The sequence below is a fragment of the Cynocephalus volans genome, chromosome 15 (assembly GCF_027409185.1).
Source record: "Cynocephalus volans isolate mCynVol1 chromosome 15, mCynVol1.pri, whole genome shotgun sequence".
Classification (NCBI taxonomy): domain Eukaryota; kingdom Metazoa; phylum Chordata; class Mammalia; order Dermoptera; family Cynocephalidae; genus Cynocephalus; species Cynocephalus volans.
Genome location: NC_084474.1, coordinates 97,120,767 through 97,192,390, shown reverse-complemented (window position 1 = coordinate 97,192,390; position 71,624 = coordinate 97,120,767). Strand labels below are relative to the sequence as shown.

At 46.3% G+C, this 71,624-nt stretch overlaps 2 protein-coding genes across 2 annotated transcripts; one reads left to right on the top strand and one right to left on the bottom strand.

Moving 5' to 3' along the window:
• Positions 1 to 16,846: 16,846 nt before the first annotated feature.
• LOC134364156 (zinc finger protein 252-like) lies at positions 16,847 to 18,780 on the bottom strand. Its single transcript, XM_063080068.1, has 5 exons — positions 18,700 to 18,780; positions 18,388 to 18,462; positions 17,927 to 18,053; positions 17,212 to 17,325; positions 16,847 to 16,930 (listed from the first exon to the last, which is right to left on the bottom strand). Exons 1-4 carry the CDS (start codon positions 18,712 to 18,714, stop codon positions 17,318 to 17,320), a joined length of 225 nt encoding a protein of 74 aa, XP_062936138.1. The 5' UTR covers positions 18,715 to 18,780; the 3' UTR covers positions 16,847 to 16,930; positions 17,212 to 17,317.
• A 28,091-nt stretch (positions 18,781 to 46,871) lies between these two features.
• Positions 46,872 to 66,207, top strand: ZNF16 (zinc finger protein 16). The gene is made up of 3 exons (XM_063079469.1): positions 46,872 to 46,927; positions 51,175 to 51,369; positions 63,917 to 66,207. The coding sequence occupies exons 2-3, from the start codon at positions 51,177 to 51,179 to the stop codon at positions 65,737 to 65,739; spliced, it is 2,016 nt and encodes a 671-aa protein (XP_062935539.1). The 5' UTR covers positions 46,872 to 46,927; positions 51,175 to 51,176; the 3' UTR covers positions 65,740 to 66,207.
• The last annotated feature ends 5,417 nt before the right edge of the window (positions 66,208 to 71,624 follow it).

Sequence of the window (71,624 nt, the reverse complement as noted above, 5' to 3'; positions counted from 1 at the left end):
CATCTGCAAACAGGGACAGTTTGACTTCATCTTTTCCAATCTGAATACCTTTATCTTTACCTGGTTTTTGTATCAGGATGATGTTTGCTTCATAGAATGAGTTTGGGAGAATTGTGTCTGTTTCAATCATTTGGAATAATTTGTAGAGAATTGGTGTCAATTCCTCTTTGAATATTTGGTAGAATTCTGCTGTGAATCCATCTGGTCCTGGGCTTTTCTTTGTTGGGAGCCTTCTGATAACAGCTTCAATCTCTTTTATTGTTATTGGTCTGTTCAGATTTTCTACATCATCCTGGTTCAGCTTTGGTAGATTGTGTGTGTCCAGAAATTTATCCATTTTCTCCAGATTTTCAAATTTCTTGGCATATAGTTGTTTAGAGTAGTCTCAAATGATTCCTTGTATTTCAGAGGTATCAATGGTAATATAACCTTTTTCATTTCTAATTTTTGTTATTTGGGTCTTCTTTCTTCTTTTCTAGTTAGTGGTGCTAATGGTTTGTCAATTTTATTTATCTTTTCAAAAAACCAACTTTATGATTCATTGATCTTTTGTATCATTTTGGGGGTTTCAATTTCATTAAGTTCTGCTCTGATCTTAATGATTTCCTTCCATCTGCTAACTTTGGGTTTGGATTGTTCTTGTTTTCCTAGTTCTATTAGGTGAAGTGTTAGGTTTTTCATTTGCCATCTTTCCATTCTTCTGAAATAAGCATTTAATGTGATAAATTTTCCCCTATGTACTGTTTTGCAGCATCCCACAGGGTTTGGTATGATGTATCATTGTTTTCTTTAGTTTCAATAAATTTTTTGATTTCCTGTTTGATTTCTTCTTGGACAGATATGTAATTAAGTAGAATGCTGTTTAATTTCCGTGTGTTTGTATAGTTTCCAGAATTTCATTTGTTATTGATTTCTAATTTTAATCCATTGTGGTCTGAAAAAATACATGGGATAATTCCAGGTTTTTTTTAATTTGTTGAGACTTGATTTGTGACCTAACGTGTGATCTATCCTGGAGAATGATCCATGTGCTGATGACAAGAATGAATATTCTGAGGTTGTTGGATGGAATGTTCTGTAGATATCTGCCAAGTCCAATTGGTTTAGAGTGTTGTTTAGATCTTGTGTTTCTCTGCTGATTCTTTGCCTAGGTGATCTGTCCAATATTGATAGTGGGGTGTTCAGGTCCCCTGCTACTATGGTATTTGTGTCTATTTCCTTCTTTAGGTCTAATAGAGTTTGTTTTATAAATCTGGCTGCTTCAAGATTCGGTGCTTATATATTCATGATTGTGATGTCTTCTTGATGGATCGATCCTTTTATCATTATATAGTGGTCCTTATTATCTCTTTTTATGGCTTTAGTTTAAAGTCTACTTTGTCAGATATAAGAATAGCTACTCCTGCTCGTTTTTCATTTCTGTTTGCATGGTAAATCTTTTTCCATCCTTTCACTCTTAGTCTATGTGAGTCTTTATGGGTGAGGTGGGTCTCTTGAAGGCAGCATATAGTTGGGTCCTCCTTTTCAATCCAGCCAGCCAGTCTGTGTCTTTTGATTGGGGAATTTAATCCTTTTACATTAATAGTTGTTATTGAAAAGTGTTGATTTACTCCTAGCATTTTATTGATTTTTGTTTGTATGTCTTAAGTATCTTTTGTTCCTTTCTTGCTGATTTACTATTTCTCTTATATATTTATTGGTTTCTTGGGTTGTAGATAAACCTTTTTTCCCTTCATTGTTGGCCTTTTTATTTTACTAGTGGGTTTTGATTCTTCTTGAGTTTTTATGGCAGTGGTAGTTACTTTTCAGGTTCCAAACCCAGTGCTCCTTTGAGAATTTCTTGTAAGGGTGGTCATGTGGTAGTGAACTCCTGCAGTTTTTGTTTGTCTGAGAAATATAGTATTTGCCCTTCATTTAGGAAGGATAGCCTTGCAGGGTAGAGCATTCTTGGTTGGCAATCTCTGTCTTTTAGTATTTTGAATATATCATCCCATTACTTTCTGGCTTTTACGGTTTGCGATGAAAAATCTGTTGTTATTCTGATTGGGGCTCCCTTATAGGTGACTTGATGCTTCTCTCTTGCAGCTTTTAAAATTCTTTCTTTGTCTTTGAGTTTTGCCAATATGACTGTAACATGTCTTGGAGAAGAGCTCTTTGGGTTGAATACACTTAGGGATCTTTGAGCTTTGTGAATCTGAAGATCTGTGTCTTTTCCTATACCTGGGAAGTTTTCTGACACTATTTTGTTGAATATGTTTTCATTGCAATCTCCATTTTCCTCTCCTTCTGGAATACCCATGACTCAGATATTTGAGCGCTTAAGGTTGTCTGAGATCTCTGTTAGATTTTCTTCAATGTTTTTAATTCTTTGTTCTTTTTTTTTTTTTTTTTTTTTTTTTTTTGTCTGCCTGTATTATTTCAAACAGCCTATCTTCAAGGTCAGAAGTTCTCTCTTCCACTTCTGCAAGCCTGCTATTTAAACTCTCTGTTGTGTTTTTTATTTGGTTGAATGAATTCTTCAGCTTGGCAAGCTCTGCTACATTGTTTTTCAGGAAATTGATTTCCTTGTACATTTCTTCTTTCATGTCTTCTTTCATGTATACGTCTCCTCATTTCATCATCTTGTCTAGCTGAGTTTTCTTGTATCTTATTTAGTTTCCTTAGAATTATCACTTGAAATTTCTTGTCAGACATTTCAAGGGCTTCTTGTTCTAAAGGACCTAGAGCTGGAGAGTTATTACTCTTTGGTGGTGTACTTTCTTGATTTTTCATATTTCTGGTGTGTTTCCTTTGATGTTTAGTCATTGTGGCAATGGATTTCATGGTCCACTGGTTCAACACTATTGTCTGGCTAGGATCCTGCCCGGGATGCCAATCTGGCATGGCTGCCTCAGTATCTGCTCCATCACCTGCTGGCACCTCAGGGCACGTGGTCTCTGTGGGTCTCAGGGCTCTCTGGAGAGGCACCTCTCTGGTCAGTGTACACTCAGCCAGCCTGGGGATGGAGTCCAGCAGCAGTGAGGTCTACCTGCTCAGTCATGTGCTGGTGCCACAGGGCACATGGTCTCCATAGGTCTTGGGCCTCTCCAGAGAGGCACCTCTCTGGTCAGTGCACACTCAGCTGGGCTGGGGATGGGGTCTGGTAGTGGCAGGGCCTTCCTGCTAGGTTACACACTGGTGCTATGGGGCACATGGTCTCCATGGGACTCGGGCCTCTCAGGGGGGGGCACCTCTCTGGTCAGAACACACACGGCCAGGCTGGGGATGGGGCCCAAAAGCAGCAAGGCCTACCTGCTCAGTCATGAGCTGGCATCACAGTTCACATGGTCTTCGTGGGATTCGGACCTCTCTGGGGGCATGCCTCTCTGGTCAGCACACACTCGGCTGGGCTGAGAATGGGGTCCAGTGGCAGCCAGCAGTATCTTCTGAACTGGAAACTATCAGGCAGCTATTTCTTCTGTGGTTTTAGAGGAGAAACTCAGAAAATTTTTTAGAGCCAGACTTTGTGCACCATGCAGCCTTTCGAAGTTTTTCTCAACCTTATGAATTTTGATGAAGGTTCACCTGATGCTCCATGAGGAATTGCTCCTACAAACTGAGTAAGAGTACTCCCAGAATGAGTTATGACATGCTGTTAGATCACTGTGGATCAGACTGTACTTGATATTCAGATGTTTTTTCCTTACAAATAAATTTATTGAAATTTTAAAAAGAAAATGAAAACATAAAACCCAAAAGAAAGTAGAAGGAAGGATATAATAATGATTAAAACAGACATGAATGAAAAGAAAACAAAGAAACACTAAAGAGGATTAGCAAAGCCAAAGTTGAAAAGCTAGCAAAAATAGCAAATCTCTCACAGACCTAATCAAGAAATAAACTAAAAGGAGATATTACATTTTTTGGCAGCTAGAAAAAATCTAAAGCATAATATTTATGAGATGTGAAAAGTATACAGAATTAAAATTTCAGAGTCCCTTGGAACACAACCACACTTTAATTTATGTACCGTATTAATTTATGTGGCTGCTCTTACACTACTATGGCAAAACTGAGTGGTTCAGATGGAGACAGTATTAAGATGGGAGGTGCTTGGTTTCCCCAGGGTTGGGTTTCCAGTCACTCCCCTGGGACTAAAACCACTCTCCTAGGACTCAAGCTCCTCCTCTGAATCCTGAGCTACCGTTGCTTGTTGCACCTTTTTTCAGCACAACCTGTGGAGACTGAGATGTAGGAGGCAGACTTATGTAATTCCGGTAGCTGAGCATGCTCAGTAGAAAGGAGTTTCTCCTATGAATGACCTTCCACTGGAGGCGCTAGTGGGCACCTAGCATATTTTAAGTATATTTGGTGGAATCTGACCAATAAGCAAGTTCCAAAGAGACCAACTACGCATATGCAGGACTACGTTACATAACATGCTACATAAATGGAAACCACGCCCCTTTTAAAATATTCATTAGATAGCATGAATATGTGTAGATAGCCAAACTATAAAGGTAGAATCCAGGGAGAAGGTGGGACTGTTGCTCATTCTCTCTGGAGCTAGCCCACACTTTGCCTGTGAGGTGTACATACCTTACCTTTTTGTGTTAAACCTTCCTTTAATGGGCTGCTGCTTTCCTGTGTCAGGCTGCACTTTCTCCGTGAAGCGTGTATTTCTTATTTTTGTATTAAACGTGCTGCAGCTGGGCTCACTCTGGAGCCAGCCCACACTTCATGTATGGAATGCAAACTTCTTATTCTTTACATTAACCTGTTTTCACTTTCTCCTCCAGATCTGCTCTTGCGTTCTCTCCTGTGGTGGAGTCAAGAACCTGGTAGGGGACAGGGTGGGTTGAGGTTGGCTATCTGGCTTCCCCAGACCCTCCCTCCAGTATCAGTATGGCCTGCAAAACATGGCCAGGCTATGGTCCTCAGCTCCACAGGCTCAGAAAACATTTCTCAAGAGCACACAGAGTTAGGACTGCCTCTCAAGATGAAGCTGTGCTTATAAACTCCAGCGCCAACTCTAATTTACAGGAGACGGTGTTTGTGTTGACCTGACACTACAGCCAACTGGGAGACCATATCATCAAAGAATTGCATGGGCTCAGAACAGTTAAAAGACAAAACTTCAATACATCGAGTTTAAAGATCTAATTGGCTTTCATTAGCAATTAATGAAACAGGCAGCATCCCATCTACAGAATAGGAAGGCACTCCACTGGGCATGCAAAAGAGTAGTTTTTGTAAATTAGCTTCAGCAGTGCCATAAGACAGAAGAGTGCAAAAAGCAGAGTGGTTAACAACAGGTTATGAAGAAGCTTCCATCTTCCCCTGACAGCATGCACCAGGCGCATGCGAGCTTCCACCACAGACCATTAAGGCTGCAGGACCAACCGCGGAGCCAACCCAGGGACAACGGGGCTAGGGTGTGAGCACAGGAGCAGCAGACCTCAGAGTAGATGGCAGTGGCAGAGTGAGGGGACAGACAATCTAATGACTGAGCTCCAGGTGGAAACAAAAGAACCAGCCAAAGTCTATGAGATGTCAGGGTTCCTTTCCTGGCAGAAACCTAAAACAGCCCCAGTGGAGGGCTAGAGCACATCAGGCCCTTGACTCTTGGGTCTCAGGCTCCCATAATGTGGCAGTGATGATGCCCCACCTCACAGACTGTTATGGAAGCACGGGGCCAGGATGGGTGCAGATCGGATTTGTGCACAATAAGGGTCTGGAGTGATTCCCTTTGCCAAGCCAATCGGTGAAAGATCCTTTGGAACTTGTTCAGAGCCAACCAACACACTGTGCTGTTTGGAATAAAGAAGACAACCCTTCACTCTGTGCAGACCAGGTGCACGGGGGCCCATGAGTGAGTTTGGATAAATAGGAAAAGACCACACAGAGGGTGTGCACATGCACGTGTGTACCCAGTCTTTCAATAAGTGTGTATTTATCTTCATATGTGTAACAGCCTTTGTGCTACGTGCGATTGATTTCTTTGTGGTCAGAACAGAAGAAATATCACTGCCCTCTTGGAGGTGAAATTCTACAAGGGAAAAATCAATACATTAAAATATATGGTGTGTAGGATGGTGCTAAGTCTCAAGGAGAAAAAGAAAGCAGGGGAGGAGTGCAGAGAGTCTTTGCTGTGTTTGAGTCTCTTGGAAAACTGTTAGCTTTTCTGGAACCATTATTTCTGAGAGCTTGTCTATCTGTATGTCCCAGGTTCAAAGTCTGGGTGATTCTGAATGGCTGGATTGTCTGCGTAGCTGAGTTGTGTTCACTGTGTTCAGGCAGGAATCTTAAGTGTCTAGGTGCATGACTGTTGTTCCTCTATCTCTGTTTAGGTTTCCCAGTCTGTGTATTATAAAACACAACACATATTAGGCCCAGATGGACTTAAAATTGAGAATATCTAATCTTTAAGAAGCAGGGAACTGTTGCAGTATTTAATTCTCCCAAAATATATAGAAAGAATGAAAGCACCATAGTAATTTTTTGTAAGTTTTCATGAGCTTGATATTGCAACAAAAAGAAAGGGATGGGACCATGGTAAGTTCTTTATGTGTTTTTTTCTTTTTTTGCATACTTAAGGTATGAATGAAATGTAATACAATGCAATTTTTTAAAAGGCGAAAGATTTATACGATCTGAAGAGAAACCAGAGTGCAATGCAATTTTTTAAAAATCAGGTTACTTCAGGTTAGTTTCCTCACATAGGATAAAGCACAGGGAACTTTCTTATTGTCTACCAAAGTGAAATAACCACCTGGTTGAGAAAAAACAAAGAGGTTTGTTTGAGAACTTGGTAAATGATTCTAGAATCAGGCAGCACTCTGGACCCAAATGGTTCAGAAAGCTCACCGCCCACATGTGCAGGTCCTATTTATGCCAGAGAAAAGGAATGAGCACAGAAGCAGCCTGATTGGCTGCAATTGGCATTTGCCTTATATGGTCATGTTTGGGCAGCATTCAGCCTCTGAAAGGCTGGAGGTTTACTTGCTGTGATTGGCTGAGACTCACTTGCTTGGTTACAAGGGTCTACTCTTAGGGTAGGTTACACTTCACTTTGTAGGAAGAAACCTTTAGGTCAAATTCAAAATGTGTAGGGAGGCAGCATTAGGCTGAACCCATTGCAGAGTGTCCTGGTTGAAACGTGCCCCAAGCCCAGGCTGAGATGGCCTCAAGGCTCCGTGCTGGGTCCTTAGGCAGACCAATGCTGTTTTCTGTCATCATACCAGCTCAGGTTGACTGGTCCCCTTTGGATTGGTTGCTGTGACTCTCCTGTTGCTTTGGGAAACTGGTCCTTTTCTAAGTTTATCTTGATTCTGTGGCACCTAGCGAGGGTGACTACATACTGCCATGGCCTGGTCTGCTGGGACCTACTGCAGGAACTCAGGCCAACACAATGGTCTCCCATCAGTTTTATTTAATAATTCCCCTCTTTTGTTCAGCCTCTCACCTAGGTGAGAGCGTGACCAAAACTCGGGATATCAGTGTTTTTTCATACCAACATGCCATTCACAAGTTATGGTATCCTCGTTATCCTTTGACTTTTGCTATAACGAAACCACTTGGCATTCCGTGGATGGCCGCAGCCAGACATGTGGACCTGGAGAGGATTCAGCGCACCAGAGGGACTACTGTTATGACTGTCAGGAGGACAATACCAAGAGCTTGGAGTACACTGCTTAGCCGAGGCTCCCATGACCGAAACCAGCTAAAATAAACAAAAGGAAACAAAGGTTAAAGGCTAGAACAAATGATAAACTTGGTCTCTGAGTCCAGAGGGCAGTCAGTCAAGCAGCTTTCTAGATTTGAGCTGAAGCATCTTCAGTTAGAGCAGGGCCAGGCACGGGAAATGCGACAGGCTTTCCTGGTATGCAGTTTGTTTGAGGTATTCTAGTAAACTTTTTGAATAGCCCATGCAGCAACAGGCATAAAGGCTGTCTGTATGTGAGCTGTTGTGGTGGCTTCTCTGAAGTCTCTATCAAGACATCCAGCTTCAGCTTTAGGCCTTCGGTAAAAGTGCAGTTTTAATTTCAGTGATCTCAAGCCAGAAAGGTTGGAGAAAATTTTGATATATTAGTTTCATGAATTGTAGCCAGATATTGGATGACACTTGATGAGTTCAGCATCCAGCACATTGCAGGTGATTAACAAAACCTCCAAAACAATAAACAGGGCTAGAATCTAACAACAGGTACATTATAGTTTTCTTCCAAATAAACTTAATCTCTACATAAATTTTATCTCTACAGTTACTCCCACTTCTATCAATAATAACCAAAGCAAGGCCAATTTGTTTGCAAAATCAGTTTAGTCACATTAAACTTGTCCTGATTATTTACCACAGTGCAGCAAAAATAGTGATTAAACAAGTAGACTCTGCTTAAATTGGCTTTGCTGGAACTTTTGATAAGGAAACTGAGCTTAGATTTTTTAAAGCCTCTCGAGGCTACAAATCTGCTGTGTTCTAAATGTTGATGTCCCCCCAAAATTCATAAGTTGGAACCTAATACCTGAAGTGATAGTATCAAGAAGTGGGGCCTTTAGGAAGTGACTAAGCCATGCAGGGTCTGCCCTCATGAATGGGATTAGCGCCCTTATAGCAGAGGCCTGAGGGGTCTGCCTGGTCCCTTCCACTGTGAGGATGAGGCATGAGGTGCCGTCTGTGCAGCCCTCACTAGACACCAGACCTGCTGGTGGCTCAGTCCTGTACTTCCAGCCTCAGAACTGTGAGCAGTCCATTTTTGTTGTTTATAAATTGCCCAGTCTAAGTATTTTGTTGTAGCAGCCCCAACAAACTCACACACAAGTCAAGCCAAGAACTCACTATCAGACTTTGCCTGTGATACTTATAATTTGGGGTAAATTCCTCCCTTCTCAAGATCCCAAAATATTTTTAAGGTTCCTGGGCCTTATTTTCATACAGCCCAAAAACCCTTGAGGCCAGGTTTTCTATGCACATTCCAATCCAAGCCTTGGTAATACACCAATGTTTCCAAATGTGTCCTATTGTAAAGATAACACTCTTATCAAACTTATGCAAATAACTATATTGCCATGAAAATAAGAACACTCACTAAGAGTTTCCTAACTGAGGGAAACGGGTAGGGAGAAAAGTAATTGTTTCATCTTAATTGACTTTTTTAAAAAAAACTATGTTTGAAGTGCTCTGAGCATGTTTCAAAATGGTTACTTTTTCCTTCCACCTTGCAAAACACAAGAGTTTCTTGGCTCTTTGCCCCAAGGACCTGGTGGGATTCGTGTGGGTAAAATCCTCAAAAGTGTAGGCCCCTACATGGTGACTCTGGGACTTTCTCACTCCCCGGTTAGTCACACTGAGCCCCTGGAGAATCATAAACTTCCATGTAAGTGTCCTCCCAGTCTACGGTTCCAGTGGCTTCTGCCTGAGGTGAGTTCACCTTGGCCACGTTTGCCTCTATCTCCAGATTTCAGGGTGACGATCTGAGCCTGTGATCTGCGTTCTCCAATGGGTCCAAGAAAAGCCATTGATTGTCAGTTTGTTCAGTGTTTTCCTCTTGGTATTGACAGAAGTGACAACTTCCATGCTCTTTACATGCTGGAGCTGAAACTGAAAGGTCATCGTTAACCTTTTAAGACTTTAAATTAGGTAGGAATGGACAGATACATATGAATAAGATCAAGCGTGTATGTCTCTCAGCAAAGGACATTATAGAACAGTTGTAATTTCATTAAAGTTAGCTAGATGTCAACAATGCCTGTTTCTACCACTCTTCCTTAAAATTATGCGAGAATATTAACCAATGCCACCTTGGAAGAGGGACCATGGCTCTCCTCAGGGCTGCCACATACATTTCACACAATAAGTTACATGGTGAACTTAGGTGTCCAAAAATTGAGTTTGTGTAAATCCTGTGCTAGTCCCTCCTTGTGAAATGAAGGATCTCAGTAAACAGAACTGTCCTTTCAACTGTCCTTTAATCACACATGTGGTTAAGCACAGAGAATGTTCACCCACAGCTATATGTCAGATGGAATGATGTGCCCCAATCCACACAGAGGGCCGAGGTCATGGGGACTCAGGACTCACTAATAAACTGGGCTTCACAGTAGTTCACCTTATACCCCTGTCAGGAAATCCACACACTCCTCCAGTAAGTTTACGTGCTCTCATGCACAGTGTGATCTACGTATACAGTGCAGCTGCAGAAGTGCACGCATGTGATAAAACATACGCCACTGACAGAAATTTTTAAGGAATGAATAACTTGGGATAAAACCTTTAACAATTATATTTCTTTATAACATAAACAATTGCCATCACAAAATATAATTAAACAAGTTGAAGAAAAATATCTGTTAATACTTCAGTAACAGGAATGTGATTGAAAATGAGTCACTTTTTTACATTTTGGCTTTATGATTTGTAATGCATTAACTTGAAGACTTGAATAGTAAAGTTTGTGAAGATCCAAATACAATAGATTTCTAACTATATTTAATTTATTACAAAGTTTTAGGCACACAAATGATCCTTACTTGATTTTGAGTTCCTGGGCAGACATCAGGTGTCCATCCAGCATTAAACCAAGTGCAGGGTCCTTCTAAGCACAGAGCCCAGGGGGTGACACAGATCGAATGCCATGAAGACAGACCTGCCCACAGAGCGTGGGTCTGTGTCTTCCTTGGGAAAGGTCATTCTGTAAATACTTGTCGGATGAACTGACAAGGTAAGGCACTGCCTTCCCTCTGAGCCTGGAAGCTCAGGTGCCTCAAGGTGGTCACCTTGAGTTGGAGAGGAGGGTAGTGATCACATAGAGACCAGTTAACAAGACAAGGGTCCTTGGGCTTAAACTGAAGACTAGATGGGGACTTTGCACTTGGCACTGAATGGAAGGAAGTAGATGAGAAACTGACCCACACTTTGAATGAACAATATTCCAGAGAAACCACAGCCTGGCCTGAGATCTGCCAGGCCCCCCCCAATGCCACATCGGGAAGCCCCTGCAAAGGCGCTGCAGCCCCAGCCCAGGCAGGTGCTCCCATCCCTTCTCAGGTGGGCATGGGGGTCATGAACAAGGAAGCCACTCTCGAAGGGTTGAGTCAGGTGTGCTGAGGCACAGGGGCAGTGGAGCTCAATCTGGGCACTAGCGTGGTGTCCCTGCCCTGTCCGAGAATCTCTAGCATTCCTGGGGGGGTGCCCATAGGAGGACGCTACAGACCCTGCCCAGAGATGGCTTCCAAGTCCCCTTACGTATGTGTAAATTCTTTGCATTCAAAATGACTCAGTGGGGTGCACAATAAGCACATCAGAGCTACTCGTGGACACTGCGTGCAGGGTTCAAACGGTGCTGCATCTCCCATTCTCCTCGTCCTCTACGGTCCGTTGCACATGGGGAGGGCAGGTGACTTGCCCATTAGCTACAGGACCTGATGGAGTCTACTGGGAATGCGACATGCCATCTGACAGAGACAGCTCGACAGATCAGGGAAGGAGACAGTCAAGAGTCCTGCCAAACCCGTCATCCCAGGGTGACTTTGACTATGCCCACAGTGTCACACTGTGGGGAGATGGATGTCACTCAAACAGCCTCGCCTATGCTCAAAACAGACTAGCAAACAACAAAAGCAAGCTCCAGAGAACGGGAGGGTAATTAGTACCCAGCATTCCTACCTTACCTAAAATTCCAGTTTCAGACATAGGAGACACACAAAGAAATGGGGAAATGTCACTCACACACAGGAAAAAAGCAAGAACACAGGCTACCTGTGAGAGGGACCAGATGTCAGATTTAACAGACCAAGACTTCAAAGGAGCCATTATCAATATGCTCAAAGAACTGAGGGAAACCACGCTTAAATAAGTCAAGGTAGGTATGAGGATAATATCTCATCAAATAGAGAATATCAACTAGAAAGATAGATTTGAATTGGCAGAAGAACCAGAAAACTTGAAGACAGACTGAGAGAAAAAAGAATAAAGAAAACTGAACAGAGCCTCGGTAAGTGTCAAATATCTCTAAGCATGTCAACTTACAGGTAATGGGAAAACCAGGCAAGGAGACAGAAGGAGCAGAAGAAAACATCTCAAGTACAACCAATGATCAAAGAAGAGATCAAAAGGAAAATGAGAAAAGATCTTGAAACAGGGGCCGGCCCATGGCCCACACCGGAGAGTGTGGTCCTGATAACACCAAGGCCACGGGTTTGTAGCCCACATAGGGATGGCCGGTTGGCTCACTGGGTGAGCGTGGTGCTGACAACACCAAGTCAAGGGTTAAGATCCCCTTGCCAGTCACCTTTAAAAAAAAAGAAAAGAAAAGAAAAGATCTTGAAACAAATGAAAATGGAAACATAATCTAAGAAAACTCATGGAATACAGCAAAAGCAGCACTAAAAGGGAAGTTTACGGTGATAAAGGCCTACATCAAAAAAGATCTGAAATAAACAACCCCAACTTCACACCACAGGAAACCAGAGAAGAACAAACCAAGCCCAAAGTTAGCAGAGGAAGGAAATAATTGAGATTAGAAAAGAAATAAGTGAAATCTACAGAATATAATAGAAAAACAATAGGAAAAAACAACACAACTAAGAATTGGCCTTTTGAAAAGATCAACAAAATTGACAAACCTTTAGGTAGACTGGTTTTTTAAGAAGGAAAAAAAACTCAAATAAATAAAATCAAAAATGAAAGAGGAAGCATTACAACTGATGCCACAGAAATTAAAGAATTATAGTTCAGTTGGTTAGAGTGCAGCCCTGTAACACCATGGTCACAGGTTCAGATCCCCATACCAGCCAGTAGCCAAAAAAAAAGAATTACAAGAAACTACTATGAACAGTTATACACCAACAAATTGGATAAGCTAGAAAAGACAGATAAATTCCCAGAAATATACAGCCTGCCAAGACTGAATCATGAATAAACAGAAAATCTGAACAGACCAATACCCTGTAAGGAGACTGAAGCACTAACCCAAATCTCCCAAAAAAAGAAAAAAAAAAGCCCAGGACCACATGACTTCACTAGTGAATTCTACCAAACATTTAAAGAAGAACTATTCCTTCTCAATCCTTTTCAAATTCTCCCAGAAAATAGAAGGAGTGATCTACAGATTCAATCCAATCCTTAACAAAATTACAACAGCTTTTTTTTTTTTTTTTTATAGAAACTGAAAAAATAACCCAAAAATTCATACGGAACCACAAAGGACCCTGAATAGCCAACACAATCTTGAGAAAGAACAAAGTTGGAGGCCTCACGATTCTTAGTTTCAAAACATACTGCAGAGCAGCAGTAGTCAACAGTGCGGTGCTGGCGTACAGACAGACGTGAGACCAATGGAAAAGAATACAGAGCCCAGAAATAGACCCACAAATGCAGTCATGCAGTGCACAATGTTTCAGTCAACAACAGGCCACATATACAGCAGTGGTCCCATAAGTTTACAATGGGGCTGAAAATTCCTATCACCTAGTGACGTCACAGCTGTCAGCATGGTAGTGCACCACATCACTCACGCAGGAGCAACAGGCCATACCACACAGACTAGGTGTGCAGTAGGCTACGCCATCCAGGTTCGTGCAAGTACACTCTATGGCGTTCACACAATGATACAATTACCTAAGGATGCATTTCTCAGAACGTATCCCTGCCAAGGGACACATTACAGTAAGCAGGCAAATGATCTTCAAAAAAGATGCCAAGACTATGCAATGGGGAAAGTAGACTCTTTTCAGCAGACAGTGTTGGAAAAAACGGGATATCCGTGCACATAAGAATAAAATTGAACCTTTATCCTACACCATAAGCAAAATCAACTCAAAATGGATTAAAGACTTAAGCATAAAACCAGAAACTATAAAACTCCTAAAAGAAAACATAGGATGAAAGCTTCCTAACATTGTTCTTGGCAATAATTTCTGCATATAACCTTAAAGCACAATGGACAAGTGGGAGCACATCAAACTAAAAAGCTTTTGCACAGAAAGGAGACAATCAACAGAGTGAAGGCAGCCTATGGAAGAGGAGAAAATATATACAAACCATGTATCTGTTAAGGCATTTGAATATTTGAGTCCCTTCAAAATTCATACATTGAAATCCTAACCCCCAAGGTAACAGTTTTAGGAGGTGGGACCTTTCAGAGGTGATTAGGTCACAAGGCGAAGCCCTCATAAATGGGATTAGTGCCCTTACAAAAGAGACCCTCACCCCTTCCACCACTTGAGGACACAGCAAGAAGCTGGCAGTTTGCAACACAGAAGAGCACCCTCACCAAAACCCAACCATGCTGGCACCCTAATCTCAAACTTCTGGCCTCCAGAGCTATGGAGAATAAATTTCTACTGTTTGTAAGCCTCCCAGTCTGTAGTGATTTGTTATATCAGCAGCCTGAATGGACTAAGACAGCGTTAATATCCAAACTGTATATGGAACTCCTACTACTCATAGCAAAAAACCAAACAACCCATTAAGAAATGGCCCAGCCTACTTGCCCCTCAACTCGCATTTCTCTGTTCAGGTCTCTCTTCCCCTGCACACTGAAGGCACCAAGAGAAGCGAGAACACTGCCTAACTTGCTCATCATTTGTTCACGAGCTAGAGCCTTGATGAATGCCTGACACTTGGTCACATGTTTAAAATCACACACATTCCATATCCAACTGACCAGCCTGTTCTCGACAAACTCTCCCACCTGGGCGTCCTTGTCCTTGCAACCTCCTTCCCTCCTGCTCTCAGCTCTTGCTCTCAGCTCCCTCTCAGGCCCCTTCTCCTGCCCAGCATGAAGCCAAAGACCAGCAAACACCCACTCCATCCCAGGCCTCTTCTTCAGGAAATGGAGGCAAAAGCACAGGACACCACAAGTTCATCAGAAGGAGAACGTCCAACGATCAGCTGCAGGAATGTGAATATCCCCGCAACTGGGTGGAAGGACAAAGTCCACACTGGTCTCAGGGGGTGCAGAAGAAACAACAGACTCTGAAGCCAAACAGCCCTGGTCCAAGCCTCAGCCACTCCCCAGCTGTGTGCAACTGACTAATCTCCCAGATCACCAGCCTCCTCACTTGTGAAATAGGGAAAATAAGGCTTCTGTTAAATTTCATCCTCGCAGATTACATGAAGACTAGAAATAACTCCTTCAGCTTTCTGTGCTACCCAGAGAAAGGTCCACACAACACTGTCTTGGATTCCTGTCATAATTTAGAGGGAAACTTTCACAATATCTGGAGCCCTCGATGTCCTCAAATTCCTTGCAGCAGAATCCCACTTAGGTGCAACCTTGTGAACCGACTGTGACTTCTTCCAATGGAACAGTACATCTACAAAAGCAAAAGTGATGGCATCTACATCATAAATCTGCAGAAGACCTGGGAGAAGCTTCACTGCCACTGAAGACCCAGCTGATGTCAGTGTCATGTCCTCCAGCAGTCCTGGTCAGCAGGCTGGGTTCAGGTTTGCTGCTGCCACAGGAGCCACTGCTATCACTGGACACTTCACTCCTGGAAGTGTCATTTCACTAACCAGATCCAAGCAGCCCTCCAGGAGCTGTGTTTTCTGGTGGTTACTGATTGCAGAGACATCTTCTGTTAACCTGCCTACCACTACTCTGGGTAACACAGATTCTCCTCTGTGCCACACAGACACCGCAATCCTGTGAAACACGGGGGCTCACTCAGTGGGTCTGATGTGGTGGGTGCTAGCCGGGGAAGTTCTGTGTATGTGTGGCACCATCTCCCGTGAACACCCATGGGAGGTCATGCTGATCTCCCCTTCTACAAGATCCTGGAGAGTGGACAAAATTAAAAAGAATAACCACACCAAGTGCTAGTGAGGATGTGGAGGAAGTGGAACTCTCATACACTGCTAGTGGGAAGGTAAAATTATTCTGAAAATCATTCTGAAATCAGTCTGGCAGTTTTTTAAAAAGTTAAATATACACCTACCATGTAATTCAGCCATTCCACTCATAGGTATTTCCCCAAGAGAAAAGGAAATCTATGACCATACAAAGATTTGTGTACAGATGCTTACAGCAGCTTTACTTGTGTTAACCAAAACTGGAAACAACCCAAATGTCCATTAACAGAGAATGGATAAACAAGTGGTAATACGCTCATATAACAGAATACTAATTGAAAATAAAAAGAGAGGTCAAGGTGTTCAGACTCCTGTACCAACCAGCACCAAAACAATAATTATAATAAAAGGAAATTAATTATTGATACACAACATAGATGAACTTCAGAATAATTATGTGAGTAAAAGAAGTCAGACAAAACAGTATATGCTCTCTGATTCCATTCTAGAAATGTAGAAAGTATAATCTATATGACAGAAAGCAGATCAGGATACAGGCAGGAAGGATTACAGAAGGACATCAGAAAACTTCTGCAGGTCATGGATATGTTTATTTCATATGCATATCCATATGCCAAAACACCTAAAATCACACACTTTAAATACCTGTAGCATACTGTATGCTAGTTATACCTTAATGAAGCTGTTTCTTTAAAGATAAATAAATAAGTATGGGGTCTGGAGCCAGTTTGCCAGGGATCCAATCCTGCTCTGTCCCTGGCCAGCTGTGCAATCTCTGGCCAACAACTTATCCTTCCTGTTCCTCAGTTTCCTGAGCAATAACTCTGCAGCAATATTGGTGGATTGTGCCAGCAGAGTGCTAGGCATGCACTAAGCACAAATGACCAGTCGGTGTGAGCTGTGTAGCAGCACAGAGCACCAGAACTCTGCTCACCATTCACATGCCCAGGTCCCCTCACGACCGAGGAAAAAACCCTTTCTAACTCGTCAGAGTCCCCAAGGCCCGGAATCAGCTTAGGACACTCTGAGTGAATAACGGTGGGAGTGAGATTTGGCAGGACTGACAGACTTGGCAGGAGGATATCTCTCCAAGTGGTGTTCCCAAGCAGCCAAGGCAGAGCTAGCCAGCAAGGCCTGAGAAAGAGCAGATGACATGAAAATGAGGGGACTGGGAGCCAGCTGCCAGGGAAAGACACTTGAGCTCTTTTCCAGGATTGAGAGAGCATATTCTAGAGTAAGGAAAACATGAACCCATTAACGGACAGATAATAGAGGCCATTAACAATGAGAAAAGAGGAGAGGAAAGACAATGGAGAAGGGAAAGAAAGCCCTGGGGGTGACAAGAGAGCTTGCAGAGACAGGCCTGGGGAAGCTGCGGGCCCTGCCAGCAGGAAAGAGTGGGGGGGCAGACTCACCTTCACTCTTGTGCCTCCAGCTCCAGCTCCCCACAATTCTCAGTGAGCGTGGGGTCCACGGCTCCTCCCCCTGCTCCAGCCTGGAGATGACATCAGGTTTGGAACCTCAAAGTCCTGTTCCAGAGAAAAGAAGCAAACCCTGATGACTCATCCCAGGGCCAGGGCAGGACTGTGCACTGGTTGTGACATCCCCTGCCACCCGGTCTTTATACCCTGGAGACAGACAAAGCCCTCTGCACAAGCTGAAGAAAGGTCAAATCCAGCTCTCCTGGGGACCATGGATAGGACAGAGCTGGGGCCTGAACATATCACAGTAGAAAACTTGCAGTAGGAAGTGCTGATGCCCAGCAGAAGGGCTGAAGGGAAGCAGCACATTCTGGTATAAGGAAGGCAGGGCTCTGAAAGCAAACAGATTCAAATCCCACCTCTGCCACCAACTGCCTGTGTGAACTTCAGAAAGTGCAATATTTGAGCCTCAGGCCCATCCATAAACTGTGTATCCTACCACTGACCTTAATGATACATGAGTAAACTAAGCGTGCAACAAACAAGTCTCCTTCCATACTTCCTACAGAGAAATCAGGGAGGGTCAGACAGGGCCGCAGCACCGCCCATTCCTTCCTCTGCACAGACCTGCCTCTGAGCCTCGCGCTCAGTCCCCAAGATTGCTCACGGAGCAGAAGTCCAAGAGCTGAGTCCCAGGAAGGGAACTTACCCAGTGAGACCAGGTTCCCGTAGGTCTCCAACATCACATCCCTGTAGAGGCCCCTCTGAGTGGGGCCCAGACGGCCCCACTCCTCCCGGGAGAGGAGCACAGCCACATCCTCAAAGGAAACCAAGACCTGGAATGACAAGATCATGCGGCAGCCCCAGTATCAGGCCCAGGTTGGGCCCTGGATGGAGGAGGCACTAGGCTCAGGACTTGCAAAATCCCTCTGAACACATGTACCCACCTTCCCCACCACAGTGAGCTTTTTGAGGCAAACACCATATTGCCTCATCTTGTTTTGCCCCAACCCTGCCTGGTACAGGGACTGGGAAAAACAAGGTGTGGAGCACATTTCAGAGATGTGAACTCAGGGGCTGAGGATATCAGTGGAGAGAGGGATCTATCTTCCCTCTGGGACCAGAGACTCCCACCAAGAAAGGGCTGAGGCCACACAGAGGACCACTCACCTGGAGCCCACCAGGAAGGAGCTGCTGGACAGCCATCACTAGGTCTCTGAGCTTGTCCTGAGGAGATGGACAGAGCTGCAAGGAGAGGGAAGAGTGTGATGGAGCTTGACCAACCTTCTGCTCCCCACAGCTCCTGAGACTTCTGGGCTGGACCTCAAGAGGTCTGTGACAACAGAGACTCGGTCATAAACTTCCTGAAAACCCCATGAAGAGTGGATGGACTAGGCACCCAGCAGCCTCTGAGACCATATCCACTCACTACTTCCCTGCCCCCAACCCCTGCAACTCCAGAGCAGGGCCTCGCTGAAGTACCTGATACAACAGCATCCCAAGGCCACCGTGTGAAAGCAAGGACCCTGGCACTGCACCTGGCCTGGGGAGACAATGCGCTGCATCTCTCAGGTCCACCTACAAGGTCCTTGGCAGTGGGCAAACAGCTGAGGACAAGCAGACTAGGCTCCTGCCCTAATGCAGTGCATAAGTGAATGGTGAGGCTGACAGACACAACGCCTCATTGGGTGATGACAAAGGACAAAAGGTAGGAAGCAGCATGAGGGCAGCAATTGGTGGCAGGAGACATTTTACACAGAACGGCCAGAGAAATCACCTCTGATAAAGCCATATGGAAGCACAGCTGGACGGCCTAAGGGCAGGCACCACGTGGTTATCAGGGAGGCAAATCCCAGGCATGGGCAGGCAGGAGTGCAAAGAGCCTGAGGTGCAGGCCTACTTGATGTGTTCGAGGAAGGGCAAGGGACCAGAGGGGCTAAGCAGGGTATGGGAGGGCAAGAGAGGAGGGTGGGTGCCTCACAGGCCTTAGTGCTGTGGCTTTTACACTGGACATGAGGGGAACTGTCTGCAAGGTCTGTGGTCTCTCCAGCTGCTGCTCTGAGGACAGACGGGTGGGTTGGGTGGAGTGGAAGCAGGAAAACCAGTTGGAAGGTTCCAGCCACGATCCAGCTAGAGATAACAGTGTCTTGGCCCAGAGTGGTGATGACAGAGATGATGAGATGTGGTCAGATTCTGGATGCATTTCAAAGATACAGGCAATAAGACCTGCTGATGAATTACATTTAGGATGAGATACCAAGATTTGGGGCCTGAACAACTGAAATTATTAAATTTCCATTTATCTGATGAATAAAAATCAAAAGTCATTTTGTACATGTTACATTTAAGACACCTATTAGACTTCCAAGTACAAAATTAAGTTATTTTGATACCTAAGTCCAAAATTCAAGAGAGATTGAAGCTGACTGGGTATACTTTGGGAATTATCAGTATAAAGATAACATTTAAAACCACGGATCTGGTTTTATTTTAGCGTTGACAAGTGACATGAGATTTCACTCCAAGGAAAACCTTCCCAATTGGCCTCTGCACACACCGCCAGACGCACCCCCACATCCCCTCCATGCTAACAGACCACTTAGTTTAGTTCAGGAAGAAATGTGCCCTTTTCCCTTGTCCCTAGGTGACCGCACTGCCCAGTTCCGGTCAACGAGATGTTAAGAGACGTCTGCCAAGAGGTTTCTAGGAAGGACTTCTCCTGCCATGATAAAAAGGAAACCAGGAGAAACACCCGTCCTGAGTGGCCACCAGGGAAAGCCACAGAACCTTGGAGACACATTCTGGAGCCCCGACATCCCAGAACAAACCCTGTCCGCCCCATCTTCAGCACTTAAGCCTCTGTCGGACAGGTCGTCCCTGACTGGCAGCCGAGCCCAAGCTGACTGACGGCCCGTCCACCGCACGCGTGACGCTTTCTCCCGGGTCACAGGCAGCCCGGGCCGGTGCCCGCCCTTACCTGGGCCCCGCTGTGCACCACCGGCCCCTCGTGCTGCCTTCGTGCCGGGCTCACCGGGGAGGCGGGCCACGCTGCCGCCGGCAGGGCTGAGCTTCAGCCCGGATACCCCACCTCCCGACCGGGGGTCTCGGGGAAGGGACTCGAGTCCTGCACAGACCACCCTTACCTCACGGGTCTGTCTTCAGAGTCAAATGAGAACGGACAGAAGCTGCTCAACTCAGCGCCCGCCAACCACAGACAAGAAGTCCCGACCGTCCCCATCAAGCCCGTTTCCCGCGCGCCTGCCGCAGGGACGCGCGAACGCCGGCCGTGTCCCGCGGAGGTGCGACGCCAGCGCCCGGCCTCCGTCCCTCCCCAGCCCCGAGCCGCGCGGCTCCGCCACGACGTGGCTGTCACTTCACCCACTCCTGCTGAAGGACGCCGGTCCCCCCACCATGCCCAACTGCCTTCCTCTAAGGCGCCTCTCTACCCACCCGCTGCCCTGCCTCAGCGTCCCGAAAGCGCGGCCCACCGCCACCGCGCGGGGACCTACGCGCCTCCCCGCCCCGGGCCGGGACTCACTCTGCTCGGCCGCTGGAGGGAAGGAGCGCGGGGTCCAGACCCACGGGACCGGAAATACCCACCTCACTTCTGCCCCGCCCCCAGCTCAGCGGCCAATCGGATCGCAGGGTGCCGTTGGTTCGCTCTAGGCGGCGCGGTCCGTTTCCGGAGTGTCGGTTTGAGCGTTCCGGCGGGACCTGCGGGTGAGCGGGCGCGAACGTTCCGCCGGCGGGGCGCGGTGGGGAAGGCCGAGGCCCGGCCCGCAGCAGCTGCCCTTCCCCTCCCGGGACCGCGCGCGGCCCAGCACGCGCCTCCCTCGGACGCCTTCTCCCCTCCTCCCGATCGGGCTGGGAATTAAGCTCGCGCCCACTCTGGATCTAAAGTCCACGCGCTGATCTAAACTCTTCAGGCGTGTTAAGTCCAATCCTCACAGCCTTCCAGGAGGGCCTGCGTCCTCGTCCCTGCGTCGTACACGAGGAAGCCGAGGCACAAGACCCGTACGGGCGGCTGGAGTCTGGAAACCAGCCGCTGGTGCCGAAACGCGTGTGCAGGGCGGCCCAGGGCAGGCGGTGGGCGGAGGGGCCAGGGTCAAGTGGGGAGGGGTGGGGTCAGGGGAGAATGACAGGCTCTGGAGACAGTCAAAGGAGGTGAGGGAGGGGCCCACTGGAATGGACGGGGAAAGGGGCAGCCTTTGCTGTGGGTTAGATGTGCCCCCAGAAGTTAGTGTGTTGGAAACTTGACCTCCATTGTACATGTTAAGAGGTGGGGAACCCCTTCTGGTGTTTGGAAGGTGGGCCTCAGGAGGGGAGTAGATTGTGCATGGTGTACCCCACCACAGTTGGGGGTGGTCGTGGGCCGGGCTCTGAGGGATTTGGAAGGATGAGTGACGCCTTGCGTACTCCTGCTGAGCCTGCTCTCACATGTGGCACCCTGGTCATCACGGAGGGCTATGGACTTCCCACTCAGATGAAGGCCCTCACCAGATGTGTTCCCTGGACTTCGGACCGCCCAGCCTCCAGAACTGTAAGGAAAAAATTTCATTTCTCCATAAACTACCCATCTTCAGGAACAGACTAATGCACCTGTCTTCAGCTGGACAGTGAGAACATTAAGATTTCAGAAGATTTGCCGTGTGACTGAGGGCAAATCTGTTTTGAAAAGTACAAATCTTTTTTAAAAGTTTATTTTCTCTGGAGCTGCAGCAGTAAGCGCCCCAGGCTGTCCTGAGCTAGGGCAGTGTGGGGCCTTGGGCCTCAGCCACGCCTCCCTGACTGGTGCAACCAGCCCAGCGACAACCACCAAGCCACAGCAAGAAGGTCACCAGGTTCCCTAGCTGGGATGGTGGGAGGCAAGGGCTTCAGCCACACCCCCTGACATCTGCACCCAGCTCAGCTCAGCAATGACCAAGCCACTGCTGGAAGTCCCCCGGTCTCCCCTGTGGGAATGAGGAGGGTGCCACAGGCCTCAATCCCGCCCTTTCTCCTTCCTCCTTCTTCCATCCCACTTCCTTCTCCTTTCCCCTCCCTCCCAACTGCACTGCAACAACATCCTGAGATGTAAAAAATAATATTAATAAAATTACATTTTCTTTAAAAAAAAAGTTTATTTTCTCTGGTGTTCAGAAAAGAGATTCCCCTTTTCCCTTTTCTTATACTATTTCCTTTAGATGACTTTGTAATAGAAAAATTCTTCTCTGTTCCTTTGAGATGTATGTAAACCTTTTTAAAAGCTAAATAAGACTCTTGCCAATTTTACAACCCAGGAATGTTTTTCTTAAGCACTTCAGGTCCAGGATGCTAGCGCCCCTTCCTGTCACTGTGTGAGTTTAGCCCAGGTGCCTGGCACCAAGATGTGATTACCTGCTTGTCATAGAGATATGAGAAAGTTTGTTTTTACTTTAGATAAAGACAATTAGCTAAGACAGTTGTCCACCCCAATTACCAGGTACTTGCTTTCCATTGCAGAAACATCACAGTCACTAGGGCCAACTCAGCAGAAGACCTGGAGGCATTCCAGGTACACCTCACAGATGCCTGTTCCACTCTGGCCCCTTGGCACAAACCTGCCTTTTCCCTTAAAGGGAGTGAGATCTGCTCTGAAAGTGGCCTTTACAAGACCTGCCACTTACCCGGTTCACTGCTGTTCCCTCCTGCTTTCCTGCTCCCTTGATCCCAGGCTCACTGGGGATGTTCACTTACTTGCCACTGCTGCTGGGAATATGTGTGTAGGCAGCTTTGAGAAATGCTCACATGAAGTGTGTAAAGTAATTAAAAGATTTAAGCAGAGAGAAACAAGACCAGATTACTATTTCAGAAAAGTATTCACCGGGGCCGGCCTGTGGCTCGCTCGGGAGAGTGCGGTGCTGCTAACACCAAGGGCACGGGTTCGGATCCCATATAGGGATGGCCGGTTCGCTCACTGGCTGAGCGTGGTGCTGACAACACCAAGCCAAGGGTTAAGATCCCCTTACCGGTCATCTTTTAAAAAAAAAAAAAAAAGACGGAAAAGTATTCACTGTTTTCCAGCTAATACCAGCACAGGACAATAATTTCTGGTCACAGCACATAGCAGTCATTTCTTGGGGGAACTTATACTGTTGGAGTGGGCAGGACCAAAGTCATGTTGGGACCTAAAGCTGCCTGGGCTGACAAGCAGGGGGGAGGATTTTTGAAAGGACTTTTTTTTTTTTCTCCACTCTTGCTTCCCATCTCCTGACTCTCTTATCTTGCTCGCTAAGTAGGAAAACAAGGCTGAGAAGCTAATTAGTACTTGCAAAGCTAACAGTTCTTTCTTTGAGACTTGTAGAGTTTTGAGAAATGATCAAGGCCAGATGACTAAAGCTGGCCTTGGGCACCAGCCAAGTGCACCGAAGCAAATCAAAATCCTGCAGGGTCCTGAGATAACAGCGAAGATGAGAACAGAAACCAGAGGAGGCCACAGTGAGAGCTCATACCTGACCCATGGAAACAGACTCCTCGTAACTCACATCTCCTGCTCTCCCGCTTTCACCTCCCACATTCCATTCCCTCAAGCCTCCCTTTAAAAACCCCTCAGTAAATGTAAATCTTTGAGAAGGGACAGCCTACCATCTCCTTCAGCTGAATACATCTGCTTTTCTAACACCAACCGTTTGACTTCTGAGGTTTTTTTCTTTCCACTTCAAAGGGGCGGGCAGCCGGTCCCATAACAATACCACTCTAAGGCCTGGTCTCTTTTGTGATTTAAATGGCCTTTAGCAATTGTCTTCACCACATTCATGCGCTGCATCCACCAGTCTGCTGTTCCATGGTGAGGAGGGGAGAGCTGAGATCAAAGACGTTTGCACATGCAGTTGTATTAGTCATTTTGTGTTTCTGTAACAGAATACCTGAAACTGGGTGATTTATAAAGAAAATGAAATCTATTGCTTACAGTTTCTGAAGCTGGGAAGTCCAAAGTCCATCTGGTGGTGGTGACAGTGACCGAGGGGTCTCACATTGCAAGACGGTGGAAGCAAAGAGCAGAAAGAGAGACAGACTCTCCTCTTCTTTTAAAGCCTCAGAACCACGCCCCTGACTACCATTTTTAACCCATTCACTACTGCATGTTTCTACAATCCAATCATCTCTTCAAGGCTCCACCTTTCAATTACCATAATAGGATTTCCCACCCTCTTAACAGTCACAGTGGGGGCTAAGTTTCTAATACATAGAACTTGGGAGACACAATTCAAGCTTCAGGGAGTTTGCGGGGGATGTAATTCAATTCACTACATGGCGTATTCATAAGATTTCTCCCCTGTGTGAACTCTCAGATGTTGAATAAAGGCTGGGTGCTGCTGAACGCCTTCCCGCATTCCTTACATGTGTTTGGTTGCTCACAAGTGTGAGCTTCCTGGTGTTTAGTAAGGGTTGTCCCTGCATATACGCACTTGCACGTTTTTTACATTCACAGGGTTTTTCTCCAGCATGAATTCTGTGATGTGTAAATAGGTTAGATCTTTGAACAAAGGCCTTCCCACATTTGTTACACTTCTAGGGCTTATCTCTGGTGTTGAATAAGATCAGAGCTGTGACTGAGGGCTTTCCCACATGCCACATTCATAGATAGAACTTGTGCAAAGATGTCCACGACATTTCTCTAGTATGCTCACACCTTAGTAAGTTTTTTCAAGCTTGGGTCATTGTCAACATCTCCTGTTGGCCACTGATACCATCCACCGCGGTTTCATGCTGCAGGTTTCCTTTTGGGGGGCCGACTGCTCATTCTCTGCCTCACAACCTGAGACAATACAGTAGACAGGAAACATGGTGTAGTAAAGAGACCATGTATTTTTAATGCTAAAGTCCGGGATTTTACACCTTCCTCTTCTTTACCTTTCCAGACAACTTAGTCAAGAAGACATTAGGTAGGGCTGAGCAAGGTAGCATTCATGCTAGGGGTGGGGGAGCCAAAGTGGGAAAGAGCAGCATGTTGGAGCCCAGGCAAGGTAGAGGACATCCCCACGGCAAGCGTGACACAGGGGTGAAGTCTGAGCAGGCTGAGCCATGTCCTCATGAAAGGACAGCATGGGCGGGGCGCCAGAGTTCAAGCCAGAAAATGAGATCCGCCGGGGGGGGGGGGGGGGTTAGGGTTAGGGTTAGGGTTAGGGGGGGGGACAGCTGCAATGGGAGATTGGTTACATAGAAGGGACTGGTCAAATAAGCAAATATTAAGGACAAGGGGAGCCAGGTGTCTTATCATTGAGGAAGGGAGTTACCAATATAGACTAAACAGGAATGAACCCTGTGACTCTGAATTGAAATTGGAGGTGTCAGGCATCTCAGTATACAGAGATGAAGAAATATAGATGTAAACATGTGTGTACATATACGTGCAAACACACGCACACTTCCTAGCTCTGCCCACTGAGAAGCCTGGAGGCAGTGGCACCCCAGCAGGAACAGGTGCCCCTAGCAACCAGACATTGGCTTCTCAATATCACTGACCACTGAAATGAATCAGGTTCCTTGTAGAAAGGCAGGAAAGATACAAGATGAGCCTGAGACATCTTACTTTACCAAAAAGTAAAGAAGTACAAACAATGATGGGAATGTGTCAGAAGGATACATAAGCCAGACTGAAGGGACTCCCATTGGCCAAACCAGGGACAATTTGAGCTGCAAAATCAATGACAGTAATGTTATTACAATTATTACATAAAATAAGAAACTGTGAGTCTATACTAATTTAAATAAGTGAATGAATAAACTTAAAATTTGGCGAGGAATGGGATATTTGCATAGTTTCAAAGTACCTCCTTGCAAATTACTTATTAATTACAAAGGGGAAAAATGAGTAACTTTACAGTGGAAAAGCCTGGCAGACAGCACGTTAGTACAAGTGATCAAAGTAATAGGAAAAATCAAATCACGTCCACCTAAGAGGATAAGATGAAAAGGACACCATCATCACTTCTGTGGTTTTCCTGCCAAAGATTCATGGTCTAAATCTAATTATGATGAAATACCAGACCACTTTAGGGTCATTGTACAAATCATATAACCCAGTTATCATCAAAAGTATCAAAGACATGAAAATCAAGGAAAGATTCAGGAGCTTTTCCAAATCTAAGAAGACTAAAATGACACAACTAAAAGCAGCGTGGGATCTGGAACTAGATAATTTTGAAAGACCTCCCAGGGCAACTTGAGTGGCTCTGAGGATTAAGTTACAGTGATGTGTCGACACTAATGTTCCTTATTTCAATGATTGTGCTGTAAGAATGAGAATGTCCTTCTTTGTAAGAAACACTAAGTACCTGAGGGGGTGGGTCAGGGAAAAAAAACCTAGATATTATTAATATAAACTCTTTTACCAGGTAAATGAGAATATTTATAACTTAGTTTTAAGTAGAATTTTTGGAAGAATTAAATGAGCCCTTTATTAAAATTTAAATTTTTTTTGTCATTGTCAGCACTGATTTTAATAAAGACTTGGAGAAGTCTCTGAAATTTGTCTGTTAGGTCCTTGGTGATATTGAAGACAGCAACGTGGTAACATTTGATTCTTCATGTACTGAGGATTCAGTTGCAGGGAGAAAATGCAGGCAGCATCCGTGAATGTGTTCTTAGACCTAAAACAAAGGTAGAGAACGATGACGTGCAAGAAATCGCTTCAGATTGGCACAGCTCTGGGACCTCCTTACCTTCAACTGCTACAGTACTGTTCGCTGTGCACCTGTTGTGCCCTAGCTGGGAGCGTGACAATTTCCTGTTTGAATTATGGATGACAGGGACAAATAGTAATGTGGAACCATTCTCAATTCCTTCCTCTCTGTGCCAAACGGTGGAGACCAGTGGATGCAAGATGGAGGGAGAGGAGGGGAATGATCAGTCCATGAAACAAAGATGTAAAACTACGAATGAGAAAAAAGAAATATCCAGAGATCAGGATGAGAAATCTCAATAATATTAAGATGTCAATACTACCCAAAGTGATCTACAGACTTAATGCAATTTCTATCAGAATCCCAACAGCATTTTTTAGCAGAAATATAAAAATTCATCCTAAAACTGACATGGAATCTCAAAGGACCCAGAATAGCCACACACACACACACACACACACACACACACACGCACACGCACACGCACACGCACACGCACACACAACCTGGAAAAGGAGAAAGACTCACATTCTCTGACTTCAGAACTTTTCACAAAGCTACGGTAATCAAAAGAGTGTCCTGCTGGCATAGGGACAGACATACAGATCAACATACAGATCAATGGAATAGAATAAAGAACCCAGAATTATATCTTTGCTTATACAGTCAAATTAGATTTGACCATAGTGTCAATACCATTCAATGGGGAAAGGACAGTCTTTTCAACAAATGGTGTTGGGAAAACCAGATATTCATATGCAAAAAAACAAAGTTGGACCCTTACCTTACATCATATACAAATGTTACCACAAAATAGATCAGAGACCTAAGCATGAGAACTAAAACTATAAAACTCTTACAAGAAAACATACAGGAAAAGCTTCATGGTGTTGGATTTAGCAATGATCTCCTGGATATGACACCAAAAGCACAGATAATTTTTTTTAAAAAAAGGATAAATTGGATTACATAAAAATTAAAAACTGCTGTGCATTAAAGGACACATTCAACAGAGTGAAAAGGCAACTCACAGAATGGGAGAAAGTATTTGCAAATCGAATATATCCTAAGGGTATAGTATCCAGAATATAAAGAATATCTACAACTTGACAACAATGAAAACAAATAATCTGATTTAAAAATGGGCAAAGGACTTGATATTCATCCAAAGAAAATACACAAATGGCCAATAAGTACATAAGGAGGTGCTTAATCACTAATCATTATGGAAATACAAATTAAAACCATGATGAGCTACCACCTCACCCCCAGTAGAATTGCTACTATTTAAAAAAATCTTTAAAGGTGTTGGTGTTGATAATAACAAGTGTTGGTGAGACTGCAGAGAAATTAGGACTCTCATGCACTGTTGGTGGGAATGTAAAATGGTACAGTGCTGTGGAAAACAGTACATCAGTTCTTCAAAAAATTTAAAATAAAATTACCATATGATCCAGCAATTTCACTTCTTGGTATATATTCAAAAGACTTGAAATCAGGGTATCAAGGAAATATTTGCACACCCATGATCTTAGCAGCATTGTCCACAAAAGCCTAAAGGTGGAAGCAACCCAAGCGTCCATCAATAGATGAATGAACAAAATGTGTCATATCCATACAATAGAATATTATTCAATCTGAAAAAGGAAGGATATTCTGACACATGCTAAACATGGATGGGCATTACACTAAAAGTAAGAACTAAATATGCCACTCACAAAAAGACAAATGCTGTATCTAGAGCGGTCAGACTCATAGAAACAGAGAGTGCAATGGCAGTTGGCAGGGGCTGCACAGAGGGAGAAATGGAGGACTGTTGTTTAATGGGTATGAGTTTCAGTTTTTCAACATGGAAAAGTTCTGAGATTGATCGCTCAACAGTGTGAATAAACTTAACTACACTGCACAATGAAGATAGTTAAGATGGTAAATCTTGTTATGAGTGTTTTACCACAACAAAAAAATTCTGTTATGCTAACAAAAAGAAGCCAGGCTCAAAAGGCTACATGTTTGATTCCATTTACATGAAATGCCTACAAGAGGCAAATCTGTAGAGACAGACGGTACAGCACGGGCTACCAGGGGCTGGGGGAGAGGAACATGGAGGACCCACTAGTGGGCATGGAGATTCTTCTGGGGACGATGAAAATATTCTGAGACAGTGGTGACATATGCACTGTACCAGAAACCACTGAGGTGTACACTTCAAAAGGCAGCTTGTATATTATGTAAACTGCATCTCAAAAAATAATAAACATTTAAAAATCAAAATTATGAGCAAAAGAATATGAAATTGAATGTGTGGATTTTTTCATCGAGTTTTTCCATTGCAAATGTTTAAGGATCACCCAACTTAAAGATGAGTGAAGCATTTTCGTACACAATTGTTCAAACGTTTGCTGACCCTTTCTGTAATGGAAATAGTTGTCAGTAATGTGTTGCCGAGTTCTGTCGGGCCTTAAAAACTAACGCCACCTTAAGTGACATTGCAAGCGACACCATTATCGGTCCACAAGGGCGTATTAACATGGCAGCCTAAGACGGCGTAGGGTGGGGGTGTCTGCGGGAACCTCGCCTTAGCCCTTATTGGCCAAATACGGGCTTCCGCCCTCGTGACCACTGCGTGGTTGCAATAGCTGGGCATTGAGACAGGACGCATGCTCTTGACCTTTAAGCTGATTGGAGGATGTTAAAACCGCCCCTCCCCATCTGCCCATAAAAGCAAGTGCTTGTGTGATAATAAGCGGAACTGTTCCACAGAACCCCTGCCACATCTGAGTGTCCTTTAACCGGGCTGGTTGGGGCCGGCGGTGTGCTCACCTCTCTGCACGGCTCTCTTCCCCCATCTCCTTCCAAAGGGGACAGGAGGGAAAGGGTAATCTGGGCCATTCGCTCGCCCACCGAAAGGAACGAGGCTAGGGCTGTTCCAGTCGGCCGGGGGGCGGACCCTACAGAGTTCTTATTTTAAAAAATAAAAAAAAAAAAGTAATGTGAATTATACCTTCAGGTAAAGAAATTGTTTGAACAAGAAGGAAAAGAGCGCTGGCTTTCCAAAAGAATCTTCTGCTATGGAGAGAGCCCTGGATGTTTGTTAATATTCTGCCATAATGGGATTCTGGTCACAGAAATGATGTATGTCACCTCCAAGCTTCTTGTATCAACTGATTTAGAATTAAAATGCTAAACAGAATTCTAACCATTTTCTTCAAATCTGCTAAATGAAGAGTTTCAATAATACTCGAACACATTTTTCAAATAATAAAAAAAAATGGCATTTGATTAATTTAGAAGAACAAGACGTGCATCAGAAAACTGTTAGTTTCCTAACCACATGTAAAGAAAAGCCTTTGCATGATTTGTGGCTGGAATTATAAACTTAGTGCCCTGAGCTAGAAAGCAGCTGAGCACAGTCCATTGTCCTCTGTCTCCACCTAAGAGCACTTGGGGTTTTTCATGGTGGCCACAATCAAGGAATGATTATTTTAATGTCTGAAAATTTCATAATTTAAAAATCGACTAAAACACAGTATATTGTGCTAGAGCTTCAAATTCAGAATTTCTGTCACTTCTCGCTGTGTGATGGAGAAGCAAAGATTACACAGAACCCAAGTATAAGAGCAATGAGAAGCCTGAAGGGACTGCACGGAGCAAACGCCCTCAAGGAGGGAGAAACAAGGTGCAGCCCCGAGTCAGCATTTGCTTCAGCCTTTATTGTAAAGACAAGGAAATACAAGAGAAAAAACAGCTAAATCAATCACTTATCAAAGGAATGAAAAGAACAGGCCAAGGGGCAATCTCTGGAAAACATCGTGAGAAACAAAGGGAAGGGAGTGAAGCTGGATAAGAAATGGCCTTAATGTTCTCATCTAGTCCAGCAGAAACGGTCTGCTGTGTCCAGCACGTGCTGTTTCCAGCACGTAGCTTCTGCATAAGTGCATCTAGGACTTTTGCCCTTGCTGCACCCCCTGTTCTTTGTCAAGCCTATGTGCTCCCACAATTTCAAGTCAATTTACTAAGATGTCAAACCAAAATGATTCATTTTCAATCACATTTCTCTCACTGAAATATTAATGTTGATATTTTCGTCCACATACTTTAATCATAATATTTTGTGAGGGCAAATGTTTATGTCCACTTAATAATAAAACAAATATAATTTTTAAATGTTTTATCCCAAGTTACTTATTCCTTAAAAAATTTCTGTCAGTGGTGCATATTTTATAACATGCATGCAATTCTACAGCTGCACTATATATATGGATTACACTGTGCGTGAGAGCACATAAACACGAGCTGTGTGTCAATTTTCTGAGAGGGGTTTAAGGTGAACTATTGTGAAGCCCAGTTTATGACCTCGGCCCTCTGTGTGGATTGCGGCACATCATCCCAACCTGACCTAAAGCTGTGGGTGAACATTCTCTGTGTTTAACTACACGTGTGATTAAAGAGTTGAAAGAAAGGTGGGGAGTTTTTTGGGGTTTTTTGTTTGTTTTAAAAAAGATGGCTGGTAGGGGGATCTTAACCCTTGACTTGGTGTTGTCAGCACCAGGATCTCCCAAGTGAGCTAACTGGCCATCCCTATATAGGGATCCGAACCCGTGGCCTTGGTGTTACCAGCACCACACTCTCCCAAGTGAGCCACAGATCAGCCCAAAAGAAAGGTGGTTTGTTTGCTCAGAGATCTTTCATTTATCAAAGAGGGACTAGCCCAGGATTTACTGGTGCACAATTTTTGGACACCTAAGTTCACCACAAAATCGATATTGTGTGAAATCGTGTGCAGCAGCCCTGAGGGGAGTCATGGTCTCTCCTCCAAGGACATTGTAGCTGTCAGGATACAGCAAGTGCCCACAAGTCCCACCTGCTGGACCCCGAATCTACAAAGCACCTCTCCCTTGCCCAGCCTGTGCCTCACCCCACAGCAAATCTGTCAGCAGCATGAGTGCAGGAGACCCCCGGTACCCCAAGCAGCCTGAGGATCCAGAGACATCCAGACATCCAGGCCAGAGACAAGGACCGAGGCAGATGTCACACAAGGTCAGCACCACCCATAGCAGGTGCTGGGCTGAGCCCACATAGGATGGAGACCCCAACTCAGGTCACCCTCCTGACCAAGGTGCCTCCTGTCGTCGTGAAAAGGAAGAAAAATGATGATTCCCAGTCTGTCCTGTGCTCACATGTGACCCTGCCCCTGACCAGCTGTGGAAAGGACAAGTCCCTCCCCTCCTCTGAGCCCCACACCTCCTTCCAGGGTCTGGTCACAATTCAGAGTCCATGAGACAAAGGGTGTGTGCGAAACCACCTGCAACGTGCTGTGCGGATGTGAGGGCACGTTCCCCAGCACACCTGGCTCCCTGAGGTGGGACCTTGGGAAATAACGGGAACACCGTGCTCCATTCACTTTAATATGAGGACAACAGTATTGTACCATAGGATTATCGTGAGGATTGCATGAGCAAATACACACAAAGGACCTAGAAGTGTGCCTGCGATGAGCCAGGTGTGCTGGGGATGTACCCTCACGTCCACACAGCATGTTATGAAGGGTCAAGCCAGATATGCTGAGGCACAGGGACCATAGAGCTCAGTCTGGGCACCAGGGTGCTGCCTGGGAGCTCCCTGCCTTGTCCAGGAGATGGTCTCTAGTATTCCTGGGGAGGTGCCCATGAGAGGACATAGCGACTCTCCAGAGATGGCTTCCAAGTTCCCTTATGTATGTGTAAAATCTTTGCACTCAAAATGACTCTGGGGTGCACAATAAGCACATCAGAGCTACTAGTGGATGCTGCGTGCAGGGTTTGAACGCTGCTGCGTCCCCAAGGTCCATTGGGCATGGGGAGGGCAGGTGACTTGCCCATTAGCTACAGGACCTGATGGAGAGGCTGTGCCTTGTCCAGAGGGATGGTACTGAGCTCCATTAGGGGCTGGATGGAACATTGGGTTGTTCCTCTTTGGTGGGGACTGTGTCTTGCTGCAGCAGGTGACCACGTGGAATGGCTGTGGCAGAAGCAGCTCATTATCCCTAATATCCACTCTCCACTTCCCCTCCAAGTCTGTGGGCAGAACATCCTCAGGGGCACCTGGCCTCTGATGACTACCCAGATGGAGCCACCGTACGAACTTGTCATTTTCCAAGAGAGAAAAAAATTGAAGCCCAGGTGCTAACACTGGCATTACCCAGGTTTCTAACCTGCCAGCCCAGGCTGTGAAGTGACAGCTCGCGGTCCTTTAATTTGTGAAGGAACGCTGGTGAGAACTCACTCTATCCTTGCAGCCTCAGAGCTCTGGCTTTAATCTTGCCCCTGCACATGTTGCTTAGCAACCAAGGAACGGAAAGAAACAGAAGGCTATGCTTGAGGAAAATACGGGAAGTGACTCGAGCAACCCCAAGGATAGGCAACAGGAGGCTGCAGGCACCTGGAATCTCCCGCTTCTGCAGCCTTTCTCTTTGGTATAAGCTCCACTCTTGTCTGTAAGTCCCTTAGGAGCTGCAGCTCCTCCGCACCAGGGTTGTTCAGGAAGCAGCTCACAGAACCTGGATCAATACTCTGCCCAATACTTTCTCTGTAAATAACTCACTCATTGATAATAGTAATTAACTCCTTGGAAGCTGTATGGAGAAGCCTACTTTGTTCTTCAGTCTCAAGATACCGTCTCAGTTTGGTGGGCATTACACTGTGTGCTCACACTTGGACAGTTGTCAAGCCAGCCAGGAGGACAAAGAACAACACAGGCCTGGGTGCAGGGATCATGCCTGGGGAAAGTCCAGGACGGCCAGTGACTTCCATGTGTGGAGACCTGGCTAGGTTTGTTGTCTCCAGGGGGGAAGCTCATTGTTTGCCACGCCAAGAAGAAGCCTGTTCTCTACCATTGTTTCTGAGGGGAATCCCAGGCTAGCCAGTGGCCTCCATGTGGGGTGGAGGGGCTGGCTAGATTCACTGACAATTCGGAGCATAAGTAGGGAGACGCCTCCAAAATGCCTAAGTGTTGCTTTGCCTACCACAGATTTGTCACTCCTTTTCCCCTGGGTGACAGAGCTGACAAAGGTTACTCAAAGCCCATCTCTTCTGAGCAATGAGATGCCCTGAAGGTGTTCATCTGCTGGAACCCTCAAGAGAGAGGCATTCCTTACATTTGGGAAATTAACTACGAATTGGGGTTCTCTTCCCACATTTATTCTCCAGACCAGGAAGTTACAGGAAGAGAACATAGGTGGGGGTTTTGCTAAGTACAGTTTAACAAGTTTAACAATAGAAGCTGGTAACATTCAGTAAAACAAGCAAGGTGACCTTCCATAGCGCAATTTTCAAGAAGTTAAGTCGATCCACCAACAAAAGCTTGTTCTTAGCAAACATTCTCTCTCCATACTACAATTTCCCAATAGCTTTACATATAAATCAGTAACCTGTCTGTCCTTTGAGCCAGCAACCTTGCTGTGTTACAATTCTTTATCTTACAAGAGAGAATGTAGCCTGGGGAAAGTTTCCTGTCTTTCGCAAGGTCAACATTTTATATATACTTTTAAGAAGCTAGGCCAAACGGGAAACTGCAAGGCTTTGGAAAACCAGGCCCTGTGAAGTCCATTTGCTTTATGTATACTGCACACCTAAGGGATTGAAAGATAATATCCTAACCAAAGCAATTGAAAGTGATTGTGGAGGGAAAGTGAACAGGCTGGTGCAGTTAAATTCAGCACTTAAACTCAGTACAGAGAAAGACTTGCAAACCATATAGGAATTGGAAAAGACAGAAGAGGTCTAGCATTGGAAAGGGACCATGGCAATGGAGCAGCCATATCTTCTCTGCTGCAATGGGAAATTCCTCAGGAGGGAGTCAGGAGATGGCTGGGGTGCTGGGGCTAGTTCTAGGAAGTGGGCGACAGCAGCTGTCACCCACTGCAGGTGCAGGTGTGGAGCAATCAGACCAGAGTGCCTCTCCAGCCAAGTAAACTGCTTGATGTTCAATCACCAGCCCCATCCAGGCTGGGGTGGAGCATGACCCCAGCTAAGGGCATAGCTGTGGGTGCTGGCACCTGGCAGGCTTCTCAGCTTGGGCAGTCTTGGCTATGTTCAAATGGAAATTTTTTTTCTTAAAGAGCTCCTGTCTCAAACAGCAGTCTTCTTTTAAAAACTCAAACTGGGCTGGTTGGTAACTTCAGTTGGTTAGAGTAAATGTTATAACAACAAGGTCAAGGGTCCAGATCCCCATACCAGCTTGCCACCAAGGGAAAAAAAAAAACTCAAATTGCCTACTTTGGACCCTCTAAAAGACTTGTGAAAGGACATTTCCTGATGGGCCTTAAAAAACTAACGCCACCTTAAGTGACATTACAAGCGGCGCCATTATGGGCCCACAAGGGCGTATTAACGTGGCAGCCTAAGACGGCGCTGGGAGGAAGTAGGGTGGGAGTGTCTGCAGGAACCTTGCCTTAGCCCTTATTGGCCAAATACGTGCTTCTGCGCTCGTGAACACTGCGTGATTGCAATAGCTAGGCATTGAGACAGGATGCATGCTCTTGACCTTTAAGCTGATTGGAGGATGTTAAAACCTCCCTTCCCCATTTGCCTTTAAAAGCAAGTGCTTGTGTGATAATAAACGGAACTGCTCGACAGAACCTCCGCTGCATCTGAGTGTCCTTTAAACCGGGCTGGTTGGGGCCGGCAGCTGTGCTCACCTCTCTTCATGGCTCTCTTTCCCTGTCTCCTTCCAACGGGGACCAGAGGGAAAGAGGAATCCGGGCCATTCGTTCACCCACCAAAAGGAATGAGGCAAGGGCTGTTCAGGTCGGCTGGCGGCGGACCCGACAGAGTGGTGCCCCCTGTGAGGAGTTTTTTAAAACTCGTGGGTGAAAGGTGAGCGAGTGAGGCCCCCGGCTGCTCAGTCCTGAAAAAAGGTCGAAGAAGGGCGATCAACCAGCAGAGTGGCCCCCACAACCGCAGTAGTCGCCGTGAAGTAATTCACCTGCGTGTCAGGGTGAGTACCATAACAGGGGGAAGTCCCTGCACTTCTCTGCCCTGTTGCTCTCTTTGTCCCTTCCTCGCAGGGCAACATGGGAGGCGTGTGTGGAAAGAGTGACAAGACAGCCTGCAAGGCTCCAAAGTACATGTTAAAAGGCAGAAGCCTAGAAATATCTGACGAGACAGCCTGCAAAGCTCTAAAGCACATGTTAAAAAGCAGAGGCCTGGACATATCTGACTCCACGGCCACCAGTGCCTGGCATCATGTGGTGTAGGTGGCCCCTTGGGCACCTTCATCCAACTTGTTCTCGTATGAGACTTGGGGCCGGGTTCAGACCCTGGCCAGAAAGAACGAGATTAGTCACAGGCTAGACCCCCCCTTAGGGTTCTACCCAACCATCTCTGCCCTAAAGCTTTGCTTCCATCCCGAGCATCAGGAAGGGGCAGAAAGAGATTCGGCACAGTTTGATGAGGAGAGAAAAAAGGAAACAAAGCTGCCAATGCAAGGCCCTGAGCCACTGAGTGATACCTATGGCCCTACCCTGTACCCTACTCTCCTGGCATACTCACCCCACCAAAGTTTAGCCGAAGGAGAGAAAGCGGCACCTGAAGAAGTGGAGGAGGCTAGTTCACCTTTAAAAACATCCCCGGCACAGCCACAGGTTTTCCCTGTCATGGCTCGCTTGGAACCCCCAGCCATCCGCAGCCCGTGGGGGGGAGCGGCCCCTCAGGCCTATCCAGTCAACGTTGTAAAAGAACTAAAAAAGGCTGTTGCCGAGGCCAGGACTTTATCCTCAGCCTTGCAGGCTCAGACACAAAACTTTTTTTTTTTTTTTTTTAAAGATGACCGGTAAGGGGATCTTAACCCTTGACTTGGTGTGGTCAGCACCACGCTCACCCAGTGAGCGAAGCAGCCATCCGTATATAGGATCCGAACCCGTGGCCTTGGTGTTATCAGCACCGCACTCTCCCGAGTGAGCCACGGGCCGGGGCCGGCCCTCAGACACAAAACTTTACCGAAGCCTTCAAGGCGTTTACTGCCCTGATCCCCTCAGGAAACAATACTTCCCCACCCTTCAAGGGACAATGTTTTGGTTGTGGAAGACAAGGTCATTTTAAAAGCCAATGCCCCAAGGCTAAAGGCAAAAAACCCCTACCACACCTTGCCCCCCCCCATGTAAAAAAGGATTACATTGGAAAAAGGACCCTTGGGAAGCTCATGACTTTGAAGAGCTGAAAAAGGCTGTCGCAGAGGATGGGCCCAATTCCCCATGGGCAGAAACCATCCTCCAGGGCTTAGCTCACCAACCCTGCACGACCCAAGATTGGAAAATGCTCTGTAAGGCTGTCCTCCCCCCAAACTTGTTTATCAAGTTCTGTGCCTTCTTTAAAGAAGAGTGCCATGTGCAGGCAGAGATAAACCAAGCAGCCAACCCACCCATCTCTATCAGCTTCGGCATGCTGTCTGGAACAGCAGATCAATTTAGTACTGGAATCCAACAGGCTTCTGTCCCAGCCCCCTACCGGGACCAGGTTAGGGCAACAGCATTAGCTGCATGGAAAAAGTTGGCTGAAGGGCCCAGTGAGCCCGCAATGGCCGGGGTCACCCAGCAACCCTCCAAGGACCTGCCCTCTTTCATGGTTCGGGTGCAACAGAGCATACAGAGAAAGTTTCCCCCAGGTCCTCTCCGGGACCAGTTTGTAAAAATGCTAGTGTGGGACGGCATGACTGCCGACCACAAGTTTGCCTGTGCCGGGCTCAAAGATCGTTCTACGGAAAAGTGGGTCATTGCCAGTAGAGACGTTGGAAGCTACCAACAACAAACCAGGGCCTTAACTTCCGCTCTACAAGCTCAAGCGGAAACCCTTGCAGGTGCTATGACCCAGGCTCTTAGTGTCAGGATCCCTAAGGAGAGCCCCAGCCAACCCTCCCATAGGGGTCAATGTTATGGCTGTGGGGAACAAGGTCATTTCAAAAGGGACTGTCCCAACTGGAAAAATAAAAACCTTCCCTCTACGCCGTGCCCTAGGTGCGGTAAGGGGCTTCATTGGAAGCGTGAGTGCCGTCTAAGTTTGACAAGGACGGAAAGCCTTTAAACTAGAGGAGGGGCCATCACCAGCCCCGTCACCCCAAGGGGACAAAAAGCCAGCACTTCCATGCCCTACCAGGTGGCCAGTACCCCAGGCTCATTGGACTATACCTATAGTCCCTGGTTTAAGACCAAAAATGAATCTTAAAATTCAAGGCAGAGAGTTCCGAAGCCTTGTAGACACGGGGGCGGATCGAACAGTCCTTAGACGGGAAGAAGTCCCTTCAAGCTGGAAGTTAGTTCCAGGCCCCCAAATTTTGGGGGTAGGGGGAAAAACCCCAACCTGGGAAACCCATGAAATCCTTCACTGGGAAGATGCTGATGGCACAAAAGGGGAAGTAAAACCTCTCATTGCTACCGGATTGGCGGCCAACCTGTTAGGCCAAGATGTTCTAGGCCAAGCAGATGCTCTCATTACCACTGACCATAAGGCCCTCTATGAAGATCTCCTAGATGAGGAGGAGTGTCAGCAACAGTTTAATCTCCCCTGTTTTCCAAACTATAGGGGGGACCCCACTTTTCGGGACCTAAGAAACCATCTGCCTCTCCCCAGGGTCAAGTTCCCGAAAACCCCTCATAAACAGATGGCCGGTCACCCCCAATCCTAGAGGCCACTGCTCCCCTGGTGCCCCCCATCTGTTGGGTAAATGGGCCCCCAGTTTGGGTAGAGCAGTGGCCACTTCCTGATAATAAATTGCAGGCCCTACAACAAATTGTTGATGAGCAGCTCCAAGCAGGGCATATTCGCCCATCCACTAGCCCCTGGAATACTCCAGTATTTGTAATTAAGAAGGCCTCTGGAAAGTGGAGAATGCTACAAGACCTTAGCGAGGTCCATAAAAGAATGATCCTTCAGGGCATGCCACAGAGAGGACTGCCATGGACCCCGCTATACCAAGCAACTTATACCTAGTAACTATAGATGTCAAGGACTGCTTTTTCTCCATTCCACTGCCCCCGAATGACTGTGAAAAGTCTGCCTTTTCTATCCCCTCCGTAAACTTTCAGTGTCCCAATCGGCGGTTTGAGTGGGTGGTGCTTCCCCAAGGCATGGCTAATAGTCCCTCATTTTGCCAAATGTTTGTCTCTCAGTTGCTTAATCCTGTAAAACAGCTGCCACATGTAGTTCTTTATCTTTACATGGATGACATAATTCTTGGGGCACCAACGCCCACGGACTTATCTCATGCGCTCAGCCTAACTCTCTCCTGCTTGACTAAACGGGGGTTACAGGTGTCAGCCGATAAGGTCCAGACCATACCCCCGTTTAAAATTGTGAGCACACTTTTAACCTTAGAAAAGGCTAGCCCATGGGCTGGCCCGTGGCTCACTCGGGAGAGTGCGGTGCTGATAACACCAAGGCCCCGGGTTCGGATCCCATATACGGATGGCCAGTTCGCTCACTGGGTGAGCGTGGTGCTGACCACACCAAGTCAAGGGTTAAGATCCCCTTACCGGTCATCTTAGCCTCAGCTAACCATCTCAAACTCGTATACTCTCCCTCAATTACAAAAGCTTCTAGGCAAAATAAATTGGCTATGCTCGTGGATCCCCCTTTCCACCGGCCAGCTCGTTCCCCTGTTTGCCCTGTTGCCCAGCACCCCCTTCATGCTCCCGCCTGAGTGCCGTCAGCTTTTAAAGTCAGTCCAAGATCTCCTAAACAGCGCCCAGTTGAAACACTATGACCCTGAGTCCCCTATAGAGTTATGGCTCATAGCCACTAACACCACATACATGGATGCCCTAACCCAAAGGGGGGAGCCACTCCAATGGGTACCATGCAAAAAATCACCTGCTGCAGTGTTTTGCCACCTTAGGGCTGCCAGCACAAATTAAACACTGGTCAGCTCAAACTTTTCATCTCAAACTCATATACTTAAGTTCTTGCCAGACACCCAGGGTACTGAGGACCCTGAGGAGTTTATTGTTTGTATGTTTCAGACTGCATTATGAACACTTTGTGGATGCTCCAAGTGGCCACCCTCCTCGGGTCAACAAGGACAAGGGCCTCTGCCACCGGGGGAGGTCCCCACGAGCCAGCCAACCAAACCTGGGAGGTCATACAAGCTGTTACAGAACCGACACGGATTGGATCTGCTATTTCTCCCTAGCTAAGCTTAGAGAAGGGCTAGAAAAGCGCCAAAAAAAAAGAGCGAGAAGCCAATAGTAATTGGTTCCAAAGCTGGCTTTCAAGTCCCCCGTGGCTCACCACCCTGCTGTCCTCCCTGGCGGGCCCCCTAGCATCTTGGGGCCTTATGCCATTTGCCAGGTTGTGTCCCTTATAAGGCACAACACCACTTCTCTCGTAATGCTCACCCAGGTGGTAGAGGAGGTGGCCCACAATGAAAGCCCTGACAGCCCTTGGGTTGATATGGCCCTTCCAGAAATCAACGCCAATGTGTAAGGCTCCACCCCGCCCCGGCTTGGCTGGATAGTCAATGACAGGTAAGATTTCCAGAGGGAAACAACCTAAGACAGGCACAGCCACCAGAGGGAATGGAGGCGAGGCTGGGAAGGTTAGCCGCCTCCAGCTGCCTTATTAAAAGAGAAAGGGGGAGATGTCGGGCCTTAAAAACTAACGCCACCTTAAGTGACATTACAAGTGGCGCCATTATGGGCCCACAAGGGCGTATTAACGTGGCAGCCTAAGATGGTGCCGGGAGGAAGTAGGGTGGGAGTGTCTGCGGGAACCTCGCCTTAGCCCTTATTGGCCAAATATGTGCTTCAGCATTCAAGGTTGCAATAGCTAGGCATTGAGACAGGATGCATGCTCTTGACCTTTAAGCTGATAGGATTATGTAAAAAACCTCCCTTCCCCATTTGCCTTTAAAAGCAAGTGCTTGTGTGATAATAAACGGAACTGCTCGACAGAACCCCTGCCGTGTCTGAGTGTCCTTTAACTGGGCTGTTTGGGGGGCCGGCGGGTGTGCTCACCTCTCTTCACGGCTCTCTTCCCCCGTCTCCTCCCAACGGGGACCGGAGGGAAAGAGGAATCCGGGCCATTCACTCACTCACCAAAAGGAACGAGGCTAGGGCTGTTCAGGTCGGCCAGCGGCGGACCCAACAATTTCCAACACATAGTTAAATGGTTAAGATTCTGAATTTTCACTCAGTCCGTGCAGTGGCTTAGCTGGTTGCAGTATCTGTGAGGTAAACAGGTGGCCTGGCTTTGATTCCACCAGCAGCAGAGCCAGTCCTCTAGAGAGGTAAGTTATTGTTGCTTCGGCTAAACCTAGCTGTCTTCATGGGGTGGCATGGATCCTGAGAGGGCCTCTTTACTCCTTTTTGGGCGTGTTTGACTATGTTTTCTCTTAAGCCTCTCTATTTCTCTCTGTTGCACTTTGCTTCTCCCCAAGGCAACATGCACCCTTCTATCTGCTTCTCCTGCTGGTATGATTTCTCCCAGGGGCTTCTGCTGACTCTGAGGCCCTGAAAGGAATATAGCCATGGAACCAACAACCTGTTTTTGAGGCTGCTGTCTTCCTCTCAAGGCCCTAAGTGTTGTTAATAGGTTCAGCCATTGTATAGTCTCGTGGTAAATGCCTATAATTATGTTTTGTCTTGACATTCATTTTTGATCTTCCTCTGCATCTTCCCTGACACACCCAAACTACCTCTTGGAAACGATTGCATTCTTTCTCTGTGCTTTGAGATGTCAATTTGCCACCTTGCTTTAAAGCCATAAATCTTTGTTTTTGTGTTTTTATGTGTACATGTATGCATATGTAAACTGTATGTTGTGTCTACAGGTATGTTGATGCCTATATACGTGTTTGTGTATTGTCTACCATGGTACCAAATTGGCTTATGAATGAGCATCCATCATTTATAAGCCTAAATGCTTTCTAAGTTCACGTGATTCTAGTAACCTTTGACAGGTAACTAGTTTAAGTCTGCTTCTGTGATATGCTTGATTTGTTCCGAAGCTAAAGCTGTGAGGAATAACTATGGGCCTCCCCCAGGCTGTGCACGTATCTTAAATGGCTAGCCTTGTTTTCTATGAGCCATGCAAATATAACTGTAAGAATAAGTAAATTAGGTAAAGGAAAAATGGAGAATGGATGTGTCCCTAAAAATGTATCTCTATGTTGATGGTGTCATGTTAACCAGTGATGATTTGCCTTCTCTCTCCCATGCAGCAGTGTCTCCAGAGGCACACTTGAAGAGGTGGGATGGGAGGTACGTGTCAACAACGTACTAGGGCCTAGGCAGTCGGTAAAATCCCAGGAGTTATCTGCTTGGGTAAGACAAGAGTTATTCTGGAGACTGTGATTGGTAAAAATATAGGCTTTTTCCACACCTAAAACTGTGAAGGACTTACAAACTTTGCAGGATTATTAGGGTACTGGTGCCTACTTATCCCTCCCTTAGCACAGATCTTGAGACCCCTCTGTACTATAGTGAAGAAGGGGGCTTGATGGGTTTGGAATACTCCCCAGCAAGAGGCATTTGATAAAGGTAAATCTTCTGTCAAACACGGACATACCTTAGGAGTGTGGATGCCAGACATAAGACATAAATTGGATGCTACCATCTATCTAAAGTGGTTCGGTTGGGGCCTGTGGGGGTAGCAGAATGGAAAATGCATCCTGTGAGGATTCTGGTCACAACTATGGAAAGGCATGGAAACCAGGTGCCGCCCTACTGAAAGTGGCTCCTGGCCGGCTATCTGGCATCACAGCAGACGGAAGCCTTGACAACTTACTTGCTGGTGGAAGAGCACACCTCCTTCCTAGTAAGAGGATGGATTAAGGACGTGTTCTTGAAGGTGAAGGGTGCCTGTGCTCACGGAAGCACGTTACGGAAATGGCATATGCACACTTACAACAACGGACTCTTACAGCACGAGAACTACACGTGCTGTTGGGGCTCGTTACATACGTGGATCTGGACCCCAGCCCAACACGAGCAGACATTGCTCCACCCCTCCCACAAGTACAGGAAGGTGTGGACACCCCTACCAAGGATACCTGGCACACAGATGGTGACAGCCAGGGAAATCCACCCACCTGCTGTTCCTCTGTCATCTGGCTAAACTCTGACATTATCTGTTTTGAGGAAGAAACTAAACAGAGTAGCCAGCAGGCTGAATTATGAGCAGTGTGGAACCTATTGACCCATGAACTGATGCTGCTTAATATATCTGTGGATAGCTGGGCTATTTGGAAAGGCCTGACTACTTGGATGCTACAGTGACACCAGGAGAACTGGACTATACTCCGTAAGCCACTAATGGGCTGCTGGAATGTGGAGAGACATATGAGGAGTCTGCTCCCAGCCAACAGCCCAGGTATCTGTGTGGCATGGGTCAGCTCACTCCTCAACCACTTCACCGGGCAATCACAAGGCCAGTGCCTTAGCTAGAGCCTAAGCTGTCTTGCTAGGGGAATTGCTTACACCCTTTGACATGGCTGACTGGGCTCATCGTAAGCCTGGCCATCGGGCCCATAAACAACATGGGAGAAAGCAAAGAGACTGCATCTGCCCATAAAATATTCAGACCTTCAGGCTGCAGACAAGGATTGTTCACAGTGTCACTTGAGACAACATCCCCTAAGACACATGCCAGGACATATTGAGCATCCTACCCACCCTGTCACTGGATGGCAGATAGACTACATTGGCTCACTGCCAATATTGGAGGGACACAAGTACATTCTGACTTGTGCAGACACTGCTACTGGAATTGTTTAAGCTTGTAAAGGGGCAAATCAAATTGCTACCATAAAGGGACTCACCAAATTAGGAAACAAGTGTGGGACCCCAGCCCACACAGACAGTGATCAAGGGACTCATTTCACCAAACATGATGTACAGGAGTGGGCCAAGGCCTTACAATCCTACCACTGCCAGCCTCATTGAACAGATAAATGGCATGATTGAAACCACAGTGAAAACTTTATCGCTGGGGGGTACCTTAAAGGGATGTTCCCTATGATGGACTGAAGCCGTCAGATCATAAAGGTTGTCTCACTGTGCAGCACATGTCTGCATACGACTGGCTTGCAGAGCGCACACCAATAACCACAGCTCTAAAGATACAAGTACAAGAGGCAGGACTGCGGCCCATCTAGCATGATGAGGGACTTGCTTTGCGTTTGCCACAAGACCTCCCACCTGGTGATACTTCAATAGGCTGGAAACTAAACTGATACACCCCCCCCCCCAGGTGGCTTGGTATTCTTGTTCCACGGGGGGAAGGCCTTACCTCTGGCATCACACTCAGTCCACCTGTTATGTAAACTTATGGCCTCCCCAGGATTTTTGAAGCAGGGGACAGAGTTAGCTTATGTTAAGGGTTCCAACTGAGGCCCCCATCTATGATATGCTTGTACCTACTGACAACACCAAAGGCCAAAAAGTGTGGTGTTCCCCACTCAGGAAAATGCCCAAACTAGGGGTGCTGTCAGCCAATGGTGATCACACAGCAACTATGTTACTATTAGATGAAGACCTACCTTGTCCAGTGCCTTTAAAACATTTGTCTTATCGCCCTTAGCTTCCTCATTTTCAGGTTCCTGCCTGCAGCATCAATGAGTGACTTTTTGTCCTGAGCTGTCACCTATGCTGAAGCTCCCGACCAATCAGACTGCTGGGTGTGTGGATTGCTGCCATTGTCCCATTCAGAAGGGATACCGTGGAAGTTTATCCCCTTTAACAGAACTGAATAGGAACTTGAGGGAGGGGGTGCAGTCTGTTGACCACTCACACTAAGGACCCTTTAAGAACCATAAATACGACCACCTCCTGATATCTGGCCCTAGGACCCTTGAAGAAGATTGGTGGATAAGATTGTGCAGCCCACTCAGGTGTTGAGGGGCGGAGTGTAAGAATGTTGGTCAGAATTCATTCCATCCTCATGGCCTTCAGAACTCTGGCTTTAATAGTTGCAGTCTTTCCCCTGCCCTGGTTACTAAGCAACCAAGGAAGGGAAAGGAACAGAATACTATGCTTGTGTAAGATAAGGGGAGCAACTCCAGCAACCCCAAGGATAAGCAACAGGAGGCTGCAAGGTACCTGGGAATCTCTATTTCTGTAGCCTTTCTGTCTTTGGCGTAGCTCCACTTTTGTCTGTAAGTTCCTTACAAGCTTCAGCTCCTCTCCCCCAGTGTTGCAGAGAAAGCAGCTGCACAGCACCCATATCAATACTTCACCGGATCCATTCCTGATAAGTAACTCACTTGTCACTAATAATAGTAAACTCCTTGTAAACCATATAGAGTGGCCTGATTCGTTCTTCAGTCTCAAGATAACTTCTGAGTTTGGTGAGCATTACACTGTTAGCTCACACTCAGACAATTTGCATTTCTCTGATGCCTAATTAGCAAAGCATCTCTTCCATCTCAGGGTCACACAAATCTTTCCTCTATGTTTTTTCTACTACTCCCATCTTTTACTGTTTATATTTAGGTCTTTAGTTTGTTTAGAGACTTATTGTTTGCCTTGTTAGGTAGGGGCCCATTTCTGTTTTTCTGCATTGAATGTGCTCATTTTCTCAACACCTTCTACTAAATAACCCATTCTTTTGCCATGGATCGTGGTGCCACTTTTATCATCTATTAAATTAGTTTGTACAGAAGTCTGACACTGAGCTCTTTGTTGTGCTGCTTTTGCTCTTTGTTGTTCATTGTGCCACGACCAACAGCACATCCTTCCCTTCTTTTTAAGGGACGGGATTTAGCTATTCATTGACTTTCATTTTTCCATATGCATTTTGAGTTTGCCTCTAGAAATCTAACTAGAACTTTGGTGGGATTGTAGTGAGTTTATAGGTTAAATTGGGGAATATTTAGATCTTTAAAATATTAAGTTGTCCCATCTAAGATCAAGAAATATCTCTTCATTGATTCAAGGCATCTTCTATGAGTACGGCCTTCCCTAGAATTTCCAAGTGCTCTCCCCAGAGGTCTTGCGTGCTCTTTGTTAATTTAATTCCCCAATATTTTATAGTTTTTATTGCTATTGTAAGGATGTTTTATTTTCCATTATATTGTCTGATTGACTATCTGATGCAAAGAAATGTTATTGGTCCTCTTTCTAACTTATAATAAATGCTTTTGTCTTTAATATCAAAAAAGTATTTAAGGCTATATATATATATATTTTCTGACTATGCTTCGCACTGGGTCCCATAGATTTGAGAAAGTGTTCACTTTTTATTGCTCTATAAATAGTCAGTAATTTTCCCAGTAATGTTCTTTTTTACATAAAGGTTGTCTCGATTTGTTTCTTAAATCCAATATTAGGGGGTTTTGGTGATTTTTTTATTATGTATTTCTAATTTTGATAGTTTCTTTTCTTTTCTTTTTTTTTTTTTTTAAAGATGACCGGTAAGGGGATCTCAACCATTGGCTTGGTGTTGTCAGCACCACGCTCAGCCAGTGAGAGAACCGGCCATCCCTATATAGGGATCCGAACCCGTGGCCTTGGTGTTATCAGCACCGCACTCTTCCCGAGTGAGCCACGGGCCGGCTTTAATTTTGATAGTTTCATCTGCATGTAAGATTAATAGGTTAAAATATTTGTACTCTTTAAGTCCAAGTGTATGATAAATTTTTGCAAATGTTCCACGTACTTTCTCAGGAAAATGTATTATCTACTGAAGGAATAGGACTTTTTTCTATTTCTGTCGAATCGCTCATAGATTGATTCAGTGCTCCCATGTTTTTACCAAGCTGCAATCTGCCGATTCTGGGGGCCTCTGTACTAAACTCTCCCACTCCAGCGGTACACCTAGTTCTCCCCGCATTGCCGTTAGCGTTCTCTTTCATCCAGCTGCCACCTTGTCCGGTGCACGGGTCCACTCTGACCGCCCGAGTCACCGCACGCTCCGGGCTCCGGGCTCGTCCGACCCGGGTCTGGAGCGGAACCGCTGAGTCGCCCGGGCCTCCCATAGTCTAGAGCGGCCACGCCGTCCCGGATGGGGCGGGGCCGCTCGCCCGGAAGTTCATCGGCCCCGCGGCCGAGACGCTTAGTCCAAGCGGCCTGGCGTTCCTGCCGGGTGCTCGCCCCTGAGGAGGTAAGATTGCTGGGCGAGACCCCCACGCCGCAGACCGCCGTCCGGGTGTCCCCGGGACCTCGCGGCGGGTGCCGGCCCCTGGCCTCTCGCCGCCGGAGGGCGCGGGGGGCGAGACGCGGACCCGGGCGGGGGCGGGCCCGCGCGGGGGGTTGTGGGAGCGCCGGGCGGGGCGGGGGGTCGGAGCCTCTGAGGGCGGCTGCGGGGCCGGTTCGGGGTCGGGGTCTCGGAGGGCGGCCGCGGGGCCGGTTCGGGGTCGGGGTCTCGGAGGGGCGTCCTCTGGGGTGTGCGCCGCGGCGGGCCGGGCCGGGGCCGCCCGGAGGCTGGTGGCGTTCCCGCGTGGCGCGGCGCCGAGGATCCTGGGCGCAGCTGCCGGGGCGGGACACGCGCTGGAGTGGGACACGCGCTGGAGGTGCCCGGAGCCTGAGAGAGACGGGGCTTCGCTCGGGGTCGCGTGTCCTGCCTGGGGGCCCTCGGGGTGGGTTCGCCCTGCGGGTGAAGAAGGGGCTTTAGGGAGAGGATAGAGCGTGGCCTGTTGTCCCCCGTGGGAGCGGGAGCTGGGGGCTGGAGGGCCCGTCCTGAGGATTCTTGCTCAAGGCGAGTGGCTGCTGGGTCTTCCGCTTGTGTGTTTCTTCGGCACCACGCGGAGCCTTTATCTGGGAGAATTGTTCCGAGCTCGTTCTGTTGGCAGAATGTCCTTGCAGTTGTTACACAGGGGACTGCGTCTCCTTGCTGCCTGCCAGCCTGAGCGGCCCTTAGCTCCCGGGGGTCTTTGCACGTGGCTTGGCCTACATCTCAGAATCAGCACTGGCCTGTCTGGTCCTTCTCAGGCTCAAGAGCTCATGGGGTTAGATTGGGTCCACCAGTGTAATCCATGTCCAGAACCTTAATTCCCTCTTCAAAGTCCCTTTTGCTGTGTAGTGTAACATATCCACAGATTCCAGGCATACGGATGTGGACGTGGGAGGAGGTGACATTCTGCCTCCCACAGATTTAATCTATGACCGCTTTGTCAAGATCCCACATATAATAAATAAAGGAGGTGTAAAACAAGAGTATGGTTTAGTACAACTTGTAATAGAAAGGCTGGAAAAAATATATGCATGTTTACGCATGTAAGCCATAATGATCTGGAAGGGTACACTAGAAACTGGGAAGGGGAAGCAAGTGGTTGGTTGGCTAAGAGGTATTTCACTATAAATCTTTTTTTACTTTTTAAATTTTGAGCCACGGGATTGTGCCCCTATTCAGTAACAACAATGAAAATTAAAAGTATCTTAAAGTGAGCTGAATAAATATTGCAAGTGATTAATTCTTCCTGTGGGTGGGGGAAAGTGAAGGTTTCCCCCATGGAAACTGGGCATCTGCACTGTCAGGGTAAGGGGACACAGTCACTGATGGTCTTTTGGCACCACCACCACCCCCATGTCTCCTGCTCTGTTCTGCTGCTGTGCGGGCGTGTGCCTTACTCCGTGCTCTCCCTTTTGAATCTGGCCTTACACTATCCCTCTGAGCACCACTGCCAGGTTAATCTTGAGATGTTCTGTTAGTTTTTGTCTCCCAATAAAGAAATGTGGCTGGGGCCTCACCTTCATCCAGCAGCCAAGGCCTGTTACAGTCTGTCCCCATGACAATCCCACTGAGCTCTGTGTGTACCTCCTTGCTTTCTCCCATAAGCTTTTTCCCTACACTTGCCCTCTGACTTTCCCACTCAGACTACTAGTTGTAAGTTTCTCTGTGATCTCAGTCTAGCAGCCCTGCCCAGACCCACTTCCTTCCCCAAGCTGCTTGTGGGTGACGCCTACAATTACCTTGACTCCCTGCATCATCCTCCTTCACCCTTCCAAGAAGCCACACCCCAACCCCCTTTCCAGATCCCCTTGACCACACCTTCACTCTGAGCAGGTGACACTGCCTCTGCCTCCTGAAATCTCCCTTCAGCTTTACATCAGTCCTAAGTGGAGCAAAATGTTCTTTCTCCCAGGCAAAGCAAAAAGAACAGGAGAGCCTGTTGGCTGAAGATGCTGCATCTGGACGGTTTGTGCCCCTCACAAGGTGGTAGGAGGCCACTTCCAGCTGCCTCCAAGCATCACCAGCACCTCCAGCCTTCAGAGGCCTCTGCTGCAGAGCCTCAGTTTCACAGAGTTCAGGCAGCACCCTCACTGCAAGGCCTGTGGGACCCAACACAGTGCCTCTGGGGCTTTACCCCACTCCGTTGTTTCCCTGTCTACAGTGGCCAACCACTGCTCTGGGAACCTGCCTGGCATGCCCCTCCCATCCCCAGCCTTTGCACTCCCTCTGCCTCTGCCTAGTACTCCCTTTCTTCAGTGTCTGCATGGCTCTTTCCCTCCCTCACGTTTAGGTCACTTTCTCAGTGAAGCCTACCCTGACTGTCCTAGTTAAAATACCCCCCACCCCCCACCCCAGGCCTCTGCTGTTTCTCTGCTGCCTGTGCCCAGAATACTTGCCCCATCTCACTGATGCATTTGCTATGATCTGTCTCCCCACTGAGATCCAAGAGGGCAGTAGTTACTGCTGTGTCCCACACTGTCCCCCAGAACAAATCCCAGCATATAGCAGGTGTTCAGGAAACACTGAAAAAGTACATATCAAAGAGAACTTCGGTTTGTAGGTTGACAGGCATTCTGCTGTGTGGATTTCTGCCAGCATTTCCTGCCTTGTCTTCTCCACCCCTGAAGGGCACAGGAGTCAGGGTGCCTGTTGGTGGTAAATGTGAGCAAAGGGCAGGCGTGTCAAGCCCTGTCCAGGGGGGCCTCTGGGCTATTACACTTCCCCCTGTGTAACAGAGACATAAAAAAGAACTACTCAATTACTCAAAGCACTATGAATGCATTGAGAAGCCCGGCATGACTGCACTTCAATAATTTCCCCATTGGGAAGAGAAAGCTGACTGTGACCGCCCCAATTCAAGGTTAGCTTCTCCCTTTTTATAAAGACAAGGAAGTTTCACAAGAAAATTCAGTTGATTTAATCATTACAAAGAACACAAGGACATGGGCAGAGTTATGGCTAAGTATAGTTTTAACAATGGAAACTAGTAACATCAGTGAGATAAAGTAAAATTCCATAACGCAATTTGCAAAAGGTTAAGTCAATCCACCAACAAAAGCTTGTTAGCAAACACTTTCTTTTCCTACAGCAATTTCCTCAGTATATTTACATAACAATCAAGTAACTTTCTCAACATATCAATCAGTAGGTTAACCTGCACCAAGGACATCTGCTCTTTGAGCCAGCAATTTTGCTGTGTTACAATTCTTTATCTACAACAGAGACTTTATCCTGGGGAAAGTTTCCTGTCTTTTGCAAACTTAACATTTCTATGTGTAATTTTAAAAAGTTAGGTCCTGTGAAATACATTTGTTTTATTAATGTTAGTACTCTCCACACTGGGCAGGGTGTGGGGCATTTATGCCGAGCCGGGCAGTGACAGGGTAGGGGGAATCCCATCATGCCTCCAGGTGGGAATGCCCCATCCTGCTCAGAGGGAGGACTGGAGATGAGCCCAAGTTTGGGAGTCTTCACAGTGTAAGGCATGTTGACACCTCAGGACTGGACAGAATCACCGAGTAGGTTGGTGTAGGTGCAAAATTGAACCCTGGGGTGCCAACAAGAAGAGAGAGATGAGAGGCTGGGAGAGAGCAGCTGGTGCAGTGGGAGGACAGAGATGGAGACACCCTCTGGATGCTGCCAGGAGGGTGCAACTCAGACAGAATTCACCACTAGGATTGGCAAGCATTGGTATGAGGACCGTGTGTGTCTGCAATCTGGGCTGCTCAACCTTTGGAGCTGATACTTCCCCACTGTAGGTGGGTCTGGTGCATCCAACTTCACAGCATTTAAGTGTCAGGAATGAAGAGTGAGAGGGATGGGCTCACAGCAGGGTTACAGGCTTTGTGGGGGCTGCACTCCTCCTATCACGGCAGGCCTGGGCCCTTCAGGGGGTGCCTGCTGGGCACCGTGGGCTCACTTTGTCTTGGTTAACATCTTGCCCCTTTATACCTGCAGCTCTGGCTCATGAGTCTTTGTCCCCATGGCTGACTATCCTTCCCCTTGGGTCTAAGATCAGGGAACACAGCATTAGTCCCTGAGACCTGGCAGCACCAGCTCCTCTTCAGGTCTCAGACTGCAGGAGTAGAGGAGGAGACCCGTGCCTGATGGGAAGATGGATTCCTGAAGGTAGCCCCTGTGTATACTCACCTGCGTCCTTGCTGGTCTCCATTTCCCAGCCATGCCCAGCCTCAGAGCTCGCCCCGAGGAGGCAGAGGTGGAGCCGTCAGCTCCAGGATCATCCCCTTGGACCCCTGCAGCCCAAGCCTGTGTGAGTGATGCTCCTGCCATGACCCACCCTGCATCTGCAGTCTGTGGTCCCTTCTGTGGCAGTGCTGAGCTAGAAGCCATCTGCCCTCACCATCAACAGCCAGGTACTGAGAATGGGTTGCTTGGTACCCTTAGTCTAGGGATATATCATCCACATCACCCTGCACTCACCCCTAGGAGGCATGTGTGTCATCACGGGCCTGGGGTGGGGGAGGAGGATGCATCATGGACTCACGGGGCCAGGGCTGGGTGTCAGAGAGGAAGCTGACCTGGCCCCTCGTGCAGTGAGCAGAACACTGTGGTTTCCCCACTTGACACAGGTGTGATATGATGACTGCCAGGGTCCTTTGCTTTGCTTTACAGCCCTGACCCCTGCCAGCCTAACAGCCAGGCTGGTGGTGGTCCTCAGTATTCTCCTCTAGTTGACCCCTTGGCCCTGCTTCCTCCTGGCTGTATTCACACTGCCTGGCTGCTCCCATCCCCTTCAGAACCCTGTCAGAGAGTCCTGTCTAAAGACCCTTTATTAGCTCATCTCTTTGGACCTCTCAACAGTAATCAGGATGGCTACTCCATGTTAGTGTCCTTTGCTTGGATCAAACAGTGGTTGTTTTAAAGGGGACACCCTGGTCAGACCCTGTGTGGGCAGGGAAGGTTGATCTAAGGGCAGAGATGACACAGGGCAGTCCTAGGTGTTCTGAACAGAACAGAGAGGAACATATCCTGAATAGGGGAAGGAGGAGGCAGGCAGAAGATGAAAGACATAAGAAGATCCCCAGGTGTGGCCCTGAGAGATGGCTTGCTGACCAGCCTGAGCAAAGGCAGGATGTTAAAGAGAGGCCAAGGGGCCCGTGCCAAGTGTGTTGAGTTGAGAATGGTGAGGGAAAGTGACGGGTTGGGGGGTGGGGAGGGACACACAGGAAGCAGGCTGATGGGTGGCTCATGTTTTAAAAGCCACTGGGGAATAAACTGGTGGAACAGGCAGCTCCAAACATTTGTTCATCCATGGGCTGGCCCATGGCTCACTCGGGAGAGTGTGGTGCTGATAACACCAAGGCCCCGGGTTCGGATCCCACATAGGGATGTCCGGTTGCTCACTGGGTGAGCCAAGATCCCCTTACCGGTCATCTTTTTTTTTAAAAAAAAAAAAAAAAAAAAGAACATTTGTTCATCCACATAAACATTAAAAAAAAAAAAATGAAAACAAGTAGACACTGTCAGAACCAGCTTGATCTTAAATCTTGAAAACTGTCAAATGATTACAGCAACCAAGTAAACACTGAATCAAGAAAAAGGCAGCTTAAAGCTGGTGGAAAGCTACGGTGGTTTTACTTGCCCATGCCCCAGCCCCTTAGTGGCTCAGTGGCAGTCTTAAAGTGAGCAGCCTGCATTCCCAGTGGGACCCGGGTCCCAGTTCTAGAGGGAGCAGAGCAGATCTTATTCAGAAGTTATTGTGTTTGTTCTAACCTGTCTGGGGCTACCTGAAGGATTGACGCAAGGTGCTTATCTCTGTTTTGCCTAACTCAGAGCAGAAAAATGATAGGCTCAAAAACATTGTCAGGTGAGCTAAAATCCCACAGCTGCTTGGGGCATCAAGTATGATTACACATACATTCAGCCACCTTAAGCCTAGGAAGAAAAGCTGGGGAGAGAATTTCTTGGGGAAAATGAGGGCATTCAACATTACCCTTGTTATACTGGGGAATTTAGAAAGCCACTTGCATGCCCAAGATAAGATATGTGCTCAGAAAAGACCTGTGAAGACCATAAGCTTTCACCTCTGGCTGATCTCTAGGCTCAGTGAGAGCAGGAAACTCAGGAAGAATTTTAAACAGTATTAAAGAAGTGCCCCAGCACAACCAATCTACAAAGACTACAACAGGCATTTTGTTTTTCTTTTGCTTTTGACATTGAAGGAAATCTCTGCCAAAACACTAGCTGAACAAACACAAGCTCAAGAAACAGAGGCTTCAGTGACTACACCTGACAAGGAATAGTTTTTGCAAAAGTAGTTTGGAATAGTCATTAAATGAACAAACAGCTATATCCTTCAACAATCAAGAATGACAAACCCCAGGGGAAGGGGGAAGTCTTATTTACATAGTTACCAGATTATAATATTCAAATCACCAGTTTTTAACCAAAATCACAAAGCATACAAAGAAGCAGGAAATTATGGCCTATTCAAAGAAAAAAAATAAATTGGCAGAAAGTATTTCTCAGAGAGCACAGACATTGGACTTACTAGAAAAGGACTTCAAACCAGCTATCTTAAATATGCTCAAAGAGCTAAAAGAAACCATGGACGATGTCTTAGTCCATTTTGTGTTGCTGTAACAGAATACCTGAGACTGGGTATTTTATAAAGAAAAGAGGTTTCTTTGGCTCGCAGTTTTGGTGGCTGGAAGTTCAAGATTGGGCAGCTGCATCTAGCAAGGGCCTCAGACTGCTTCAACTCATGGCAGAAAATGGAAGGGAAGCACACAGAGATCACATGGTCTGAGAGGAAGCAAGAGAGAGAAGCCAAGGAAGCTAGGCTCTTTTAACATCCCACTCTCACAGGAACTAAACCATTTCCATGAGAGTAATAACTCACTGACTCCTGTAGGAAGGCACTAATCCATTGGTGAGGGATCCACCCCCTTGACCAAAATACCTTCTACTAGACCCTACCACCCAACACTGCCACACTGGGGATCAAAGTTTAACATGAGTTTGGCAGGGACAAACAACATCAGAACCATAGCAGACAAAACTAAAATAACCAGGAAAATGATGTATGAACAAAATGAGAATATCAATAAAGAGAAGCAAATTATAAAAAGAAACCAAATCAAAATTCCGTGAGAATTGCAATGAAGTAAACTGAAAAATTTGAGCAGGCAGAAGAAAAGATCAGCAAACTTGAAGATAGGACAACTGAAATTATCCAGTCTGAGGAGCAGAAAGAAAAAAGATCTAGGAAAAGTGAACGGAGCTTGATGGACCTGTGGGACGTCATCAAGCAGACCAATATATATGTTATGGGAGTCCAGGAAGGAAACAAGTACAGAAAGTGGGTAGAGGGGCTGGCCAGTTGGCTTGGTTGGGTAAAGCACAGTGTAATGACACCAAGGTCAAGGGTTTGGATCCCGGTACTGGCCAGCTGCCAAAAAAAAAGAGAAAGGGGTAGAAAGAATATTTGAAGAAACAATGGCTGAAAACTTCCCAAATTAGAGGAAAGATATGAATGTACACATCCAAGAAGCTTAACAAACTCTGAGTAGATAAATTTAAAGAGGTCCTCACCAAGTCTCATTATAATCAAATTGTCAAAAGACAGACAGAATTTTGAAAGCAGCAAGAATGAAGGGACCCGTCTAGCACAAGGGATCCTCAGTAAGATCAACAGCCAATTTCTCATCAGAACCCATGGAGTTCAGAAGACAGCAGGATGGCATATTTAAAGTGCTGAGAAGAAACAAAACCTGGCAACCAAGAATTCTGTATCTAGCAAAATTTCCCTTCAAAATGAAGGGGAAATTCAGACATTCCAAAATAGACAAAAGCTGAGGAATTTTGTTACCAATAGACCTGCCCTACAAGAAATGCCTAAAGGTTGAAATGAAAGGACACTAGAGGGACTCAAAGCCCTATGAAGAAATAAAGCCTCCAGTAAAGGTAACTGCACAGGTGGGTATAAAAGTTAGCACTGTATTTTTGGCTTGTAAGTCCACTTTTTATTTTCTACACAATTTAGAGAACAAGTGCATAAAAAATAACTATAAGTCTGTGGGTTTTGTACCCACAACTTATAAAGGTATGATTTGTGATAATAGTGTAAAGGGAGTAACAGCTGTGTATGAGCAGAGTTTTTGTGTGCTATTGAGGCTAAGTTGGTATCAGTTGTTTTAGGATATTAGGATGTTCATTGTAATCCCTATGGTAACCACAAGAAAATTTCTTTTTTTTTTTTCTCTCTTTTTTAAAAGATGACTGGTAAGGGGATCTTAAACCTTGACTTGGTGTTGTCAGCACCATGCTCTCCTAAGTGAGCCAACCGGCCATCCCTATATAGGGATCCAAACCCGTGGCCTTGGTGTTGTCAGCACCGCACTCTCCCAAGTGAGCCACAAGTCGGCCCCCACAAGAAAATTTCTTTAAAATGTACAGAAAAAGAAGTAAGGAGGGAATCAAGATAGTGTACTACAAAAAAATCAACTGAACTCCAAAGAAGGCAGTGACAGAGGAACTGAGGGACAAAAAGGTAAAAGGTAGACCAAGACCAGATGCAGAATGGCAGAAGTCAGGCCTTCGTTTTCAGTAATTACCTTAAATGTGAATAGATTAAACTCTCCAGTCAAAAAGCAGGTATTGTCAGAATGGATGACATGGAAGCATGATCCAATTATATGCTGTCTACAGGGGACTTACTTTAGATTCAAAGACACAAGCTTAATGTGAAAGGTAGAAAGTAACCAAAAGAGAGCTGGGTTGACTATACTAATATCAGACAAAATAAACTAAGTGAAAAACTGTTACAAGAGACAATGAAGGACATTTTATATTGATAAAAAGATAGATTCAACAACAAGATATAGCAATTATAACAGATACAAACCAAATAAAGAGCCCCAAAATATATGGAGCAAACATAGATTTGAAGGGAGAAATAGACAATTCTATAAGCATAGTTAGAGACTTCAATATCCCACTTCCAAAAATGGACAGAACATCCAGACAGAAATCAGTAAGGAAATAGGGGACTTGAACAACACTGTAAGTCAGCGACACCAGTAGACATTTCTATGGTCTGAATGTTTCTGTCCCTCCAAAAGTTATATCTTGACATCTAATTCCCAATGTGTTGATATTAACAGGAGGGTCTTTGGGAGATGACTAAGTCATGAGAGCAGAACCCTTGTGAATGGGATGGATGCCTTATAAAAGAGGCCTGATGGAGCTTGTATGCCCCTTTTCTTGCCCTTCTGCCATGTGAAGAGACCTAGAAGGTGCCACCTCTGAGGAACAGGCCCTCACCAAATAACAAATGTGCTGGCATCTTGATCTTGGATTTCCCAGCTTCCAGAACTGTGAGCAGTAAATTTCTGTTGTTTATGAATTACCCAGTCTAAGGTATTTTGTTAAAGCAGCCCAAATGGACTGTGAAGAAATATATAAAACACTCCACCCTGGGCCGGCCCATGGCTCACTCGGGAGAGTGCGGTGCTGATAACACCAAGGCCCCGGGTTCGGATCCCATATAGAGATGGCCGGTTAGCTCATTGGGTGAGCATGGTGCTGACAACACCAAGTCAAGGGTTAAGATCCCCTTACCGGTCATCTTTTTTAAAATAAATAAATAAATAAAATAAAATAAATAAATAAAAAATAAAACACTCCACCCAGAAGAACAGATAACACATTCTTCCCAAGTGTATGTGGAACATAAGTCTTGATAAATTTAAAAAGATTGAAGTCATACAAAGTATCTTCTCTGACCAATAACAGCAGGAAAACTGGAAATTTTCCAGATATATAGAAATAAAGCGACAAATGGGTCAAAGAAAAAAATCACAAGAGAAATTAGAGAATACCTTGAGACGAATGAAAATACAGCATACCAAAATTTATGCCTTAATTAAGAAGGAGAAAAATATTGAATCAGTAACCTAACGTTACACCTTAAAAGACTACTAGAGGAAGAGCAAACTAAACCCAAAGCTATCAGAAGGGAGGGAACAAGTTTACAACAGAGACAAGAGAAATAGAGAATAGAAAAACAGTAGAATCAACAAAATCAAAATGTCAACAAAATTAACAAACTGTTCTTGAGATTGACAAAGGAAAAAAGAGAAGACACAAATAATGAAAATCAGAAACAAAAGTGGGGACATTATTACCAACCTTAAAAACATAAAATAGGAGGATAAGAGAATACTGTGAACAGTTGTACACCAACAAATTAGATAACCTAGATGAAAGGGACAAATTCATAGAAATACACAAAGTACCAGAACTGACTCTGAACAGACCTGTAACAAATAAAGAGACTGAGTCAGTAATAAAAACTCCCAGCAAAGAAAAGTCCAGGACCCAAATGGCTTTAATGATTAATTCTACTAGCATTTAATGAATTAATATCCATCCTTCTCAAATTCTTCCAAAATATAGAAGAGGAGGGAACACTTCCCAACTCATTCTGAGGCCAGCAGTATATACTAATATGGGTCAAATTGTGTCCCCCAGAGGTTCATGTATGAGAAACTTAAGCTCTACTGGGGCAGTGTTAAGAGGGTGGGAAATCTTGTTATGGTAATTGAAAGGTGGGGCCTTTAAGAGGTGATTAAGTTGTGAGGACTGAACCCTCATGAATGGATTAATCCATTGATGGTTTAATGGGTGGTAATGGGCACAGTTCTGATGGCTCTAAAAGGAGAGCAAGTGAGGACTTGCATCACTGTCACCACCACCAAGGCCCTCACCAGATGTGTTCCCTGGACTTCGGACTTGCCACCCTCCAACATTATAAGAAATAAATTACCCAGTTTCAGGTATTCTGTTCTAAGCAAGAGAAACAGACTAATACACCTACCAAAGCCAGATAAAGATATCACAAGAAAGGAAAATTAGAAACCAGTACCCCTTATAGCTAGAGATGCAAAACTCTCAACAGAATAATGGCAAACTGAATCCAACAGCATGTTAAAAGTATTATACCTTGTGACCAAGTGAGATTTAACCCAGTAATAGAAGGGTGGTTTAACCAAAGAAAACCAATCAGTGTAATTCACTACATTAATAAAATGAAGGAGAAAAATCATGATTATCTCAATTTATATAGAAAAACCCTTTGACGAAATATAACACTTATGATTGAAAAAAAAGAAAGAAACTCATGAAACTTGTAATAGAAAGGTACCTGCTCAACATGATGTAGGGTATTCGTGAAAAACCCACAGCTAACATATTCAGTGGCAAAAGAGTAAAACTTTTCCCCCCCGAGATCAGGAGCAAGACAAGTATGTCTGATTTCACCACTATTCAACATTGTACCAGAAGTTCTAACCAGAGCAAGTAGGCAAGAAAAAGAAAGAAAAGGCACCCAAATTGGAAAGAAAGAAATAAAACTATTTGCATGAGACAAAACTCCATACATAGCAAATCCCAAAGAATCCACAGAAAAGCTACTAGAGGTAGTAAACTAGTTCATCAAAGATGCAGGGAACAAGATCAGCACACAGTGTGCTTCTATACACCAGCAATGAACAATCTGAAAAGGAAATTAAGGAAGCAACTCCATTTACATGGAATCAATAGGAAAAAAAACTAGAGATAAATTTAACCAAGGAGACAAAAGACTTGTTCACTGAAAACTGCAAAACGTTACTGAAAGGAATTAAAGAAAATACAAGTAAATGGAAGACATCCCATGTTCATGAATTAGGAGATGTAATATTGTACCAAAACTACCCAAGGTGATCTTTGGATTCAATGCAATTCCCATCAAAATTCCAATGGCCTCATTTGCAGAAATGGAGAAGTTGATCCTCAGATTCATATGGAACTAAAAGTGCCCCAAATAGCCAAAACAATCTTGAAAAAGAGTAACAAAGCTGGAGGAGTCACACTTTCCACTTTCAAAACTTACTACAAAGCTGCAGTTATCAAAACAGTTTGGTACTGGCATAAAGATATACAGACTAGTGGAATAGAATTGAGAGTGCAGAAATAAACCTGTACATCTGTAGCCAATTGATTTTTTTTGTTTTTGTTTTTGGTGGCTGGCTTGTGCAGAGATCTGGACCTGTGACCTTATTGTTATAAGGCTACACTCTAACCAACTGACCTAACCAGCCAGCCCTGTGGCCAGCTGATTTTTAACAAAGGTGCCAAGATCTTTCAAGCAGAAGAAAAACAGCCCTTCAGCAAATAGTGCTGGAATGAGTAAATGTTCACAATGCCAAAGGACAAAGTCGGGGCCCTACCTTATGCCACATAGAGAAGTTAAGTCAAAATGGATCAGTGATGTAAGTATAGGACTTTTAGAATAAATTATAGGGGTAAACCTTCATGATCTTGGATTTGGCTATGGATTCTTAGATATGGCACCAAAAGCATAAACAACAAAAGAAAAAAATAGATTACACTTCATCAAAATTTAAAACTTTTGGGCATCAAAGAACATTATCAAGAAAGTGAAAAGACGTCCTACGGAATGGGGGGAAATCTTTGCAAATCATATGTCTGATAAGGGTCTAGTGTGCAGAGCATATAAAGAACTTTTACAACCCGATGAAAGACAACCCAATTTGCTAACAGATGAAAAGATGTTTAGTATCATTAGTCATTAGAGAAATACAAATCAAGAGTACAATGAGGTCATCCCTAGGATGGGCGTAATAAAAAAAAGAAAAAGATAACTAGTGTTCACGAGGATGTGCAGAAATTGGAACCTTCATACATTGCTGATGGGAATGCAAAATTGGACAGTCACTGTGGAAAATAATTTGGCAGTTCCTCAAAAGTTTAAACATAGCATTACCAAATAACCCAGTAATTCCACTCCTTGGTATATGCCCAGAAGAACTGCAGACAGGTACTGCTTTGGGTTGAATATCCCCCCAGAACTTAATCCCCACTGTGAGTGTTAAGAGGATGGGAAATTCTATTACGGTAATTGAAAGGTGGTGTCTCGAAGAGGTGATTAGATTGTAGGACCATGCAGTAGTGAATGGATTAATAATGATGGTCAGGGGCATGGTTTGGAGGACTTTAAAAGGAGAGTGAATAAGGAGGTTAGTCTCTCTCTGCTCCACCATTTTTGCAGTGTGATACACTGCTGTCACTGAAGTTACCAACAAAGAAAACCTTCACCAGATGTGTTCCCTGGACTTTGGACTTCCTAGCCTCTGAAATCGTAAGCAATAAATTTTGTTTTCTTATAAATCACCCAGTTCCAAGTATTTTGTTCTAAGCAACAGAAACGGACTAATGCAGGTGCTTACACAAGTACACATACCTTGTGTTCATAGTAGTACTATTCACAGTGTCCAAAAGGTGCAAACAACCCAAACGTCCATCAGTGGTAGGACGGATGAATGGTAGTATATGCATACTATGGAATATAATTCAGCCATAAAAAGGAATGAAGTACTGATACATGCAACAGTGTGGGTGAAGCACCAAAACATTTGCCAAGTCAAAGAAGCCAGCCACAAAAGACCATGTACTGGATGATTCCATTTATGTGAAATATCCAGAATAGTTAAGTCCTAGAGACAGAATACAGGTTGGTGGTTGTCAGGGGCCGGGGGAAGGAGGTGATGGGGGTAAACTGCTTAGTGGGTAAGGGGTTTTACTTTGGAGTAATGAAAATGTTTTGGAAATAGAAGTGGTAGTTGCACAACATTATGAGTGTTACATACCACTGAATTGTTCGTTTTGGAATGATTAATTTTATGTTGTGTGAATTTCACTTCACCTCAATAAATTATTAAATAAAACAAAAAGAAAAGTAGCTGCAGGTGATTGAGAACTGGTGGAGCCCCCCTGAGTGTGAGGTACCACTGGGGTCTGTATGGCAGACGGTCTGGCTGTGGTGCCGGGAGAGGCCACTGCTGCACCACTGCAGCAGGTAATGCATCATGGTCACACAAGCCTGGTTTTACGACATGGGTAGTGATTGAAACTGTTCTACAAGCCTGGAAGCCACTAAGCGTAAAGGACTTTTACCATAAAGGTGTTTCCTTTCAGAGGAAATTTTATACTGTTCTGGAAGAGCTCAGAATCCTTACCTTCTTCATCTAAGTAGGAACTTCCGTCATTTTTTCCCACAGTCCTTATGCTGCAAAGAATTGCATCCAGTTCAGTGAGTCCAAACAGTCATCCCCACCATTGTCACCCCAGGATTCACTCTTTATTTCTGTCTGAATAAAAGACTGTCATCTGAGCAGTGGCTCAGGCTAGACAGCCAGTTCCTCATTGCCACCATCTCCTGACCACACTAGTAGCATCTCATCTCAATCAGGGGCCACCAAATCCAGCTGGCAGGTGGTTTTTTATGGCCTTACAAGCCAAGAATGTTTTTGAGGGGTTTTTAAAGGGTCTTTTTTTTCCTTTGTTTTTTTTTTGTTCTTGTTTTTGATTGCTTGACAGTACGGGGATCCAAACCCTTGACCTTGGTGTTATGACACTGTGCTCTGACCAACTAAGCTAATTGGCCAGCCCTAAAAGGTTATTTTAAAACAGCGAAGAAGACCATGTAACAAACTATACAGCCGCAAAGCCTAACACAGTTTCTCTCTGACGCTTTACAGAAATCTCTGCTGACTCCTGTCTGTGTAGTTGCCACGGCCTTTTTTATCCTTCCTCATCTGGTCCCTTCTCCACACATAGCCAGAAGAGGGCAAGGGGCTCCCAGGTCAGAATCTTGGCAGGGAAGAGAGGCCCAGCAAACCCCAGGCCGTTCCTGGTGGGGCGAGGACTCATGCAGACATTGCCTCTCAGTGCAGCCCTTGTGCCCTCCCTTCTGTCACTCCTGGAGCCCAGTGGAAGGTGGACACCACATTACCCGGACACCCTGTGGGGCCAGGACTGGGGCTTCTCATGGGGAGCAGAAACTGAGGAGGGGGTGGGGAGGGGCACAGTGTGTGTGACCATGGGCTGCCAAGGGGAAGGTGAAGAAAGGCACCCTGTGTGTCGGCAGTTCCACAGCAGAGGCCTAATCCCAGACTCCAGGGCCGAAGGAGCATGCAGGAGGCGTCCGGCTGGAGGCACCACAGCACAGTGTGGCACCAAGAGACATGAAGTGGCACCAAGAGACATATGGGTGCATTGGGCAGAGGGGCTGGTCCTGTAAGGGTCACAGTGGGGGCTGGGCTGTGTCCAGATTGGGACTGTACTGACACCACTGGTGGCTCCTCGGGAACAGGCAGGAGGCAGAGAGAGAGAGTGCTGTCGCAGCAAATTCTGGAAGTCCCAGACAGGGAGAGGCAGTGAGGGAGCAGGATGGAGGGATGATGGGCCCAAGGAGAGGGGTCCTTCCAGTCCTGGGGACACAGTTCTGTGTCAGAGAGTGATCCAGACGGTGTGAGAGACAGCAGGGATGGCGAGGAGAGCATGGCGGGGAGCTTTCATTTATGGGCAACATTCAGGGAAGGGTTCTCTGGTGAGGTGTGTTTGAGCAGACGTTGGTGGAGAGAAGGGCAAGTATGAAGGCCACGTGGAGAGTATTCCAGGCAGGGCAGACCCTAAGGTAAGCGTATCCACCCTGCTCAGGGAACAGCCAGAGCAGAGGTGGGGAAAGGCCTGGGAGGCCCTGAGTGCGCTGACAGTGCTGTGGTCTGATGGGCAGGAGGGAAGCTACTCAACTCATGTGGCACGGCCTGGGTTTCTCAATTTGAATGAGAGAGAGACTGCCAAGACCTTCATTTGTAGGATCCAGGGCATGAAGAAACAGGGAGGTGCCAACACCTCTCTCCTGGTGTGACAAGGAGCCTTATGCCGATTTCTGTCTTCAGAAAGATGGACACAACCCGTTACATATTGTCACCAGGGCCAGCAGTTGTCCAGCAAATTCCAACCAGAATTGCAGGTGTTCCAAGAAAGTGAAGGTGGTTTTAACAAGACGGAGCAGTCTCTGAAGGCTTCCCTGTTGAGTGAGACAGAATCCGGTGTTTGACACATGTCCCTGCCACACAGGAGAGTTGGGTGATGCTTCCATGCATTCCATGGAGCTAGCTTTGCCCCTCTGTGCCTGTGGCCAGGGGCTGCCTCTCCACACTGGTGACTGCTAAGACCAAGCCTGGATGCCACTTGCTGGCACAGAGAGAACAAAAGATAGGCCTGAGGGGTTTACACCTTGCATTGTGGAGAAGAGAAAAGTAAAATATGTGACAATGGAACATGAAGCACGTGACGTTTTCCTTGTACAGGTGGAAGGGGTGAGAACCCCCCTGCATTTGGGTCACATTCCAAGGTAGAGCCAACAGGACTTGCTGCAGGTGTGAGAGGAAGGGGCTGTGGAGGAGCACCAGGGTTTTGGTCAGCCAGCACGCAAACTGCAGGAGTGACTCCTGAGAAGTTGTATTAGTCCATTTGTGTTGCTATGATAGAAATACCTGAGACTAGGTAATTTATAAGGAAAAGAGGTTTATTTGGCTTACGATTCTGGGACAGCCGCATCTGGCATGAGCCTCAGGCTGCTTCTACTCATGGCAGAAAGCGGCAGGCAGCCGGCGGGTACAAGGAGATCACGTTGCAGGGGAGAGAGGTGCCAGGGTCTATTAAACAACCAGCTCTTGCGGGAACTGATAGAGTGAGAACTCTCATTAATCCCCCCTCTGCCACGGAGAGCATTAATCCATTCATGTGGGATCTGCCCCCATGATCCAAACTGCCACATTGGCGATCAGATTTCCATGAGTTCTGGGAGGACAGTACATCCAAACTCCATCGTGTGTGGAATCCTGGGGAAGGGTGGGTTACCCAGGGGCTCACCCAGCACTTCCCTGGTCCCCTGCAAGATCTGGGACCACCAGTCCAGTGAGTCCTCATGCCTCTTGCCTCCTCCACAGAAGGTAAGGCTTCCAGCTCTGCGGATTTCTTGTCTGTGTGTTTTCCTGTTGATTCCACAGCCATTCCTTTCAAGTGACTTTATGTTTATTGTTTCAGATTGTGACAACAGGACTGAGGACAAGGAGTTTCTTCAGAAGGAAGATATTTCTGAGGATTTGGAATCACAGGCAGAAGTGTCAGAAAACTGTGCTGGTGATGTTTCCCAGGCACCCGGGCTTGGAGAACTCTGTGATAACGCATTAGAGAGAGATTGGGGGGTCCCTGAAGGTGAGGGCTTAGTGCAGTCCTTCTGCTGGGAGGGGGACTTCACACCATCAAAAGTGCTCCATAAGAGCCCCTTGGGGGAGAAAAATCTGGACTGTAATGGTTTTGACAGAAGCTTCAGTCTGAGCCCAAACCCGATGGCATATCAAGGAGTCTCTACAGAAGAGAGGCCACATCCAAATGACATGTGTAGCCAGAGCTTCCCACACAGTGTGGACCTGACTGGCCATGAGGCAGTTCCCACAGCTGAAGGCCCACTCATATGTAATGAGTGTGGAAAAACTTTCAGAGGAAACCCTGATCTTACTCGGCATCAGGTCGTCCATGCTGGAGAGGACTCCGTCATGTGTGATGAATGTGGGAAATCCTTCAGCCAGAACTCGGTTCTTAAAAGCCATCAGCGATCTCATGTGAGGGAGAAGGTCTTCCATGGGCTGTCAGACCTTGCCAGGCATCAGACTCACCACAGGAGTGAGAAGCCTTGCGTGTGTGATGAATGTGGAAAAGCCTTCAGCCAGAACTCAGGTCTTAAAAAGCACCAAAAGTCTCACATGAGTGAGAAACCCTATGAATGCAATGAGTGTGGGAAGGCTTTTAGGCGGAGCTCAAACCTCATCCAACATCAGAGAATCCATTCTGGGGAGAAACCCTATGTGTGTGACGAGTGTGGGAAGGCCTTCAGGCGGAGCTCAAACCTCATTAAACACCATAGGATTCACACAGGTGAGAAGCCTTTCGAGTGCAACGAGTGTGGGAAGGCCTTCAGCCAGAGCGCACACCTTCGGAAGCACCAGAGGGTTCACACTGGAGAGAAGCCCTATGAGTGCAGTGATTGTGGCAAACCATTCAGTCGAGTCTCCAACCTCATTAAGCATCACAGGGTCCACACTGGAGAGAAGCCCTATAAGTGTGGTGACTGTGGGAAGGCCTTCAGCCAGAGCTCCAGTCTTATTCAGCATCGGCGGATTCACACAGGAGAAAAGCCACATGTGTGTAACGTGTGTGGAAAAGCCTTTAGTTACAGCTCTGTGCTCAGAAAGCACCAGATAATCCACACGGGAGAGAAGCCATATGGCTGCAATGTCTGTGGGAAGGCCTTCAGCCACAGCTCAGCCCTTATTCAGCACCAGGGCGTGCACACAGGTGACAAGCCCTATGAGTGTCATGAATGCGGGAAGACCTTTGGCCGCAGCTCTAACCTCATCCTTCACCAGCGAGTCCACACTGGAGAGAAACCCTATGAATGTACTGAGTGTGGGAAAACCTTCAGCCAGAGCTCAACCCTCATTCAGCATCAGAGGATTCATAATGGGTTGAAACCCCATGAATGTAGCCAGTGTGGCAAAGCCTTCAACCGAAGCTCAAACCTCATTCACCACCAGAAAGTCCATACTGGGGAGAAACCTTACACATGTGTTGAATGTGGCAAGGGCTTCAGCCAGAGCTCACACCTTATTCAACATCAGATAATCCACACTGGCGAGAGGCCCTATAAATGCAGTGAGTGTGGGAAAGCCTTCAGTCAGCGTTCGGTCCTTATCCAACACCAGAGAATTCACACTGGGGTGAAGCCCTACGACTGCACTACATGTGGGAAAGCCTTCAGCCAGCGCTCAAAGCTGATTAAACACCAGTTGATTCACACCAGGGAGTAGCCTGTTGGTCTGGTAGGAGCGAAGTCCAGCACGGTTTCCTCTCCGACTCTGGCCATCATCCAGGCCTGGAGCCAGTGCTTGCTCACTGCCCTTCACCCAGTGACCAGGAAGCCTGGATGACCCTTTACAGGCTTCTGTCTCACTGCCATTGCTCCTGCTCTGGTACCTCTTGTTTTGTTTTGTTTTGTTTTGTTTTTACAGTTTGAGTGAAGACTGCCACGTTTGTTAGGAAGAAAAAGATTATGGAGGCTGCATATTCATGAATAGAGTTTGTTATTGTCATCGAGTTACTAAAAGTAAAGTGACATTTGGTTTGTGATAACCACAGTAATTCTTTTGTTTGGTAATTAGTCATAAGGAGCGCATTCTTTGTCAGTGGCTGTAGTTGACGTTTTGTTTACATAAAGTCAGGTTGAGAGTGTTCCCGGTCTGACTACTGGCATCCTCCCCGGAGGGGCACACACTCACTGCCACCATCCCTCTCCCTTCATCCCCACCGCCCCACCCTCTGTACATATCTGCAGTCTCGGTTCAGCTTTCTCATTGCTTTGCTGTGCTCAGGTCCCCACACCCCACTCGGGACTGTTGCACAGTCTTGTGGATGTTCCCAGCCTCCAAATTCTGTGCCTCCTGGTGCAGGACCTGCAGAGGAAGCTCTCTCTAAGAACCTCATTTTCTTCCCCACAGTTTCTAGGTTCAGTCTTTCCCCAGACACATTAGTCACCAGACATTTATGGAGCACTGACTAGGTGCCCTGCCCTAGGGGTTCAGCTTACCCACTCCCCTATCCTCAGTTTCCCAGAGCTGTGCTCCTGTCCCGTAAACAGGGAGAACTCAGCCCAAATGCAACATCTCTCACCAGGGAGGCCCCTGGATACCAGCCAGCAGATCTCAACCTAGGGCTGTTACCAGACATGGTTCTCTGCAAACTACAGCCCACGGGCCAAACCTGGCCCCCATTCGTTTACACCCATGCCTGTTTGTTCACAGATATCTATGGCAGCTTTTGCACCACTGAATTGAGTAGTGGTCCACATTATGGCTCACAGAACCAGAGTATGAACTTTATGGCACTTTACAGAGAATCTTTGCTGATCCAGCCTTAATACACTACATGACCTAGGTGGTTATCAGGAGCTGAACTTGCCCAGAGGCTTGGAGTTCTTACAGGAGTTGAGGTGCATTTTGTGGCCAGGGGACTAGTCTGTGTTATGCAGTGATTGCCTCTGTACAGGCAGGTGGTTCCTGGCAGTTCCACAAACACAGGATCCATCCCTCCGTACCCTTTCCCCAATACTCAGTAGGTCTTCAGGAAAGATGCACGACCTGAGAGCCTACCTCAGTTCTTACTGCAGTCAAGAGTTCTGTGAAGATTAAATGAACTGATCTGTGTGAAGTGTTTTAAATCTGTGCCTAGTCCTTGGCAGCCTGTGTAGATATTATCATTGTTAACGAAATGTATAAATCTCACAGAATCACCAGGAGAGCTGAAGAAACAGGCTTGGGGCCAAGCTTCCAGGAAAAATTTCAGGACTATTCTGTGGAACTGCCCCACCAAGAGAGCTGCTACCCGCTTGGTAATCCCACTGCTCTGCCATGACCCAGACCAGCAGGCAGCTGTCGAACTTCCCTGTTTAATTCTGCTTTGATTTAGAGTCTTGTGCAGGTTCATCAGAAACAATTTTTATTCTCTGCTAGTATCAAGGGAGTCCAGGAAGTGTAGATTCCAAAATGTGGAGGAGGTTTCCTGGGATTTTGAATAGTCATAAATGACAGATGTCCACTATAACCTACATTTTTGTAATTTTTTTAAATTTTGAAATAATTTCACACACAAAAGCAGTAAGAATACTACAAAGAATACCCGTATCCCTTTACTCAGAATCTAGTTAACATTTTGCCACACTTGCATTTTTTCTCTGAGACTTAAATTGCAGATGTGATGAGCCTTTACCCCTGAACACGTCAGCATGTGCTTCCTAAGAACAGACGTTCTCTTTCATGACCACGGTATTATCTTCAGAGTCAGAAAATGAACGTTGATGACATAATCTATACATCTTATTAATGTTTTGCCAACTGTCCCAGTAATGTTCTCTATAGCAATTTAAAATATTTTTTCCTGATCTGGGATCCAGTCTAACTAAGCTCACACATACATAGTTGTCATGTCCTTCTGCCTGGAATAGTTCTTCAGTCTTTGTCTGCTATGATATTGACATTTTTTAGGAGAATAGGCTATTTCATAGGGTGTCTGTCACTTGGGATTTGTCCTGTGTTTCCTGATGATTTTGGCAGGAGCCACAGAAGAGGTGTGTCCTTGGTTCATCACATCAGGAGGTCCATGATGTGGGGGTTCTGTCCCTTTCAGGCGATGTTACTCGTTATCACTTGGTTAAGATGGTGACTGCTAGTTTTCTCCACTGTAAAGTTACTGTTTCTCTCTTTTTAACTAAATATTTTCTGGAAAGTTACTTTGAATCTATGTAAGCAACCTGTTTCTCATCAGCTTTTACTCACTGTTTAGATCCATAAATGATTCTTGCTTCTAATCCCATTACCATTGGGAAGAGTTTTGCCTTCTCCACTTATTTATTCATTTATGTAGAATGGATTCATTGACTCCTACTTATTCAGTGGGTCACCATTTGTCATTAATTGCGATGCTCCAGTTGGCCCAGATCTGCAGTGGGAGCCTGTTCCAGTTCTCATATCCTTTTCGTGCCCTTATCATTTTTTAACACTTTTTTTCCGGCACAACAAATTGTTCCAAGCTCGTCTTGTACTTTCTCTGCCCTGGCTGTGAGCTAAGTCCTTTTCCCAGGGAGTCCTGGTCTCTTTTTGCAGAGAATGGGTTTTACAAAACAAAATCTGGTGCTGCTTATTTGTTACCGGGGTATCATTGCTTCTAGGCCCTGTCATCAGAGAGCTAGGAGATGTGTATTTGTGTACACACACCAGCTTGTTTCAACTTCCATACTTACCAGTGTACTAACCTTGAGTTTACACCAGGTACTACCAATTCCAATCCAACACCGCAGAGTTTATCTATCCTTCTCTTTCCATACTTGTAACCACACTCACACATGCTTTAAAAAAAAAAAAAAGTGACCGGTAAGGGGATCTTAACCCTTGACTTGGTGTTGTCAGCACCACACTCTCCCGAGTGAGCCATGGGCCGGCCCTCACACATGCTTTTTTTTTTTTTTTAAGCAAATATGTTTCATATTATCCTCTATATACTTAATATATTTGCACAATCCTCGTGTGTACTAAAAGATTCAGAATCTCTAATCCATGACCATTGTATAAAAACAATCTACCAATTGTTCAATATTTGCTATATGATTTTCCACTTTGATTTGAGGATGTGTAGTTGAAATACCGTGTAAAAAGATACTTGAGTCTTGGTTTTGTCTTATTCTTTTAACAGTGGCTCTGTTGTTCATTTGTAACAATTAGGGTTATTTATTTCTGTTGTGTTCCATGGCAGTGGTTGCCTTTATCCTTGTGGATTTCATTTTTTTATAGGTAAGTGACCTCCATTTTTAAACCATAAAATTCTTCAGAAGGACATTAGGAAAAGAGAGTCATGAATAAATAGTGAAGTCTATCTTGTTCATTCACAGGAACGCTCAATATTGTCATAACAAAAAATCTTCCTAAATCTATGAATTCAGTGCAGCTCCAGTCAAAATATGAATGGGAAAAATTGGGGAACCAGTCTAAATTATCCTAAAGCTCACCCAGAAGACACATAGAAGAGTAGCAGGTGTCTTAAGGTTTGTTTGATAGCAAATAAAGACATCCGCTCAGCTAGCGTAAGGGAGAAGGCGGTCCACTGGAGGACTGCAGGTATGCCCACCTCATGTGCCTGAGGCCAGGAAGTGGGGCGCTGTCAGGAGCAACTTCAGGCTCTTGGCTCCTCCAAATCCATTTCATTCTTTCCTCTTTAGATATGGCGAGAAAATGGCCACCCCCGCTTTTGCTCCCAGTTCACCTGCCCTCACATGGCTAGGAACAGGACCAATTTGTGACAGTTGCTGTATGATCCATATGCTCCAGGAGAACACCTGAAAGAGCCAGGCTCAGACAGGCTGTCCACCCAGTCAAGCCACCTCTGTTTAGGATGGCAGGAGCAGGGGTCGCAGTCTGCAGGCCAGTGTCAGTGGGTAAAAATCAAGATTTCTCTTTCAGGCATGTGAAGCTTGAGGTCTCTGTGAGAATCCAAGTGGAGTTGAGGTCTCACAAACTATGAACCTGGAGCTTAAAGATAGATTTGGGATGGAGATGTAAATTCAAGAATTATTAGAATTCTTTAAATGATATATGAATCCCTTGGGAAAGCATGAAATGCCCTGGGCCGAGAACTAGGAAGAGGACTCAGGACGGAGACCTAAGACTCCAACACTGAGCACTCGGGTGGAGGAAGAGGAGACGCAGAGGTCGGTGGCACCAAAGGCTGTGGAGGAGGAGGGAATTGAGACTTGGCTGGGGGGGGACAGCCGGTGGCCCTGGTAGGACCCATAACAGTGGAGAAGAGAGGCAGAGGCCAGACTGGGCAGGGTGACTGGGGGGGGTCTGCAGTGAAGGGAAGCAGGTGTGGTGGGAGCTGGTGAAGGGAAAGGAAGAGGGAACAAAGCCTTCCAGAAGCTGGGGAGGGTTGGTCTTGGACAGAGGGTTGGTCTTGGACAGAGGGTTGGTCTTGGACAGAGGGTTGGTCTTGGACAGAGGGTTGGTCTTGGACAGAGGGTTGGTCTTGGACAGAGGGTTGGTCTTGGACAGAGGGTTGGTCTTGGACAGAGGGTTGGTCTTGGACAGAGGGTTGGTCTTGGACAGAGGGTTGGTCTTGGACAGAGGGTTGGTCTTGGACAGAGGGTTGGTCTTGGACAGAGGGTTGGTCTAGACAGAGGCGCTTCCTGCATCGTACCAGTAGGAAAGGAGCAAATGGGGCCAATGTGGTTGGGTTTGTAGGTTTTGGGGTACGTAAGGGTGTTCCCGCTAAGGCTTTTGGCTCTTGTGTTTTCAAGGACATAGGAGGCAAGCAGAGAAGGAAGGGGTAGGGGCGGCCCGAGGGTGGGAAGGTCGGACCCACGGGCTCGAGCCAGACTAGGCTGCCCACCCTCGTCTCATAGGCGCATCTCGCCCGCGGGGTTTTCACCCCTCACCTCCTCTGCGGCTCCCTTCCCAAGGCGACACCTGACATGAGCAGCTGCCACCTCCGTAATCTTGTTCCTTGTCAGTCCACCCGTCCCCTCACCTCAACACCACTGGGAGGGGACCTCCAGGAGACGCCACTACGCTGAGGCACAGGGCAGGCCACACCGGGGGATGAGGCTGACTGTGCGCAGGCCAGAGAGTCTGGTTCCCGGAAGGTGCCACCCAGGAGGGAGTGAGCAGGTCCTGCCAGTCCCTGGCCTGCGGGCTCCAGCCACAACTGATGTTTCAGGGCGCTCTGCCAAAGCCTGAGGAACTTAAATTTCAATATGTCATAAGAGAAATAGTCTTGAAAAGCAAATTTCCGTCAGCCATGACCTGTTTCTTCACTTTGTCCCTGGAAATGTGTTTCTCGGGGAACAAATACTGTGTCCTATGACAGAGAAGGCCCAGGACGCCGGGCATTTCCTCGAGCCAGGGCGCTTCACTTTGTCCCTGGAAATGTGTTTCTCGGGGAACAAATACTGTGTCCTATGACAGAGAAGGCCCAGGATGCCGGGCATTTCCTCGAGCCAGGGCGCCCCGTTCAGCGGGGTATGGGCGGCATGGAAGGTGATGGCAAGGCCCTTTTTTTCCTTTTCTAAATCTTGGTGGATTATTTTTCTCAAAAGACCCTTAGTTATGTAGCTAAGTACTTAATTGGGAAATAGAGAAATTAGGGAAAGGAG

Bases quoted from the DNA above. Each gene is read 5' to 3' on its own strand.
- LOC134364156 (XM_063080068.1), bottom strand. The intron at 18,054-18,387 runs GTGAGTGGTCCT...TTGTCATTCCAG, and splicing joins TCCTTCCTGGTGGGCTCCAG to GTCTTGGTTTCCTTTGAGGA.
- ZNF16 (XM_063079469.1), top strand. From the start codon at position 51,177: ATGCCCAGCCTCAGAGCTCGCCCCGAGGAGGCAGAGGTGGAGCCGTCA. The intron at 51,370-63,916 runs GTACTGAGAATG...TTATTGTTTCAG, and splicing joins CCCTCACCATCAACAGCCAG to ATTGTGACAACAGGACTGAG.